The following is a 72,089-nucleotide window of genomic DNA, read 5'->3' on the forward strand; positions in this document are numbered from 1 at the left end:
ACAAATAGTTGATAAGTGGATTTGGCTATCACTCAGGAGATGAGGGCACAATTGAATTTTGTGGACACTGGTGATTGGTTGGGTGTTATGTCTTCAGCCTGTGTGGTGATTGACCAGCTCAGTAGGGTAAACCTTGCCCGGGGAGAGTGCCATTGGCTCCCGCTACTGTGAATCAAATCCAATGACGTGGGAGTGGGGGGCAGGGCCAAGTCCTGTTGTCTGTGGCAATAGACGCTAGGGTGACCACGTGTCCTGGATTGCCCAGGACAGTCCCGCATTTTGCAGGTCAGTCCCGGGCACATTCATTCCAGGACAATACAGTGTTCCGGAATGAAACTGACACAGCTACCTCCCAGGCCAATCTGATGCCCCCAAAAAAGGCCGCCACATAACCGCTTTACTCACTGACAGTACTTGTCCTGGCCCGGAATGCCTAGAGGAGCACAGTCCCGCCTCCTGATTGTGATTGGAGAAATCATAAATCCCGCCTCTTGTGTCCAATCACTGTGATGTGATTCGTTATAACACAAGCTGATTTTTGGGAAAGGAGGGTGTCACTGAATGGTAGTTGGGAAATGTGGTCACCCTAATGGACGCAGCAGCAGGACTCGGGAGCCGCCCCCCAGGGAAAGCGATTCTCCGTGGGGGCACTCGAGAAGAGGAGGAGCCAGGATCGCCACGGGGGGACTCCAGAAAAGGAGGATCAGGGCCACTCTGTGCAAAACCCTTGCACAGAGGAGGTACAGTAAGTATGATATGTTTGTTATTTTAAACAAACCCCTTATGCAGTGTGGCACACATTTAAATGTGTTGTGTTTCATGGGTGGTACTCCTCACCAAGGGGTTTTATTCCTGCTGTGGCCGTGAAAAAAAGCATTGCGACCGTGGCATGTGTACACCCCCAGGCCACTTTCTCAGCAGCAACAAGGGGGGTGTTTGTGGGGTGGTAAAATCATGATTCAACTGTGGGGTTTTACCGCCTCCTAATGGCAAGTGAAAAATGAAAATGAGTGACAGCAATCTGGAAGATGTACACGATGATGCAATGGTCAAATAACATTATTACTTGGAAATTCTGAAAAATGTACAGGAATCTTTATAGAGGAAAACACCTGGCCTGACAAGTGCATTCTCCACCTGGACACAATTAGCTAGATTCAGGTAGGGCGGCGCATCTTTCAGGCGGCGTAGCGTATCATATTTACGCTACGCCGCCGTAAGTCAGAGAGGCAAGTGCTGTATTCACAAAGCACTTGCCTCCTAAGTTACGGCGGTGTAGCGTAAATGGAGACGGCGTAAGCGAGCCTAATTCAAATGAGGATGAGGGGGGCGTGTTTTATGTAAATGATTGGTGACCCGACGTGATTGACGTTTTTTACAAACCACGCATGCGCCATCCGTGTACATATCCCAGTGTGCATTGCTCCAAAGTACGCCGCAAGGACGTATTGGTTCCGACGTGAACATAAATTACGTCCAGCCCCATTCACGGACGACTTACGCAAACGACGTAACATTTTCAAATTTCGACGCGGGAACGACGCCCATACTTAACATTGGCTAGGCCAGCTATTTGTTGGAATAACTTTACGCCGGAAAACGCCTTACGTAAACGGCGCATCTTTACTGCGACGGGCGCACGTACGTTCGTGAATCGGCGTATCTAGTCATTTGCATATTCTACGCCGAACTCAACGGAAGCGCCACCTAGCGGCCAGCGTAAATATGCACCCTAAGATACGACGGCGTAGGAGACTTACGCCGCTCGTATCTTAGCCTAATTTAAGCGTATTTGGTTTCCAGAATACCACTAAATTTACGAAGGCGTAGATTCAGAGTTACAGCGGCGTATCTACTGATACGCCGGCGTAACTGTTTCTGAATCTGGCCAAATGTGTTAAGTGGTTGCGATTTCCTGATCCAGAAACCAATTCCGAAATTGACCCCTTGACTTAGCACCCTGTGACTTTTGGCTGTTTCCAAAATGTAAAAGTTCCCTTCCCTAAAACGACACAGATTTAAGGACATTCAGCGCGCCACAACAAAGGTTCTGCCAAGCGTTCCGGAAAATTAATTGCAGGAATGTTTCCAGCAGTGTTACAGTCCTCTAGAAAAGTGCGTTGCTTCACAAGGGGACCATTTTGAAGGTCACAGCAAGCGCTAGTGTATAGGTAAGCAAACATTTTTTTTACAGTTCATTTCAGACTGTAAAAAAAACTTGTACAGCTTTTTTTTGTAACCAGTTCAGGACCGCCCACCGCATATATACTGTGGCAGGGCGGCCCAGCTGTGCAAAGTCACGTATAGGTACGTGACTTTGTGCACGTGGTTTTGGGCATGAGCGTGCACCGCTAGAGTGCCGCTTCCGCTGCGATTGGACACCGTGGGAGCCCATCAGTGAGTCCGGCGGCCACAAAAAGGCCGCTGCGACCTGCCGATCGTTTTACAGGAGAGACGGATCTGCTGTCTGCCTGTGTAAACAAGACAAACGGCAGATCTGTCAGGAAGGTAAAGAGAGATCTTGTGATTCAGCTAAGCTGAATCATGGATCAGTCTTTTCCTTCAGTGTAACACTACCCCACACAGTAAGGCCCCTTTCACACTGAGGCGTATTTCAGGCGTTTTAGCACTAAAAATAGCGCATAAATAACGCCTGAAATAATCCTGCCCCAGCATTCTCAATGTGAAAGCCTGAGGTCTTTCATACTGAGGCGATGCGCTGGCGGGAGTAAAAAAAAATCTCCTGCAAGCAGCATCTTTGGAGCGGTATAGGAGCGGGGTGTTTACCGCTCCTATTCCACTCCTTCCCATTGAAATCAATCAGAGGCGCATTGCGGGCGGTATCAACCCTTTTTTGCCCGGGGTTAAAACCGTACCGCTAGCGGCCGAATATTGTGGTAAATACGACGGTATAGCAACGCTAAAAATCGTGCCGCTATACCGCCACCGCACCTCCCCTGCCCAGTGTGAAAGGGGCCTTAGTAAGCACCTCCCTGGGGAACATTTAACCCTTTAATCGGCCCTGGACTTAACCCCTTCCCTGTCAGTGTCATTTATACAGTGATCAGTGCATTTTTATAGCACTGGCCACTGTATTGGTGTCACTTGGCCCCAAAAAGTGCCACTCAGTGTTGTTTTTTCGGCGCAGTGTTGCAGTCCCGCTAAAGATTGCAGATCGCCGCCATTACCAGTAAAAACAATAAAAATAAAAAATAAAGTCCCTAAACCTTTCCCCTAATTTGTAGACGCTATGGGGCAGATCCACAAAAGAATTACGCCGGCGTATCTATTGATACACCGGCGTAATTTTAAATTTCCCGCGTCGTATCGTTGTTTTGTATCCACAAAACAAGATACGACAGCATCTCGGGTCGATCCGACAGGCGTACGTCTTAGTACGCTGTCGGATCTAAGCTGCAATTTTTCGGCGGCCGCTAGGTGGCGTTTCTGTCGAAATCCGTGTTGAGTATGCAAATTAGCTAGTTACGGCGATCCACGAACGTACGTCCGCCCGGCGCATTTTTTTACGTCGTTTGCGTTCGGCTTTTTCCGGCGTATAGTTAAAGCTGCTGTTATGAGGCGTACTCAATGTTAAGTATGGCCGTCCTTCCCACGTAGAAATCTGAAATTTTTACGTTGTTTGCGTAAGTCGTTCGTGAATAGGGATTTGCATAGAATGACGTCACCGTCGGAAGCATTGGCGTGTTCCGGTTTAATTTCGAGCAAGCGCACTGGGATACCCCCACAGACGGCGCATGCGCAGTTAAAAAAAAAGTTGTTTACATAAAACACGCCCCATCACAGCCATTTGAATTCCACGCCATTACGCCGCCAAAGATACACTACGCCGCCGTAACTTACGGCGCGGATTCTTTGTGGATTAAAAAAAAAAAAGATACGTTGCGGCGGCGTAGTGTATCTTAGATACGCTGCGTCCGGCGCAAAGGTACGTCGATCTGCCCCTATAACTTTTGTGCAAACCAATCAATGTACGCTTATTGGGATTTTTTTTACAAAAAAAATATGTCGCAGAAAAAAAATTGGGCTAAATTTATGAAGAAATTCGATTTTTTTTTTATTGGGAATGTTTTATAGCAGAAAGTAAAAAATATTGTTTTGTTTTTTTAAATTTGTTGGGTATTTTTTGTTGATAGCACAAAAAATAAAAAAGGGCAGAGGCGATTAAATTCCACCAAAAGAAAACTCTATTTGTGGGGAAAATGGACATCAATTTTATTTGAGTACAGCGTCGCACGACTGCGCAATTGTCAGTTAAAACAACGCAGCGCCCGTAGTGCAAAAATGGCCTGGTCAGGAAGTGGGTAAAACCTTCTGGAGCTGAAGTGGTTAATTTTTTTTTTTTTACTGTTTTGGGACATTGTTTTCTCTGGATAAAAAAGAAAAATCATCAGGAAATTTCTATTAATATTAACCACCAAATTAAAGCTCAATTTCCCCTGAACAAAACAGGGTACAGTATAATTTACCCGGATATAATAAATTGTTACAAAGATATTCCAAGTTTTAAACCCACGTCAGCTGAGAAAGTAAAAGTGAAAGGAAAAATGGAAGACACGCCCTGTTTCAATTCTCAGCCAGTAAAATCCTCTGAGAGAAGTTGCAAGACGTGAATGTGGACTTTGTTCGGGGCACATGATGAGTTAACTGCAGTTCCTGTACTCCGGAGTATTCTTCTTTTTTTTGTGGTTTGTTTATGTAAATGAATAATGTTCATGGACTGCACAGGACTGTTTGCTGATCTCCTGTTGTCGTCGTCGCTGCCATGAAGTCTTCAAGCTACAGACAAACTGCGACAGAGAATCAATATGAGTTTATTATTATTAGTAACCGTCTATCTGGTAAGTGTTCTCAGCTTCCTGTAAGCACGTCCTCTTGGAATTCCCCTATTGGAAACGAACATATTTGCGTATGTTGGACGAGGAGGCTATTTATATGAAGCCCTGAGCGTTTTTTCAATGCATTGCATTGTGTGAGGCGGTATTTCAGCTTTTATCTTTGTGGCAGGCCTATATTGTGCAATGCACATGACTGGGTGTGTACAGGCGCTTCAGGAGACAGAGTCAGTACAGGAATCATAGCTTGCAGGAGACAAGCTGTGAACGAGGCCTATGTGTGGTTGTGACAGTCAGGTGACACACATTTTAAAACTTTTGTTTACTGTGCCGAGTAATGAGTAATGGAAAATAAAACTATTTGCTGAGATAAAGGGACCCTAAACAATATCCTTATATATATATATATATAATTATTATTAAAGGGCCCCGGATGGCAACCCCCCTTTTTTAAATTTTTTTTTATAAATGTTTATTTTTTTTGTTTTGTTTCTTGTATATATATATATATTAGTGCTGTGCGTTAAACGTCAATATTTTTATCACGCGATTAACGCTCGGGGTGGACGTGCAGAGTGTGCAGCGGCGCGGCTTACCTTCTCGCTGGATTCACAGGCAAGTTACTCACCTTGTCCCTGGATCCAGCGATGCCACCCCGCTGTGTGATCGAGCGGGTCCTCCTCGCTCGATTCACAGTGTCTGTGTCAGGGCTGTGGAGTCGGAGTCGAGGAGTCGGAGTCGGGGGAAATTTTGGGTACCTGGAGTCGGAGTCGGCAAACAATGCACCCACTCCAACTAAATTTAGATTGGAATAAAAAAAAAAAAAAAGCAAGTTTAAATGTCCCAATTCACAAAAAGTTATAATTAATGACTTCTCTACTGTAAGAATAAAGACCAATGCATGCAGTGCCTCACGTAACCGCAAAACGAACACGTTAAGTGACCGTGAAGAAGCATGCTTTTCATGTGCTTCACTATATGGCACGCAACGCACAATTAGGAGCGGCAATACTTATACTTTCCATAGTGTTGTGTTCTGCTTTTACAGGGAACGCATGTTAGAGAACCAGTAAGTGTCCAAATAAAAAAATTCCAACAGGAGTTTTATAAAGCACTAAAAGTTGAAAAGTATGATCGCTCATCAAAACTTACTGTTGAAGAAGCCATCCTTGTTTATCCAGAGATCGTTAGTGATGTGGCCAGAATAGTTACTGCAATGCCACCCACCCAAGTCAGTGTCGCAAGATTATTTTCAGCCCTAAAAATAATAAAGTCTGACTTAAGAGCCTCTATGGAAGAGGATCTGGCAGAGGCAATTCTCTTCCTTAGAACTCTACATTGAATTGATTTGCATTTGCTAAGCCTAGAACTACATTTCAAGATTAATATAAACCATTTCTAGGTTTTGCAGATTTTGTTTTTGGTTCATTATAGATAAGCTTTGATTTTGTTCTAAAACAATCAAATAATGTGGTTTGTATTTTTGAACTGGTAAAGATCCTGTTCCTGATGTTTATGCCTGCTGCTACTATCCAGTCACTTGATTGTTTTCATTGTGTTTGTCTTTTGCTTAACCACTTCAATACCGGGCTTTAAAACCCACCTCCTTCCCGGGCCTATTCTGGCACTTCTTTCCTACATGTACAAATCCTCATTATTTTGCTAGAAAATTACTCAGAACCCCCAAACATTATATATGTTTTTTTAGCAGACACCCTAGGGAATAAAATGGCGGTCATTGCAACTTTTTATCTTGCACCGTATTTGCGCAATAATTTTTCAAACGGCTTTTTTTTGTAAAAAAAATGGTTTCATAAATTAAAAAATAACAAAACAGTAACGTTAGCCCAATTTTTTGGTAAAATATGAAAGATGATGTTACGCCGAGTAACTCGATACCTAACATGTCACGCTTTAAAATTGCGTACACTCATGGAATGGCGCCAAACTTCGTTACTTAAAAATCTCCATAGGCGACACTTAATTTTTTTTACAGGTTGCCAGTTTAGAGTTACAGAGGAGGTCTAGTGCTAGAATTGTTGCACACGCTCTAACGCACGCGGCGACACCTCACATGTGTGGTTTGAACGACGTTTACATACGTGGGCGGGACTTGCGTGTGCGTACGCTTCTGAGCGCGAGCTACCGGGGACAGGGGCATTTTAATTTTTTTATTATTATTTTTTCTTTTTTATTTTACTTATTTCTTTATTTTTTACACTTTTTTTTACATTTTTTTTTTTTTTTCAATCGCTTTTATTCCTATTACAAGGAATGTAAACATCCCTTGTAATAGGAATGTGTGTGACAGGTCCTCTTTAAGGAGAGATGCGGGGTCAATAAGACCCCACATCTCTCCTGCAGGCTGGAAAGAATGAGATCGTGAAAAAAAATTCACAGATCTCATTCAAACTAGCCGCAATTGCGGTTTGTTTACTTACGGGGACCCGGGCGTGACGTCATCACATCGCGCCCGGGCCTCCGACGGTCATAGAGATGACTGGTGACCAGATGGTCACCAGTCTTCTCTATGGCAAACATCCGGCGGACGGCGATCATCTCTCCGGGCCCCCGGTGGGACGGGAGAGCCCGGAGAAGCACCGGATGGCGGCGGGAGGGGGGGATGTCCCCTCCCGCCGCCTGTAAGAACGATCTAGCGGCGGGATCGCCGCCGCTAAAAAATGATATCTCAATGATGCCTCCGGGTGCAGGCATCATTGAGATATCCCCCCCGCAAAGCCCAGGACGTCATATGACGTCCACCCAGGATAACAGGTCCCTGTTTTGGACGTCATATGACGGCGTGCGGGTGTCAAGTGGTTAAACTGTGCAATACAGTAGACTGTTGGCTTCCCAGCCAGTAGTCCTGTGGTAGGTTGCGTTTCTTTCACTCAAGGAATGTATAAAATACATTCGCATATTAATACAGAGGAGTCGGAGTCGGGGAGTCGGAGTCGGAAGTACATAAAACTGAGGAGTCGGAACATTTATCTACCGACTCCACAGCCCTGGTCTGTGTGCCGCCGATCTCCGTTCCCTGCGACGTTACGACGCACGGGAGCGGAGAATGGCGCCAAATTCAAAAAAGTAAACAAACACAATACACACAGTATACTGTAATCTTATAGATTACAGTACTGTATGTAAAAAAATACACACCCCCCTTGTCCCTAGTGGTCTGCCCAGTGCCCTGCATGTACTTTTATATAATAAAAACTATTCTTTCTGCCTGAAAACTGTAGATTGTCCAAAAGTGTCCCTTTATGTCAAAAATGGTTTTAGATCAGCTAGAAAACAGCGATCAAAATTTATGACGAATTAATCGTGAGTTAACTATGACATTAATGCGATTAATCGCGATTAAAAATTTTAATCGTTTGACAGCACTAATATATATATATATATATATATATATATATAATATTTTTTTTATTATTAAAGGGCCCAGAGGTCCCCAGGGCCCTGGATGGCAACCCCCTTTTTATTTTATTTTTATAAATGTTTATTTTTTTATTTTTGTTTATTTATTTATTTATATATATATATATATATATATATATATAATTTGTTTTCTATTAAAGGGCCCATAGGTCCCCAGGTCCCTGGATGGCAACCCCCTTTTTATTTTATTTTTATTAAAGGGCCCAAAGGTTCAGGATGGCAACCCCCCTTTTTTTGTAATTTCTTCTAATAAAAAAAAATAAAAATTTGTGTGTGTGTGTGTATATGTGTGTGTGTGTGTGTATATGTGTATATATATATATATATATATATATATATATATATATATATATATATATATATATATATATATTATTAAAGGGCCCAGAGGGCCCCGGATGGCTACCCCCCTTTTTTTATATATATTTTTCTTTATTCTTTATTTCTTCTTTTTTTTGTAAAGGCCCCCCCCCCCCGCTTCTCAATTCGCGGCATCCCCCCACCCCCGCTTCTCAATTTCAGGCGGCAGCCTGCTCCAGGAGGGCCCATGCCTGAAGCTGTGTAAGGGGCCCCATAATTCCTGATGGCGGCCCTGGCTGGAGTTAACGAATACCGAATGGAGCTAAGGATCTATGTCTCTGTTGCTTCCCAAAATGAATCAATGAATTCCACGTGTTAACTCAAGCAACCAGACTAGAGATCCAGCCAATAAATAAAAGGGACATCATAATCAAACGAACATGATTTAGAATTTATCAATCCAATTTATCTATTGTTCTACCTGTAATATTTTATAAGATATCGGCACCTATCCCAAAATATTCTGAATACAACTTTATTCCATTGCAACTGCTTACTCCTGCTGAGGAACCGTTGTCTTGGTTTCCAAACAGGGAAAATTCATCTGATCGACGCCATTACTAGTAAAAAAATAACTATTTTTTTTTTTACCAAAAATATGTAGAAGAATACATATCAGCCTAAACTGAGGGAAAACATGTTTTTATATATTTTTTGGGGATATTTATTATAGCAAAACGTAAAACATATTGCTTTTTTTTTTCAAAATTGTCGCTCTATTTTTGTTTATAGCGCAAAAAATAAAAACCGCAGAGGTGATACCACCAAAGAAAGCTCTATTTGTGGGGGGAAAAAAGAACGCCAATTTTGCACGACCGCGCAATTGTCAGTTAAAGCGACGCAGTGCCGAATTGTAAAAAGGGGCAAGGTCCTTTAGCTCCAAAATGGTCTGGGGCTGAAATGGTTAAAGGTCTTGAAATATTAGTTGGAGAAACCATCCTACCCCGGTGATTTACAATTCGGTAGTATGTTTATAACTACTGTAGTTCTATTTCTTGGTTCGTGAACAGAGCATTTAATTCTTCAAGCTGATGTCCGGAGAGAGATGGAAGTTTTAGACCCTGTAGGAATTTTTGTTTTTTCTCTGTGGTTGGTTGAGGCGTACAGGGCTGTGGAGTCGGTAGATAAATGATCCGACTCCTCAGTTTTATGTACTTCCGACTCCCCGACTCCTCTGTATTAATATGCGAATGTATTTTATACATTCCTTGAGGGAAAGAAACGCAACCTACCACAGGACTACTGGCTGGGAAGCCAACAGTCTACTGTATTTCACAGTTTAAGCAAAAGACAAACACAATGAAAACAATCAAGTGGCTGGATAGTAGCAGCAGGCATAAACATCAGGAACAGGATCTTTACCAGTTCAAAAATACAAACCACATTATTTGGTTGTTTTAGAACAAAAACAAAGCTTATCTATAATGAACCAAAAACAAAATCTGTTAAACCTAGAAATGGTTTATATTAATCTTGAAATGTAGTTCTAGGCTTAGCAAATGCAAATCAATTCAATGTAGAGTTCTAAGGAAGAGAATTGCCTCTGCCAGATCCTCTTTCATAGAGGCTCTTAAGTCAGACTTTATTATTTTTAGGGCTGAAAATAATCTTTCGACACTGACTTGGGTGGGTGGCATTGCAGTAACTATTCTGGCCACATCACTAACGATCTCTGGATAAACAAGGATGGCTTCTTCAACAGTAATGCCGCATACACACCATCACTTTATGTGATGAAAAAAAATGACATTTTCTGTGAAGTAAAAAATGACGTTTTTGAAAACTTCAATTTTCAAAGACGAAGTTGCCTACACACCATCGTTTTCTCACAATGATCTTGCAAAGTGAGGTTACGTTCCACCACGTTTTACCATTGAAGCTTGCTTCATAAGTAGCTTCTGGGCATGCGTGGATGAAAAAACGTCTTAGAAAACAACGTTTTTTGCTACACACGGTCAATTTCTGTGAAGTAAAAAGTGCACTTTTGAAAAACGACACATAAAATTGAAGCATGCTTCAATTTTTTTTGGTCGTTTTTTACAAGACATAAAACGCCTTTTTCCCACACACAGTCAATTAAAGTGACGTTTTTAAAAACGTCATTTTTTTTCATCACATAAAGTGATGGTGTGTACGCGGCATAAGTTTTGATGAGCGATCATACTTTTCAACTTCTTTTAGTGCTTTATAAAACTCCTGTTGGAATTTTTTTATTTGGACACTTACTGGTTCTCTAACATGCGTTCCCTGTAAAAGCAGAACACAACACTATGGAAAGTATAAGTATTGCAGCTCCTAATTGTGCGTTGCGTGCCATATAGTGAAGCACATGAAAAGCATGCTTCTTCACGGTCACTTAACGTGTTCGTTTTGCGGTTACGTGAGGCACTGCATGCATTGGTCTTTATTCTTACAGTAGAGAAGTCATTAATTATAACTTTTTGTGAATTGGGACATTTAAACTTGCTTTTTTTTTTTTTTATTCCAATCTAAATTTAGTAGGAGTCAGAGTCGGTGCATTGTTTGCCGACTCCGAGTCCGACTCCAGGTACCCAAAATTTCCCCTGACTCCGACTCCTCGACTCCGACTCCACAGCCCTGGAGGCGTGGTGGGATTTTTTGTGTAAGTTATATAGTGCGCCATAATATTCGGCAAATTTGATTTGCTATGTCTTGTGGGTTAGTGATTTTGTGGTGTGGTGTAGGGTGTTTTAGGTATGCTATTCTGGATTTCGTACATGCTTCCTTCAATCTATTTGCCAAGTATTTGCCTGCTCTGTTAGCGTTTGCGTAGTAGTTTAGCTGTAGGCATCCAAGATATTTGTCGTATTGTTGGAAGAGTGTGTTCGTTAATGTCGCTATGTGTTTTTTGTTTTGGGTTTCCGTGTTGTGATAGCAAAGCATTAAGTTTGGCTATTACTGTCCCTGAAGAAAAGCATCCCCACACCATGATGCTGTCACCACCATGTTTCACAGTGGGGATGATGTGCTCAGGGTAATGTGCAGTGTTAGTTTTTCACCACACTGTGGGGGAGATTCAGATAGAGATACGACGGTGTATCTCCTGATACACCGTCGTATCTCTGAGATCCGACGGTCGGATCTATTCGGCTGATTCATAGAATCAGGTTCCGCATAGATCTCCCTAAGATCTGACAGGTGTAAGTGACTTACACCGTCGGATCTTAGGCTGCAATTCCCCGCTGGCCGCTAGGTGGCGCTTCGTTTTTTTACGCGACGAATATGCAAATGCCGATTTCCGCCGATTTTTTTTTTTTTTTTTTTTACGTCGCTTGCGTTCTGCTTTTTCCGGCGTATAGTTACCCCTGCTATGTGAGGCGTATCCTATGTTAAGTATGGCCGTCGTTCCCGCGCCAATTTTGAATTTTGACGTCGTTTGCGTAAGTCGATTCAGAAAAGCGCTGGACGCAAGTTACGCTCACGCCGAAACCAATGACGTCCTAGCGACGTCATTGGGAGCAATGCACGCCGGGAAAATTCGCGGGTGGCGCATGCGCAGTTAAATCAGCGCGGGGACGCGCCTGATTTAAATGCTACACTCCCCCCTAGCCGCGGAATTTGAATTCTGCCGGGGGATTTACGATACGCCGCCGCAAGTTTTGAGGTAAGTGCTTTCCGAATACAGCACTAGACTCTCAAACTTGCGCCGGCGGATCGTAAATCAGATAGATTACGCGGATCTAAAGAGTGTTTTGCTTTTAGGCCAAAGAGTAACATTTTTCTCTCATCTGACTAGAGCACCTTCTTCCACATATTTGCTGTGTCCCCCCACATGGCTTCTCGCAATCTGCAAATGGGACTTTTTATGGCTTTCTTTCAACAATGGTTTCTTCTTGCCACTCTTTCACTGCATACTTTTCACAAAAGTATTCATTGTCTCAATAGTTGCTGGATGCCAAGCAGTCCCTGACTATTTTAATGAAGTTCTTTTTTAAGGTTGGCGCAGACAAAGCGTTAGCTGTTTGTATATTTTCTTTGTATGCAAAACCATATGTAGCAGAAGTTATTTTTGTGAAGACTGTGCTGATTGTACTGAGGTTTATATGTGTCTGAGATTGTTGCTTGTAGCAAAGAAATCAAAGCATATTTTGTAGGTACAGGAAAGCCTGGGTTTTGTTTAACCACGCTCCGTAAGCTCCTCCCACTGTTAAAAGTTTGTCCACACCAACCTTTTGGCAAGGTGCATGTAGCATGCCACAAGATGACACCACCCACAAGTGTCCATCTTTCTCAAGTTCTAAAGTTGGGAGGAATGTTGATGCCAAGTTGTTCCCACTAGATCAGCATATTAATAGGTATTGTGGGCAAATCCCCAGTAATACCCTCCAGCATATGTGATGAAGGGGTCCTGCGCGGCTCTTAACCACTTGCTTACTGGGCACATATACCCCCCTCCTGCCCAGGTGAAATTTCAGCTTCCGGCACTGCGTCGCTTTAACTGACAATTGCGCGGTCGTGCGACGTGGCTCCCAAACAAAATTGACGTCCTTTTTTTCCCCACAAATAGAGCTTTCTTTTGGTGGTATTTGATCGCCTGTGCGGTTTTTATTTTTTGCGCTATAAACAAAAAAGAGCGACAATTTTGAAAAAAATACAATATTTTTTACTTGTTGCTATAATAAATATCCCAATTTAAAAAAAAAAACACTTTTTTTTCTCAGTTTAGGCCGATACGTATTCTTCTACATATTTTTGGTTAAAAAAAATGCAATAAGCGACTGGTTTGCGCAAAAGTTATAGCGCCTACAAAATAGGGGACAGAATTATTATTAATATTTTTTTTTTTTCTAGAAATGGCGGCGATCTTCGATTTTTATTGGGACTGCGACGTTATGGCGGACACATCGGACACTTTTGACACATTTTTGGCGCCATTCACATTTATACTGCGATCAGTGCTATAAATATGCACTAATTACTGTATAAATGTGACTGGCATTGAAGGGGTTAACACTAGGGGGTGAGGAAGGGGTTAAATGTGTATACTGCTTAGTGTTCTAACTGTGGGGGGAGGGGGTGACTGGGGGGGGGGTGACCGATCTGTGTCCCTATGTACAAGGGACACAGATCGGTCTCCTCTCCAGAGACAGGACGCTGTCTCTGTGTGAGCCGGCAATGAGAGATGATCTCATATGTTTACATATGAGATCATCTCTCATTGGCCGCACAGATCGCATCGCAAACGGCCACTCTGATTGGCCGTTCGCGGCGATCTGTAATTGGCTGTGTCCAAGGGACACGGCCAGCACAGAAGTTCCCCTGCTGCACGCTCTGGAGCGCGCGCAGGGAACGCCCAAAGGGGCGGATGTCTATTGACGTCCTGTTGGATTTTGGGATCTGCGCTGTAGCCGTCATTTGACTATAGCGCAGGTCCCAGGAGGTTAAACGTCGCTTTTTTATTTTTTGATACTAGGTGATTAAAGTGTTGGAGATCCTGGTGTGCTGGTGACACTTCCTTCTCGATTGCAGTCAGTTCCAGCCGTTGATCATTTTAGCACCCAAGATACAGCCATTTCTGCAGGAACGTGTGCGTTGGGAGTATTGCATTGGCGCTACCAGTTTAGGACTAGAGAGGTGCATTTAAAATGCCAGCAGATCTTCATTCCATGAGAGGTCCCACACATGTCCATGTGCACCTCTCCCAAAGTCCCATTTACTGGTCAACTGGATCTCGTTTATTCTGACTAGGAATTATTAGTTCCAATATATTTTCAATTATTGTGCATGATTTACAACCAATTCTTATGGATCAATAAGAATTTACTGGTAACATTTTTTTTTTCTCTCCATTATGATATATCAAAGCTCATCTAGATCAGGTTTATATACAGTATATGTTATCACACCAATGACATAACACATATGCCATTGCCAAACACACCCCCATACATTTACAGACAGCCATTCTAATTTGTGCCAATCATGGCAGTTGCCCAACACTGTTTATGCTAAAGCAGCAAACGGTATGCATGTTACAGCATGTACATTCCACTAGTTGTACCAGTTCAAGTACAACATGCTCTGCAAGATCTGTCATGGCCAGATTCATACATTTGTTTGTTTTCTCTACATAGAATATCAACCCTGTTTAATAGGGGCATAGGCAGGCCCGGATTTCCCATGAGGCCAGGCCTTGGGGCGGCAGGACTCCAAGGGGCGGCAAGTGGCATGGAGTCCCCCGACGCCCGGAACATACAGTTAAGGGCGGTAAGTTATGGGGGAATCCGCTCGCTCGTTAACAAGTGATTGCGGCGTAGTCGCCAAAATCACTTGTAAAATATGTGCTCCTGTCCGTCCTCCCCTCTCCCCCCCCACCCCACATACCTCTCTCTGCTGGCTCTGTCTTCGGGACTCCGTCCTTCCCCCGGCCACCAAGTCTTTCTCCTGTTCCTGCTGCCGATGTACACAGTGAGAGGGGAGAGCTGTGCTCTTCCCATCTCAGCTGTGACAGGAGTTCTAGCACAGTGCTAGGACTCCTGTTTTGGAGGTGACAGGGTCAATAAAGGGAACATGTCACCTCCAATTGCAATCACACAGGAAATAGTTTTATCCTGTGTGATAGCAAAAAAGTTAAGTGAAAAAAAAATGATAAAAAATAAATAAATAATAAGAAATAATAATTAAATTAATAAAATAAAAAAGTAAAGAATAAGAAAAATAATAAGAAAATGATACAAAAATTAAAAAAAAGTAAGCGACAAGCTACAAATAAATAAAAATAAAAAAAGTGATAAAGTAAAAAAACAAACAAAACATATTTGAACTAACCGTGCCGCACATTCTCCGTTGATTTGAGGGGGGGGGGTTCGGTTGGCGGGGAGGGGGTGCATTGTGGAACCTGGCCTTGGGGTGGCAGGGAGAGCAAATCCGGCCTTGGTGTGTGGTTAGAATTTTACTGCTGTATGTGTCCCTACTGGGGATAATGGAACGCTGTCAGCCTCTCAATTTGTCCTGTTGACTATTGTCCCTTAACCGAAAGGGAAAAAGACAATAATGCTGAGTTTTCACCATAGCACTAATAGAGGGGAAATTTTCCGTTGGGACCCTTGCCCTATTTCCCTTACTTTTGAAAGATTTTCTATCCCTTCCTGTCATGTTTACAGGCCAGGAAGTGCCGGGAAATCGCCTCAATGGAAAACAAAACTAGCAGGGTGTTAACTATTTCTTATGCCGCGTACACACGATCATTTTTCGGCATGAAAAAAAAAATAAGTTTTTCAGCATGTAGAAAAAAACTAAGTTTTTCCAACTTTCTTTATTAAAACGACGTTGCCCACACACCATCGTTTTAAAAAAATGCTCTAGCAAAGCGCGGTGACGTACAACACGTACGACGGCACTATAAAAGGAAAATTCCATGCAAATGACGCCACCCTTGGGGCTGCTTTAGCTGATTTCATGTTAGTAAAAGACGATTTGCGCTTTTCTGTCTGTTACAGCGTGATGAATGTGCTTACTCCATTATGAACGGTAGTTTTGCCAGAATGAGCGCTCCCGCCGTTAAAGCCCACACACGATCATTTTTTACAACCCGAAAAACGACATAGTTTAAAACGTCGTGAAAAAATAGAGCATGTTCAAATTTTTTATTGGCCGTTTTTCAGGACCCGAAAAATGATGTGAAGCCCACACACGATCATTTTAAATTACATTTTTTTAAAACAACGTTTTTTTCATGCCGAAAAATGATCGTGTGTACGCGGCATTACTCTAGCCATAATGTTATGACTTCAGATACACTTCTAGGGGCACATTTTTCACGTTAATGAACAGATAATGTAATCAAAATTTTTATTTTGTTTTGTAAAACTGATGTAAAGCCCCATTTAGTTTTAGGTTGAGAAGCGAAAGGGTAGAACCACTATCAGATTTTGTTTGCTGTTGTCTGTTTTTACTGCGCATCTAAAGAGTTTCACACAGTAAAATAAAAAAAAAGTGTATTGTACATGAATCTATGCAAACATAGAATGTGTAGAGCATAAAACGAATAAATATCACCCAAATGAATGAATAATAAATGCAAGAACAGTGACAATAAGATCAATATTAAATACAGAAAAACATTAAATGATGTAAATAAAGTCTCTAGTGTACAACTGTTTTAATGTAGCTAAGAACACTTACATTTAAAAGAGTAAAACAGCGCTTATAAAATTGAAAAAACGGCAGCAGTGGAGGTTCCCGACGCATTTCGCAACAAAGTGCATCGTCCTCCACTGATACCGTTTTTTCCATTTGATAAGCGCTGTTTAACTCTTTTTTTAAATGTAAGTGTTCTTATCTACATTAAAACCGTTGTACATTCAGTATTCCGCTATGTGCCCTTCTTTTCCTTTTTACATTCCATCACATCGGTTTCATTCCCTGGCCCAATTTGGGTATCTCCTGGAAGCACCCATCTGCTTGAATCATTCCCTTGGTCTCCTTTTGGATTAGTGTGTGAGTCGCTTCCGTGGGAATTGCAGCTGAGGATCCATTTTCTACAATGGTTCATATTCTGCTCAGTTGACCCTCTGGACTTATGTTCATTAGGGTTCACTGCTTCTGGTAAGCTTCCTCTTCAATGGTCGGTGGTGGATTTCTTTATTGCACTTCATCTCAGAGCATTGGGATTATTATCATTTTGTTTCACATTGAACTTTTTTGATTATCATTCTCATCACTAGAAACTTTATTTACATAATTTAATGTTTTTTAGTATTTAATATTGATCCTATTGTCACTGTTGTCATCACTTTTATTGTTGCATGTATTATTAATTCATTTGGGTGATATTTATTTGTTTTATGCGCTACACATTCTATGTGTGTTCTGTTTTTGCACCTTTGTCAGCTGCTTACTACAGATAGCGTGAATTTTTTTTGTATTTTGTTACATCAATCTATGCAAATGTATAATAAAATCATATGGTTGAAACAGGAAACTTGCAATATAGCATAAGAAGAAAATTTACTTCCACAAGTCTTTGAACATTTTTTTTAGTCCTTTGCTGCATTCATTAATACTGGTGTAACCTGCCCCCCTTGGAACTTTCCAAGCTGTAAATCACAGTGCAGATCTATTTTGTATCTGATCAACCGAGTCGATTTAAAGCGGATCACCCCCCCCCTTTTTGTTTTTTAACCCCTGATGACCTTGCTGCAGGTTTTCCACAGTTTAGATCAGGGATCCTCAAACTACGGCCCTCCAGCTGTTGCAGAACTACACATCCCATGAGGCATTGGAACACACTGACATTCACAGACATGACTAGGCATGATGGGAATTGTAGTTCCTGAACAACTGGAGGGCCATAGTTTGAAGACCCCTGGTTTAGATCCTCGCCCACCCAGGGGATCCAGCATTGTCCTGCTGAGATCCTCTTCTCTGCAACTGCCGCTCTGGTCTCGCTCTGCCATGTTTGTATGTGACGTTATCGGGAGGCTGCGGCCTCTTTCAGATGGAGCCAGTGGACCTCCTGCTGAAATGCTGCTAGGCCCACCCCTTTCTATTTTGTTAATGACAGATTAGACCTCCAGGGATATGTGACATGTATATCACAGTGAGCAAAGTACACGTTATTTGCCTAGGCTAATGATGTGTAAGAGAGGCAGAACCCATTTTCAGTAAAAAAGAGGGTAAACATGTGACATTGATGTAGCAGAGGAGGGGTGGATAGGAGGACTTGAGGGCGAAGATCCGTTTTAAGTACAGTCAAAATTCTTAAGTTCTGATGAAGGGGAGTGTGTTTTGCCCCCAAAATGTGCTTGCTTTTGTCAGGGAAATAGCCGAAGAATGGGCAATCCTGCCAGTACCCGTCATGGTTGCGCCAGATGAATCCCCATGCGCATGCATACAGGTGCGCGGCGTTGGGTGCACACAGACGCGCATGCATGCCATGACAGATGTTGGCGCCCCCCTGGCCTATTTAAATCTGCCACTGACACATGCAGGTTGCTGGATTATCGTCAGCTTCCTGTGTCTCCTGTGCCTTGTGTATCCTGGTCCTTGGACTTCCCGCTACAGAGCCGGCTTGCTGTTCCCGTTTATCATGAACCTCTGGCTTGACCCCCAGCTTACATCCTGACCTGTGCTCCTGTCTGTCTCATCGTGTTTGACCCCGGCTTGGCTGACTACTCTATCTCCGGCCCACTGTGTATGACCTGGTTTGTTCCTGTATCCATCTCGGACTGATTTACTGTGTATGACCCCTGACCTGGCTACTGACTTTTTCCTGGTTCATCCTGCTGTTCCATACCTGAGACCTCTCCTTGCCCCCAGGTGAAGGGGGGGATTGACTGCTCGGCGGGGGGGTTAGGCTCACTTGCTGTTTGCTGCCTGGCTCACCAGTGCCCATCCATGCTGACCACTAAACTGACCTACCAGACCTGTACACTGACCCCTTCTGACACCTGCGCTGACCCCCTCTGACACCTGCACTGACCCCCCCCCCCCCAACACCTGCACTGCCCCCCCCCGACGCCTGCACTGCCCCCCCCCGACACCTGCACTGACCCCCCCCCCCCCCCTGACACCTCCACTGACCCCTCTGACAGTTGACCTCTTGACACTCCTGCAGCTCAGCCATACCTGTGTAGTGTAGCCCATCTGAATCATGACCACTCAGACACCATTTACACAGAGAGCTGGGGGTTCTCAGTGCGCAGAGCATCCACGGTGTCATTCCTGCCTCCTGGACCTGTCGCTGCCTATGATGGACGTCACACGTCCTGCGATCCAGCTGTCAAAATCACAGGCATTGGACCAGCTGGACAGTCTGATTCTTTCTCTTTGTATATGGCCGCTCGGGCTCAGGGCTAACAATGCAATTATGAATGCCCGAGACCCGGGGCTTTTTGGGGGACCACTCAGGGGTATAGCCCTCCTCAGCCCCCCCCCCCCCTGCCGACGCCACTGGGCATGGTGTTGTTTTTCAGGGATTAGGCTTGGCCCCTTAGTTCCAGTGAAGGGAACTCTTAAGGCGTCATGATACCAAGACATTTTGAACAATTTCATGCTCCCAACTTTGTGGGAATAGTTTAGGGATGGCCCCTTCCTGTTGCAACATGACTGCGTACCAGTGCACAAAGCAAAGTTCATATAGTTTCAATAATGCTATGAAATTTATCATACTATTCCTATACATGAGAACTACACACATACTGTATGTGATATACATTTCGGGGGTTATTTACGAAAGGCAAATCCACTTTGCGCTACAAGTGCACTTGGAAGTGCAGTCGCTGTAAATCTGAGGGGTAGATCTGAAATGAGGCGAAGTTCTGTTGACTTTATCATCCAATCATGTGCAAGCTAAAATGCTGTGTTTTATTTTTCTTGCATGTCCCCCTCAGATCTACAGTGACTGCACTTGTAGTGCAAAGTGGATTTTCCTTTAGTAAATCACCCCCTATGTCTTGCACACTTGGTGAGAACACGGAAGGGCCCAAAGACAATGGAGTATATTTTGGCTTTCAATGTCTAAAAAAATTACTTGTCAGTTTGTTGGCACTGTACTGCATAATTAGTCTGCTGATTAAAATTATATAACATTAGTGCAACTTTTATGTAACCTAGCAGAATGGTAAAGCTCAAAGTTTTATCCCGCTTTTGTCGCAGTTTCTGCACAGATGTCAATGTAAATCGTGGGCTGAAATCACAAAAGGTAGTACAGAAACTACTTTTTGAAATCGGTGCAGGGCAGCAGATGCGGTGTCGCACAGATTATTACGGTGCCATTGCCGGCAAATGCCACTGGAGCTGGTTCATGCTGGTGCGGTTTGACATGAACTCTGTGCGTTATTTAATCCTGACCTCTGTGCGTTACTTAATCCTGACCCCTGAGCTCTGTGCATTATTTAAACCTGACCCATGAACTCTGTGCGTTATTTAATCCTGACCCCTGCAATTTAGCTACACCCACAATTTTCTGCAGCATGTGTGGCGTATTGCAACAATTCCCCTTTCGCCTTTTTTTTTTTTTGTTCACTTTAACAAATGGGGGTCTGGTTCTGTTGGTGTATCTGCAAATGAGGGTGAGGATTTGTTGGCATGGTCAGTAGGATGTTCTTGGATTTCATTTCAAAATCTGGTAACCTTACTTTAGCTGGAAAGATGGTGGCAGGTGGGAGATCACTCCCATTTACCTTCACCACCTTGTGACAGGACATTTTGTAGTCCTGGTAAGTACTGCTTTCGTACATCTGCTGGGTTTTGAATTACTGGTGGTAACCCCTAATGGGGGGACTAATTCCCTTCTTCGCTTTTCCTTTTCCCTTTTCACAGGATCCTTTTTGCCTGAGTGGCCCCCGCAGGAGCAGTGGATATTATAAAAATACTGGACATCTTGTAACCCATTTTCTGCTGGTTCCGGGAAAGTGGATGTAATTTACGAAACATGTTCACTGCATTTTGTGAAGCGAGATTTTGTTATAATAACCATATTATCTGTCTGTAGTGCTCTCTTGTATAGTCTGAAACAATGTTTTCTGGCTTATGAAGATACATTGTGCACGCCTATGTCATTACCAAGCTTTGTTTTAATGAATTGTATATATTTTTTTATATTGTTGGTACTAATTTTATCCAGAGTGCTATAATAATAATAATAAAAAAAAATTTCTTTTAATACACTGCATCTCCTAAAACTATCACATACCTCATCTATGGGTTCCAAAACCAACGAAGTTAACTTTAAACTTTTAGCTAGATCAGTGGTCTCCAAAATGTGGCCCGGGGGCTTGATGTGGCCCTTTGCGTGCCTTTATCTGGCCCTTGGTGTACTGTTCCACCAATGATGGAGCACCATTCCCCCTACTGACACCATCATTGGGGCACTATTCTTATCATTGATCTCAACAATGGGGCACTATTCCTCCTATTAGAACCAGTGATGGGGCACTGATGCCAGGGCATTTTTTACTCCCACTGGCCACAGTCTTGCCCCCTCTAAAGCCTGAAGGCATTTTTTTTTTTTGCTTAGAAAGTTTGGAGACCCCTGAGCTAGATGGTACAACAGCCTTTGGGTACTTTTACCCACATATACTGGTGTCCCATCATGTAGGAATATTGGACAGATAGATTACATATTATTAGCAGCATCAACATGCCTCAAGACCCTTGGCAGTGTCTCTTTCACAACATCAAATGTTTAATGTGCAGACCAAGGGCAGCTTGTCCATTAAGGACACACGGGCGCCACCTCCACTATCCCTCTATCCATGAATCCGGCCCCTTTCAGGACGCTGGGCGCATGAATTACAGTGGCGGGGGGGTGTTTTTATTGAAGCACCAATTAGAGGCAGAGGCCAGAGGCTGGCTTCAAAATAAGGTGGACTCTAGGCGCCGAGCACTGTGCTCGGAGCCCACCCAGGTGTCTTAGAATAGTGAATAAATATTCACTATTTTCATACTGAATCGCTTCTCTGCCAATCAGGAAGCGCAGGTCTGAGACATGTTTCTCGATTGGCTGAAAGGAGATGCGTTCTGTTTGGCCACCGAGGAGGAGGGAGGAGACGGAGGCTGCCAAGCAGGGGAAGGAGAAGTTTCTTGTGATGCCTGCAGAGGAGAGGCGGGGAAGCCGCCCGTGATTGCCCGCCATGGATGAGGTAAGTGCACCAAAAAATTGCCCCCAGCAATGGTGCATACATTGGAGAACTATCCGACCTCTATCGATCACAAAACGGCTAGAATAGTTTGCTTGATATCACCTGGATGTATGAATGAATTGACACTGCAAATTATATCATACCTACGCACAGGCTGGCTCAAATTCAAACTCTTTTCCACATACGCAGCATACACATCTTCAAGTAAAAATTGCTCGAAAATACCTATGGACCAAGGCTCCGCTATTTCTCCTTATTTGACCTTCGAGTTATGGTTACTTAAAGTGGTTCTAAATCCTATTTTTTTTTTTTTACCTTAATGCATTCCTTGCATTAAGGTAAAAAATGTTTAGGCACCAGTATCTCCCCCTTACTCCCAGATCCCCCCCCCCCATTCTTACCTGAGTCATCATTCAAACCAGCACTGTGCACATCTGCAGCTCTTCACACCCCACACTTCATAGTCTCGATGGCTTTTCTGCTGTCAATCAAAACCAGTGTCAAGGGATTTGGGGGCAGGGCTGAGTTCCGCTGTCTGTGTCTATAGATGCAGACAGTGAGGCTCAGAGGCAAGCCCAAACAAGTGCCCCTATAGAAAGCGTCTTTCTATAGGGGCACTCATCAGAGGGGAGGAGCCAGGAGCATCAGCAGGGAACACAAGGAGGTGGTTCAGGGCTGGTCTGTGCAATTCCTTTGCATTGAGCAGGTAAATATAACCCTGTTGTGATTTAAATGGCTTACACACATATTGAGTATGAGGTGTTGTATATGCTACTTTCCTCCTTACCCTCCCATATGTGCCACATCATGTTTCATATATAATTTACTATCTTTATTATTTACATGATTTCTTTTAATTTTCCTAACAGGTAATCTCTACTTCACTAGCTACAGACTGCCCTCCTGGAGAATATAAGAATAATGATTTATGCTGTCCGATGTGTCACATAGGTAAGTGAGAAATTCCATGTTCCCAACTGCTTTATTCTTAAAATGTATAGTTGTCCTGACAATCACAAGTTCTTCATTTTTACTCAACATGAACACTTAAGGTTTACACCCCTTCATGACCAGGCCATTCTTTACTATTCAGCAATGTGCAATTGCACATTTAACATAAAAATTGCATCCTTATGCAACACTACCCAAATTAAAATTATATCATTTTTTTTTCCACACAAATAGAGCTTACTTTTTGTGTCATTTGGTCACCACAGGCTTTTCATTTTTTGCTATATAAATAAAAAAAGACAGAGAATTTAGAAAAAAACACAATATTTTCTACTTTCTATTATAAAACATATCCAAAAAAATCTAATTTCTTCATAAATTTAGGCCAGATCTTAGGCCAAAATGTATTCTGCTACATGTCTTTGGTAAAAAAAATCCCAATAAGTGTATATTAGGCTGCTTTCACACTGAGGTGTGCAGCCGCGGTGGCGTAATAGCCGCGCTATTTTTACCGCGATATTCGGGCGCTAGCGGTGAGGTTTTAACCCCCGCTAGCGGCCGAAAAAGGGTTAATACCGCCCACCCATTGATTTCAATGGGAAGGCGCGGTATAGGAGCGGTGAACACACCGCTCCTATACCGCGGTAAAGATGCGGCTAGCAGGACTTTTGGTGCGCTCCTGCTAGCGCACCGCTTCAATGTGAAAGCCTTCGGGCTTTCACATTGAACACTACAGAGCATGATTTTTCATGCGGTATAGCATCGCTATTTTTAGCACTGTACCGCATGAAAAACGCCCCAGTGTGCAAGGGGCCTTAATTGGTTTGCGTTTAAACTTACAGCATTTACAAACTATGGTGTGTGTGTGTGTGTGTGTGTGTGTGTGTGTGTGTGTGTGTGTGTATGTATGTATGTATGTATATATATATATATATATATATATATATATATATATATATATATATACTGTATATTTCATATATTCGATTTATTTAAAAAAATTAAATAGTTTTTTTTAATAGTTTTACTATTTTTTTTTTTTTACATGCTCTCATTAGAGAAGTTCAGTGTCAACATGTCAATCACAGCATCATTCTGCAGGACACAGCTGTTATGAATGAAATTCATTGATAGCAGCTTTGTTGACACTCTGATCATGTGATCACATAGCAATCACTGATCGGCGTATGGTCTGATCACTGACAGGCTGACTCCCAACCCCTTCAACCTCTGTAGCAATGCTAGCAGCACTCGTACATCTATTTCTCAAAGACTGCCTCTAGATATGATGCTGAGAATGTGCACTCAACTTCTTTGGTCGACCATGGCGGGGTCTGTTCTGAGTGGAACCTGTCGTGTTAAACCGCCGTATGGTCTTGACCACCATGCTTCAGCTCAGTTTCAGGGTCTTGGCAATCTTCTTATAGCCTAGGCCATCTTTATGTAGAGCAACAATTCTTTTTTTGAGAGAGTGGGAGCGATAACACCAAATGTAACACACCTGCTCCCCATTCACACCTGAGACCTTATAACACTAACATGACAACAGGGAGGGAAAACGGCTAATTAAGCCCAATTTGGACATTTTCACTTAGGGGTGTACACACTTCAAGTGGTTACTTGGTGTGATCAAATGCTTTTAAAGGCAGAGGATGGATCTGGGGTCGTATAGACCCCAGATCTCTGCATAAAGAATATCTGTCACATGCCTATTTTTGTTACATGGGATGTTTACTTTCCTTGTGACAGCAAAAAAAAAGTGATAAAACAAAAAATTTTAAGAGACAGTGTAAATGGAAAGTGCTCATGCTCACCAGCAAAGGTGACCACAGGCAAACAGCGATCGTCCCACACATGTAAGGTATCGCAGTGAATGCCAGATCATGGGCAGTAATTTTAGCACCAGACCTTCTGTGTGAATCTAAAGTGGTAACCTGTAAAGGCTTTCAAAGCGACGCCTATGGATAGTTAAATATATATATTTTGTCATTGTTGTGTGGGCGTGCACGATTTTAAACCGTGTTTCGTTTGGTATCCATTTAATGGGCATAATATCATCTTTTATATTTTACCAAAAAATTGGTTATGTATTGTGTTGTTTTGCATTAAAATTTAAAAAAGTATATTTTTTCCCCAAAAACTGTGAATGAAAAACGACTGTGCAAATACTGTGTGACATAAAAAAAATTGCAAAACCCACCAATTTATTCTCTAGGGCCTTTGCTTAAAAAAATATATAATATTTTGCGGTTCTAATATTTTCTAGCAAAAAATATTGATTGTTAGTGTTACATGTATACAAAAAGTGCCAGAGAAGGCCTGGTCTTAAAGGGGTTGTAAAGGTAACCCCTAACCCCTAAGGTTCCTTTACCTTAGTGCAGTCCTCCTTCACGTACCTCATCCTTCCATTTTGCTTTTAAATGTCCTTATTTCTTCTGAGAAATCCTCACTTCCTGTTCTTCTGTCTGTAACTCCACACAGTAATGCGAGGCTTTCTCCCTGGTGTTGAGAAAGCCTCTTGAGGGAGGAGGGGGCGAGCAGGAGTGTCAGGACGCCCACTAACACACAGCTCCTTTCTCTATCTGCAAAGTAGAGAGTGTCCTGACTCTCCTGCTCGCCCCCTCCCCCCTCAAGAGGCTTTCTGCACACCAGGGAGAAAGCCTCGCATTACTGTGTGGAGTTACAGACAGAAGAACAGGAAGTGAGGATTTATCAGAAGAAATAAGGACATTTAAAAGCAAAATCAAAGGATGAGGTAAGTGAAGGAGGACTGCACTAAGGTAAAGGAAGCTATTTAGGGGGGGAAAAAATACCTTTAAAGTAGTTTATTAACATGTGCCTTATGGTAAATCCCGCTCTGCCTATTCCCCTTATTTCTTGTCTAAAATAATAGAAAGTAAGGTGAAGGTACAGTAGCTCACAGACGGCATGCATTTTTTTTATATTTTTTTATATATATATATATATATATATATATATATATATATATATATATATATATTATAATTTATATTAATCCTTCCCACTCTACTCAAAAATCGAAAAAAAAAATTGAATTGGAGTTGGGCTTTAAACAGTACAAAAAAATCAGCACTGAGCTGCGTCCCCATGTTTGAATACAGTCATAGAAAATCAGGTCTTAAATCAATGTATAATGACCAAGGGGTTAAACACTGACAACTTTCAATTCAGTGTTATTTCCAATGACAAATGTTAAAAAACCTGATACTGGCCAGATATGCAGTCTGTAACCATTTTCCTGTCTTTCCTCCTAGGTACAGTTGTGAAATCTCATTGCACTTCAACATCTAGCAGTAATGTGTGCATACCTTGTGTCAAAGGAACATACATGGATCATCCAAACGGAGTCAATAAATGTCTTAAATGTACAGACTGTGACACTGGCAAGTGATCCTTTTTTTTTTTTCTAAACCTTTGTGTCTCTTTGGTGTATTTCTTCTGTATGTTTGCTTTTTAAAATGGTGACAAAATCTGACTTACAACCAGCTTATAACTAAGTGGCAAATGATTGTATAACAGTTTTGCATTTATTTTATTTAATATGGACTACTGAATACTTTTTAACCACTTTGGCACCAGGCCATTTTTTGCTATTCAGCAATGCACTACTTTAACTGGTAATTGTGCGGTCATGTACACAAACAAACAATTTGACACTAACTGACACTGGGTGGGAACTGACTAATTGACACTGACACCACCAGTGACACTAATACAGTGATCAATGCTAATACTATAAACTGTCACTGTACTAATGACACAGACTAGGACGGGGTTTACATCTTGGGCGATGAAAGGGTTAAATGTGTGACTAACTATGTATGATGTGTGCAATATGTGTTGCTTTTTGCTAAAGATCTTTTATTTCTTATAAGAAACATAAGAGATATAAGAAACAGAGAGATCATTCCCTCTGTACAGAGCCCTGTGTTGATTGTCAGCACAGGGCTCTGGGCATAGGTGTGTGCGTAGCCTATTGAATTAGGGTGTGCCCCCCAAGCTCAAACACACGTGCCTTTCTCTGCAGCCTCACCTGCACTGGACAGTGAATAATTGGGAAGTTCTCTGTGCTGAACGGCTAGCTGTTCATTCACAAACTGAAGCATAGTAAACACTTATTTACATAGTAAATAAAACACTTTACTATGCTTCAGCTATGAATGAACACAGTGTGAGTGTGTTCACTATATTCATTTTAATAAGAACTGGGTCTGTTATATTGACTAGCCCCTTCCCCTGCTCTCCTTCCTGAAACATCCCCAGCAGCTGAGAGGAGAGGGGGCAAGCCAGCACCACTGTGGGGAAGGGGGGGCACAACACAAGGGTAAGCCTGGGCAGTAGGGTAAATGGGCAATGCACACGGCCGGACTTTCCGAGGGGGAAAAAAGCCCATCTGACTTTTTTTTTCTCGGAAAGTCTTGCTGTGTGTACAAGGCATTACAATTTATGTTGTGTAAGTGTGTTTTTAAGGAGGTGGTCATCTTGAAAACATTTTAAAACCCTTTGGTGAGAGTAAACCCCTAAAGGAGTGTGTTTTGCATGGTATGGACTCTGGTGGATGGTATACGCCTATCAATGATCAAGTAAAATCCATCACCTATCAACATACTATTGATTTCTCATATGCCTTTACATGTGAATGCTGGTCATATTTCATTTATTTGATTGGAGCGCTGCTTTGAGTATTGGAAAATTGTCTATATGGACTAAGAACTTTTTTTACTTACGTGTACAGTGGAACCTTGGTTTAAGAGTAACTTGGTTTGAGAGCATTTTGATTTGCGAGCGACTTTTTTTTTTAAATCCTGACTCGGTTTGCGAGTGTTGACTCGCAAGACGAGCAGAATTCAAGCTAAATAGGCCTGCGGTACCTCATTTGGCCTGAGGTATGGGGCGCAGGAACTGAGAAAAGCTGAACATTGGCCTGCAATACCTAATTTGGCCTGAGGTACAGGGGCGCAGGAAACAAGCCAAAGTGTCCTCGAGCCTTTTTGTCCGTTTTTAGGTGCTCTCTGGCGCCCCCCCACCTCTGTCCGCATTTTGGTATTGCATCCCATTGAAGTCAATTATTTTAGTTTCCATTGACTTCAATGAGAAAACTCACTTTGATATGCGAGTACTTTGAATTACGAGCATACTCCTGGAACAGATTATGCTCGTAATCCGAGGTTCAACTGTATATTTATGTTTTATTTAAGCGTATGCTTTTATGTACATATATATGTGTGTGTGTGTGTGTGTGTGTGTATCTCATATATGTTTTGGGAACTTAATTTTTCCTGAGCGGTGCAATTAGGCCTTTTTAAAAACTGAAATTACTAAAAAAATTAGGAGCCAGTTTAAAAGCTTTATATAAGAAAACCTCTTTTCCTATGTGGTGCTGGTATGTGAAGACATGATGTGCTGTCACACTTTAAATGACAATTACGTGGGTATTTGAAGATAGAACTTTCTTTTGGTGGTATTTAATCACCACTGGGGTTTTTATATTTTGCTAAGCAAAAATTTGAAAATGAGTAATATTTCTGTACACTTACTACTTTACATTGTAGCCTACACTTGCTGCTAGCACCTATCATAGGTAAGAGGATGTACCCTGTTCAAGAAATCGTCCAGCTGGCATGTCGCCTTAATACCACAGTGGGCGAATGAAATGCATTCACTGTTCCAAGGCTAAAACCAGCTGCATAGACCACTGTGTGACCACACAGATCTACATGTGTATAGATCTATGACCCTAACCCTGCAAGGTAAGTGGCTGTACTGCTGGAACCCAAAGTTTACCAAGAAATAAGACTACAATCACAAATGGCAATCTCAGAGGATGTCCGTCTGAGCAGTGTCCCGTCATCAGTATGAACTAACTAATAGTCCGTGATCTAAAGGACTGGATGGATGAGTAGAAAGTAAATTGCATGCTGGGTAAGCTGCAGTAAGAGTGCATATTCATGTAGCTCTGACGAATAGTATTGTCAGGTCCCAGTAGTCAAATACTGTAGTGAAGCATGCAGTGGATACTTGTATACTGCCAGAGAGTGTCCACATGAACAGGAGCCATATACAAATTACAGGGAAGTGTAATCAAGTAAGATCATAAGCAGTGTGCATTTGCCTTAATCGTGTACCTAGAAACTCTGACTCCCATAAGTGTCATTGGTCCATTCTGTGCTGCTGGGCTGGTCCCGTGGTGTATAGGAACGTCCCTAAATGCACAGCCAATACGACCTGTAATTAGGACACAGAGGGGTCTTCTGGTACCCATAGTCCCTGGTTTATGGGTCAGTTTTCCACAGGCATAGATAGCATATGAAACATGGCCGCTGCTAATGAAGGCTTGCTGTGTGTTCCTGATCACTGTGGCGGCTCCAAGCTCTCTTCAGTGCAGCTTGAACGGATTAGTCTGTATAATCCTGTATACTTAGGAGACCATGCAGTGCTTTAGAAAGTGGGGAGTCCGTTCCCACTTTGACATGCTTTATTCCGCCCACTATGGCTACACAGTGAGGGCAGAACAGCAGTGATTCAGGGCGGGCAGTGAGAGATGATGTCATCTCTCTTCTCTTGCCCGCCTGGCTCTTCCGTGCTGCCGTTGGCTCTCCCGTGCTGCCCGCCGCATGGCTACAGAGAGGCCATGGCCCGGTAGTGGGCCGTGGTTGGGGACCCCTGGGACTCTGATCTATAGGCCTCAGATTCAGGGCTATAGCCCCAAAAGCCACCCCCTTGCAACGCCTCTGGCTGTCACTGAAATCGGCCCACTGGGAAATTTCTGCTGATCTAGTACATACCTGCCCTCCCTGATAAGAGTTTGGATATCCACATGCTCTAAATCTGCATCTGAACTCCCTACTCTCAGCATTGAAGTCTTTCATGTTTGAACAATTTTGCCTAATTCTTAACAATTGTCCTGTGGGGATTCCCTGATTTGCGGCCAAGGGTGGTGGCTGGTGGCATGGGGAGGGTATTACCGACCGTGGGTTTCCTAAAGGCTCTAGTTTCCAGTTTTGGACCCTCCTTTCGGATCAATAAATCAAAAAATTCTATTTGGTAGGAGTCTACCTTGAATGTGAGGTAAATATTTCTATTGTTCTGATTGAGATCCAAAACTAATCTGCCAAATTATTACAATGACCCCTTCCACACCAACAGCACATCATTAATATAACAAACCCACAGGGCAACATGTTTCTCAAAGGCTGGATGAGTATAAACCTCCTCCTTCTCCCACCATTCTAAATGTAGACAAGCATAAGAGGGGACACATGCAGCTCCCATGGCGATAATACTTTCTGTTAAAGATAAAAAAAAGTTGTTATTCAACATCATATACAAAAATTCCACCAATAACTCATTATGGGGACCTGCTAGAGGATGGCAAGTATCAAGCCATTATGAAATCTCATGTATTCCCACCTCATGTGGGATGGAGGGATGGGGGATAGGGACTCAACGTCCACCACTGCCAGAACACAATCAGGTATAGTGAGATTCATCAATCTGTCTGTTGAATCTAGAACAAAAGAAGGTAGTTGTCTCATTAAATGTTTTAATCATTTGTCTATATATTTGCCTACTCTTTCTAATGGGCCTCCAATTCCTGAGACGATAGGTTGTCCTGGTGGATTTCTCACACTTTTATGCACCCTAGGGGTAACATAGAATGTAGGTATTTTGTAGTCATCCACCACTTTTTTTGTAAGTAGTCCAACTTCATAAGTCTTAATAATACGATAGTTGATCTCTCTAACCAAATCAGGGAACGGATTTCTAGGTAATTTCATATAACAAGATGGATCGTTCAATTGCCTATATACTTCTTCTAGTCCCTTTTTATTTCACATGTCTACATTTTATCCTTTATCACTAGATTTATTGATATTTTCAGGTAGCTCTTTAAAGCAGAGCTTCAGGCTCCTTTATAAAAAAATTTAAAGTCAGCAGCTACAAATACGGTAGCTGCTGACTTTTAACATTAGGACACTTACTGTACCTGTCCAGGGATCCCGCGGTGTCTTTACCCCAGCCAATTTCTCAATCGACTCTCGGGTGCTGCCACCGCCATTTCTTATAAGGGAAACCGGCAATGAAGTCTTGTGGCTTCAGACGGTTTCCCTACCACATATGCACGAAGCACACTGCATTTTGTGAATGGTCCGGCGGCGGGGGGAAGGAGGAGGGAGGCATCTTCTGGGTGACCAGGAAGTGGGAGCAGGCACCTGTCAAAACCAGGTACCCGTTCCCCCTGAAAGGTGCCAAATGTGGCAACAGAGGGGGGAGGAAGCAAACAAGCGGAGCTTTCCCTTTTGGGTGAAGCTCCACTTTAAGTTCTTATAGAGCTATACTTTCACCTTGAGTAAACCCTATGTACGTTTTTTTTCCCATTCAATAGAACGTAAGTCATATGTGATAGCTTCCAGAAACATCTGGAGACACCTATTGGTTCCAAAGCTTGGTAAAAATGTTGATTTATTTGTTGACCCAGATGGTGGTGGGGGTCCACGAAATCTGTATTGTATTCCATATACTCAATTCGTTCACTTTAACCTAGGTCTGCAAGTTCCTGGGTTGACTGTGTCATCTCAGGTTTATTTGTTTCTTTCACAAAATACATAAGTTTGAAATTAATACGTCGTAGAAACAGACAAATGTCTTTATGTATAGCAAATTACCTCTATTATATGGGGAAAATCCATGACCTTTACCTAACAGAGATATAGGTCCTGTTCTAGTACATGTTAAGTCTCTTTTTTTCTTATTTCGTGTGGTTACCCTGCTCTACCAGGAAGTAGAGTTCCCCCATCCGTGATTGCCTCTGTTTCTGTATTTGGGTTCTCCTTCTTTTTTCGTTTTCTCTTTTTCCTATAAAGCCCCCTGGGGTCCTCTCTGTCTGACCCATCCATCTGGGGATGTCACTAAAAAAAAGTTTCTGATTTATTGGCATCTAGAATTTGATCCCTTTTTTCTCTTCTTTGTTTCCTAAATCTACTACAGGACCTACTTAGTCCTCTCCTTTGATGTAAATTAAGGATTTGCCCACTCTCAAAATCCATTACGTCTTTGAAATTTCTTCTGTTTACCAATCTTGTGTTCTTTCTGAAACTTCCTTTTTAAGCCTTTCGTTAAATTGCTCAAGTTCCTGGTATCCATCTAGTGTTTTAACACTTTCCTGCAATTATTCCTCCAATTCCTGCAGCTGTATCTTTTGCTCCTCAATGATTAACCCCATTAAGTGTAATCCATGTTTGATTGACAACTCTGTCCAAATTTTGAGGAATCGATCATTATGGAGATGCACTGCTGGTATAACATGTTCACGTAACCCTTGTGGTATTAGTTTTGCTTCCACATATGCTTCCAATGAGATAATGTTCCATTTTCTTTTAAGATGTTTCATAATTAAAATTCAATGTTTTCTAAACAATTTTTTGCATTTCCCTTGACGTTTAGAAACATGGGCCAGATTCACAGCTGAGATACGACGGAGTATCTCAGATACTCCGTCGTATCTCTCAGAGTATCTATGCGACTGATTCATAGAATCAGTTACGCATAGATAGCCCTAAGATCTGACAGGTGTAATTGTTTTACACTGTCGGATCTTAGGATGCAGTACCGCGGCCGCCGCTGGGGGGAGTTTGCGTTGTAAACCAGCGTCGGGTATGCAAATTAGGAGTTACGGCGATCCACTACGTTTTTCCGCGTTCGCTACGTCGCTGCTAGTCTAGTTTCACGTCGCAAATTTAGTCGTCGTTTTGGGTGCCCTAACTTTACACAGCACACGTATGTGCTGTATAAAGTATGGCCGTCGTTCCCGCGTCGAAATTTAAAAATCAACGTTGTTTGCGTAAGACGTCCGGGAATACGGAAGTACGCTACGCGCGTTGCCGTTCGAAAAAATGACGTCACTTCGCGCAAAGCACGGCGGGAATTTCGAAACGGAGCATGCTCAGTAGGTCCGGCGCGGGAGCGCTCCTAATTTAAATGGCACACGCCCATTTGAATTACGCGGGCTTACGCCGGAGGCCGCCAGCGTAGGTTTTCATTGCAAGTGCTTTGTGAATCAGGCACTTGCGATGAAAACTTGCGGCGGTGTAACGTATCTACGATACGTTACGCCGCCGCACTTCTACGTGAATCTGGCCCTATGTACCTCTCTACAAAATACTGCTCTCGTTTCTTGTTCAACCCCATTATTAATAGGGGAAGCCATATTTAATAACTTTTATCTGGTGTGAACAAAAGTTAGAAACCAATAACATCCACAATCGCATACAACAAGGGTGAAGATAGTAAACATTACACCCCCCCACCAGATGGGAGGAACGCAAAAGTGGGGTATACGTATGGGGAGTAAAAGTGGTCCCTACATGTAAAACGAGGGGCCTAGGGGGAGCATTGGTGGTATGGAATGATGAAGATGGCATAAGAAAAGGGAAAATATGGGGGGGGGGGGGGGGCAGGGGAGAGTGAAATGGAGCTTGTGTCCTGTTCGCCAGGTTACTTCCCACATTCTTAGCATTGCTATTCTTGTTCCTGTGCCAGCTAAACTGCAGAACACTGCCATCTTGTGGCCATTTAACACCCTGAAATCAGTAACAACGCTGTGAGTTACACAACATATAGGAGCTCATAATTGTCCCTGAATGCAGACTGTTGCATCCTGGGATAATCATCTGCCCCTATGCTCTGGAAATTTCTAGTTGTGACATTACATGCAAACAGCAACTCCTGTCAGACTGTCATGGCTTTGCAAAGACTTACCAGCAGCTGCTGCCCAGAACCACCAGTGATTTCAGTTGGAAGGATCTGCAGATTCTTGCTACAAGAATCCACAGCTGGACCAAACTAACCCATCTGAATGAGGCTTAAGGCTGGGTTCACACTACTACACTACTTTCATCCTACTTTGCTCTGCTACATTGGTCCTACATTTATCCTACATTGGTCCTACATCCATCCTACTTTCATGAACAGGATACTACTTTGGTCCGACTTCAATGATATTCAATGGGCCTGAAGTAGGATCAATGTAGGACCAAAAGTAGTACAGGGAGCATTTTCAAAGTCGGACCGACTTGTGTAGGACGCTACAAGACGCTCTCATAGGGAAACATTGAACACAGAGCAAAGTAGGATGAAAGTAGTGTAGTAGTGTGAACCCAGCCTCAAGGTCCATTCAATTCAATGCGTGGTAATGCTGAGTAAGGCCCCGTACACACGATAGAATCCATCCGCAGATAAATCCCAGCAAATGGGTTTCTGCGGATAGATCCTATGGTGTGTACACGCCAGCGGATCTGTTTCCGCGGAGAAATCTCCTCTGGGATGGATTCCAGCAGATCGAATATTTGTTGTGCTGCACAACATATCCATCTGCTGGAATCCATTCCAACGGATGGATCCGCTCGTCTGTACAGACTTACCGGATCCATTCGTCCAAAGGGATTCCCCGCACGCGTCGTAATGATTTGACGCATGCGTGGAATTCCTTATATGACAGCGTCGCGCCCGTCGCCGCGTCATAATCGCGGCGACGGCGCGACACGTCATCGGCAGAGGATTTCCGCGCGGATTTCAATGGGATGGTGTGTACACTCCATCCCATCGAAATCAGCGGATATCTTTGAGAGGATTTATCCGTGGAAACGGTCCGCTGGACCGTATCTGCGGATAAATCCTCTCGTGTGTATGGGGCCTAAGAGTATTGGTGCACTATGGTGCTATTAAATTTAAATGGCACCCCAATGCACCACAGCGCTTCATAACACGATATGCCCTGCACTGCAAAACATGTAAACTGTACTATTTTTTTTGTGTATTGCAGCTCATTTGTTGTGAAAGGACTTCCTAACACTGTACATCACAATGTGCCTCAATGCACAAAAATGCTTGCAATACAGTACTGAAAATGGGGGGGAACTAATGCGCAAATCAACCTAACCAAGGTGAAAATAAACTAAAAATAAAATAGATACCATAAATAACAACTAATAAGCAGCAGCCACTACTAAAAATGCTCACGCACTCAAGATAAATGAATAACAGGTTGGGTGTAGTAGCGCTTGCCCAATAAAAAATATTAAATAAAGTGACAATCCAAAATAAATAAATGTAAAACCGTCAATCCACCACCGACTGTGGGTCTAAAAGTGTTCCACTCAAATTAATGTCCAAAGAATGACCACCCAACATTTAGAAATCAAATGTGGTAAGTCATGATGAGTGGTAAATAATAATGGATATAGAAACAACAATTATGCCAATCTCAGCACAATGTAAATCATTAAGAACAGTGATCACAATAAAGATAGTGACATCCAAAAAGTGCTTCAATCAAAAAAATGCATGGTGCAACATGATGCAATAAAAAAATATTAACCACAAAATAGTCAACAAAATAGTAGCATGCATAGGTGAGCATGAACAAAAATAATAATAAATAAATAATGTGCCAATCAAAAAGAAAATCAGATGGTGATCAATACTGACAGTGCAGTGTTAAAAAAAGTGTCCAATGCACAATCCGTGCAAAAAATATTAATGTTCTTAAAAAATGTCTTTCAATCAATAAAATTGAATGAATAAATGTGTGAAAATCTATAAATCAATTATAAAGTGCAAGTAGTGCTCCAATGAATCCATTAAAGAAAACTTGGGTGGTTGATGCTGAACATGCAATCGTGCTTGTATAGAATCCTTCAGGCTCCCCACAGTGTCTGGAGAATAGTGTGTTCCAGCCCCTTACCTTAGGAGGGCTTTACATAAAGCCTCTATGTATATAATCCCAAATACGGCGGCTTGCTGCTCCACTCCCATATACCATGGCTCATGGGTTAAAGATGACTCTCAAATGACAAAAGGGAAGCCTCCATAGCATAAAATCTTACGATTTATTAAGTAAAACAAGGTAAAATACACTCACAAACAGATGAAAAGTAAACAGCGTGTCTGTCGTTGTGTCTCCGCTCTGCGGCCGCGAGCGGATGACGTCACCAGCAGCTCTCCACGTCCTCACGCGTATCGTGACGAGCTGCTGGTGACGTCATCCGCTCGCGGCCGCAGAGCGGAGACACAACGACAGACACGCTGTTTACTTTTCATCTGTTTGTGAGTGTATTTTACCTTGTTTTACTTAATAAATCGTAAGATTTTATGCTATGGAGGCTTCCCTTTTGTCATTTGAGAGTCATCTTTAACCCATGAGCCATGGTATATGGGAGTGGAGCAGCAAGCCGCCGTATTTGGGATTATATACATAGAGGCTTTATGTAAAGCCCTCCTAAGGTAAGGGGCTGGAACACACTATTCTCCAGACACTGTGGGGAGCCTGAAGGATTCTATACAAGCACGATTGCATGTTCAGCATCAACCACCCAAGTTTTCTTTAATGGATTCATTGGAGCACTACTTGCACTTTATATTTGATTTATAGATTTTCACACATTTATTCATTCAATTTTATTGATTGAAAGACATTTTTTAAGAACATTAATATTTTTTGCACGGATTGTGCATTGGACACTTTTTTTAACACTGCACTGTCAGTATTGATCACCATCTGATTTTCTTTTTGATTGGCACATTATTTATTTATTATTATTTTTGTTCATGCTCACCTATGCATGCTACTATTTTGTTGACTATTTTGTGGTTAATATTTTTTTATTGCATCATGTTGCACCATGCATTTTTTTGATTGAAGCACTTTTTGGATGTCACTATCTTTATTGTGATCACTGTTCTTAATGATTTACATTGTGCTGAGATTGGCATAATTGTTGTTTCTATATCCATTATTATTTACCACTCATCATGACTTACCACATTTGATTTCTAAATGTTGGGTGGTCATTCTTTGGACATTAATTTGAGTGGAACACTTTTAGACCCACAGTCGGTGGTGGATTGACGGTTTTACATTTATTTATTTTGGATTGTCACTTTATTTAATATTTTTTATTGGGCAAGCGCTACTACACCCAACCTGTTATTCAATACAGTACTGACATGTGAGAGATCCAGACTTGAAAGGCCAGTTCTCTTTGGCTTCACACTTCAGACTTTACCAATTCATATCTAAATGCAATATCATTTATGGCCAGTATTCCAAATTTGCCATTCAAGCAAAGGGCACACATTTGCCAGCGTAGTAACATTTCTCAATGTGGTTCAGTGATGATTTATTAAATGCAGTTTTGAGTAATTACATTTAACATAGATTTTTTTTTTTCTCTCCAGGAGGTGGGCTGTTGGAAATAAAGGAATGTACATATACTTCAAATGCAGTTTGTGATTGCAAACCTGGATATTACTGTTCCGGGCAAAAAGATTCATGTGACTTATGCCAACCACACCGTATCTGTAACGTTGGGCAGTACATCAAAGTACAGGGTAAGAATAAAATGTTTGTCAGTATTCATTTAAACATGTGTTGCAGTTTCATGTGAAAATAAATAAATAAATTGTGCTGCAGCATAAGGCCCCTTTTACGTGGGTGCCTCTGTTTGGTGGACTCCTCTTGCTCCATTGATCTTGATCTGATTTGATCAGATCTGATCTGATAATTACATTTTGATCCTAAGTCCAGTATTGGATACATTTTCCTTTCAGGTGGCTCTCCATTAACCACTTGCCGACCTCCTCATGTAGATATACGTCAGCAGAATGGCACGGACAGGCACATGTACGCATACTTGCACGTCCTCTGCTTGACGTGGGTCGGGGGTCCGATCGGGACATGCAGCTACATGCAGCGGTTGGTAAGCCTCGGGGAGCGATCCGGGACGATGGCGCGGCTATTCGTTTATAGCCGCCCCGTCGCGATCGCTCCCAGGAGCTGAAGAACGGGGAGAGCCGTATGTAAACACGGCTTCCCCGTGCTTCACTATGGCGGCGCATCGATCGAGTGATCCCTTATATAAGGGAGACTCGATCGATCACGTCAGTCCTACAGCCACACCCCCCTATAGTTGTAAACACACACTAAGTGAACACTAAATGTTACAGCGCCCCCTGTGTTTAACTCCCAAACTGCAACTGTCATTTTCATAATAAAGAATGCAATTTAAATGCATTTTTTGCTGTGAAAATGACAATGGTCCCAAAAATGTGTCAAAATTGTCCGAAGTGTCCGCCATAATGTCGCAGTCACGAAAAAAATCGCTGATCGCCGCCATTAGTAGTAAAAAAAATAAAAATGCAATAAAACTATCCCCTATTTTGTAAACGCTATAAATTTTGCGCAAACCAACCGATAAACGATTATTGCGATTTTTTTTTTTACCAAAAATAGGTAGAAGAATACGTATCGGTCTAAACTGAGGGGAAAAAAAATGTTATATATGTTTTTGGGGGATATTTATTATAGCAAAAAATAAAAAATATTGCATTTATTTCAAAATTGTCGCTCTATTTTTGTTTATAGCGCAAAAAATAAAAACCGCAGAGGTGATCAAATACCACCAAAAGAAAGCTCTATTTGTGGGGAAAAAAGGACGCCAATTTTGTTTGGGAGCCACGTCGCACGACCGCGCAATTGTCTGTTAAAGCGACGCAGTCCCGAACTGTAAAAACCCCTTGGGTCTTTAGGCAGCATATTGGTCCGGGGCTTAAGTGGTTAAATGACAGTCATGATGCATGTATTGAGTAAAGTGGCAGACACAATATGTAAAATCCATAAGTTGTTTTTATCAAGTTATATTCAATTGATGCCAACTTGTTTTGGAGGTAACACAGGTCCCCCTTCATTGGAGCTTGGTAGATGCTGGAGAAAAGAGCGTACACTGGACTGAAATAAAAAGGATCTGCTCCAAAAGGTGGTTTAGGCTTCTAGTTACTACATCATTTCTCTTCTTCTTCTGTTTAAAACTGAAGGGAAAAAATGAAAAAGAAACCAAAGTTTGTTGAAAGTGAAACAGAAGTATTCGGGAAACATCTAGGGACTTCCCATGTGGTTAATCAGCTGTTTCTTTTTCATTGAAATGAGTGTTAGAATGCTTCCAGGAAAATCAGGAAAGGAGGACTTTAACCACTTGCTTACTGGGCACATAAACCCCCTTCGTTCCCAGGCGAAATTTCAGCTTCCGGCACTGCGTCTCTTTAACTGACATTTGCGCGGTTGTGCGACGTGGCTCCCAAACAAAATTGACATCCTTTTTTCCCCACAAATAGAGCTTTCTTTTGGTGGTATTTGATCACCTCTGCGTTTTTTTATTTTTTGCGCTATAAACAAAAAAAGAGCGACAATTTAAAAAATATATATATTTTTTTTACTTGTTGCTATAATAAATATCCCAATTATTTTTTTTCTCAGTTAAGGCCGATACGTATTTTTCGACGTATTTTTGTAAAAAAAATAAAAATAAATCGCAATAAGCGGCTGGTTTGCGCAAAAGTTATAGCGCCTACAAAATGGGGAACAGAATTATGATTTTTTTTATTATTATTTTTTTTACTAGTAATGGCGGCGATCTGCGATTTTTATTGGGACTGCGATATTGTGGCGGACGTATCGGACACTTTCGACACAAATTTGGGACCATTCACATTTATATTGCGATCACTGCTATAAAAATGCACTAATTACTCTATAAATGTGACTGGCAGGGAAGGGGTTATTACTAGGGGGTGAGGAAGGGGTTAAATGTGTAGCCTGGGTGTGTTCTAACTGTGTGGGGGGAGGGGGGTGACTGGGGGAGGTGACCGATGCTGTGTCTCTATGTACAAGGGACACAGATCGGTCTCCTCTCCTCTGACAGCACGTGGAGCTCTGTGTTTACACGCATCGGCTCCCCAGCGATGCGGCGGCACAGTGTTTACCCGCTGCGCGCCCCCCAGAGGCGCGCGCGGGTTATGCTTTTAAAAAGACGTCCAAAGACGTCCAGTTGGCACCTGAGAGCCGCGCTGTTGACGTCTTTTGTCAATAGCGCGGGTCTCAAGTGGTTAAGAACAAATATGATGGCATTTTTTGTGCCCTGAAATACTTCTGCCATGCAGGGGCGGACTGACCATTGAGTCACTTGGGCACTGCCCGAGGGCCCCGTGTCACTAGGGGGCCCCATCAGGGTTGCCAGGCTCAGTAAAACCAGGGACAATATGTAAAAATCGATGTTTTTTTTACATCTGTCCCTGATATGTCTGAAACCAACATGCTTCTGATGTGAAAATCCAGAGATTTTTAGCTGCCCCGCCTCTGCACTGCCTCCTGGCGTGTTGGCCATCTGTAAGCCCAGGGGCCCCATAGTCTTCTACTGCCCGGGGGCCCCATGAGTTGTCTGTCCGCCCCTGCTGCCATGACTGCTCTCCTATCTGACAGGTTTATTGAAAACCAATATGGCCACAAAGCAGGATGGGAGGGCAAAATAAGTTCAAATTGAAGTCCTTATACACAATGTGCAGTGAGAAACCTTAATGTTAAAGCAGAAAAATAGATATACAAAAAAAACGTGAATTCCTAGTATTCAGACCTTGCTTATAAAAAGAAGTATTGCGCTGTCATCAGAAAAGTGCTTTTAACCTCATATGGATAAAACTAACAACACATTATAAAATGCATATAGTGCCTAAAGAAAATGGTAAATTCATCCAATTAAAGCGGAGGTCCACCCTAAAAAATATTTTTTTTTTATACTTACCAGAAATGGCTGCTGCTAGGCAGATCGTCCTAATCTGCCACTTCCTATTCCGCGGTAGTCTTCAGTCTTCTCCTCCTTGTGATGTATTCTGGGGCATTTGGGTGTGCTGTCTTCTGGGACCTGTGTGTGTCCCAGAAGACAGCCCACTATTCACAAAGCGTCGCGTGACTCGCGCATGCGCAGTAGGAAACGGGCAGTGAAGCCGCAAGGCTCCACTGCCTGTTTTGAATGGAGGCGGCGGGACCCGATCCGATCAACGGATCGGCCTTGGGCGACCAACATCGCGGGCACCCTGGACAGGTAAGTGTGCTTATTAAAAGTCAGCAGCTACAGTGTCTGTAGTTACTGACTTTAAAAACATTTTTTTACAGCTGGACCTCCGCTTTAATATCATTGTAGTTAGAATTCATAAAGTCAGTAATATCATGCAGGAAAAAATAAAGTGCAAAGTCCAGAGAAATTTTAATATTATAAAGTCCCAAATAAAATCAATTGTTGAAAATGGTGTTCAACACGTGCACCTCCTATTTTTCTAGTGCTGCAGGTGATCACCCAATCAATGCTATACCCCAAGATGAGTAAATAAGTCTCTTACCAGATAATAAGACCTTGTTAGGGCCTGGCCTCGCTTTAGTGTGCACATCCCTCACTGTAATGCTGCGTACACACCATCACTTTATGTGATGAAAAAAAAACAACGTTTTTGAAAACGTCAATTTAAATGACCATGTGTGGGGGAAAATTTCGTTTTATGTCTTGTGAAAAACGACAAAAAAAAATTGAAGCATGCTTCAACTTTTTGTGTCGTTTTTCAAAACGTCTTTTTTTGTTTCACAAAAAATCACTGTGTGTAGCAAAAAACTACGTTTAAAACAACGTTTTTAAACCCGCGCATGCCCAGAAGCTAGTTATGAAGCAAGCTTCAATGGAAAAGAGTGGTGAACGTAACTTCGCTTTGCTAGAGCATTGTGAAAAAACGATGGTGTGTAGGCAACATCGTTTTTGAAATTTGAAGTTTCAAAAACTTCGTTTTTTACTTCACAGAAAATGTGTTTTTTTTTTTTTTTTAAACATAAAGTGATGGTGCGTACGCGACATGAGATGTGCACATATATCTCCCTTCAAGAAGGCCCATAAGGTATTTAATCACTTGGAAATGGTCTCCGGAACACTCCACCAAATATTACTCACACAGGATGATATGGAGCATAGTAATTTAAAGAGAGAGAAAGCATGCTCATTGCATGTCTTCTGATAAAAATTATTTATTAAAAAGACATCTACTCATACTCACAAGTCTGATGGAAAAACAGGTATTTAATACAGATTATCGTCCAGCGCAATGACGGGCGTGCTGATGTCACCTCTATTTCCTCCACCCGAAGTACGTTTCGTCGTATGAGATGTCGTCACTAGGCCAATGGGGATAGCAGTGCTCTCAGATGGCAAGAATAAATAGCTTCCTGTAACACAGACACTAAAGGGCGCTGCCACTTCACTGGTTATTCATCCTCGGTACACAATGGCCGCCATTTTACCGAAGTCCAATGAGGATCTCCAGCTCATGCATTACATTTAAACATTCTCCAACAATAAATGCAAGCCATTTTGTTTAAAAAGGAGGGAGTTTTTTCACCCTTTAATGGTATATTGGTACACAGGGGACCTGCAATTTAGAGGAAAAAGGTGAACTTCTCCTTTAAGACGTATGGAGAAGTATGACCAAATAGCTTTGGCTATACTTCTCCTACTTAGGAGTTTCACCATCTCTATTTGTCCTGTTTCCCATTATTAGGGATGAGCCGCACCCCCCCCCCCCCCCCCCCCCCGTTCGGTTCGCACTAGAACCTTCGAACGAACCGAACGTTCGCTCAAACTTTTAGAACCCCATTAAAGTCTATGGGACTCGTACGTTCGAATTCAAAAGTGCTCATTTTAAAGGCTCATATGCAAGTTATTGTCGTAAAAGGGGTTTGAGAACCCGGGTCTTGCCCCAGGGAACATGTATCAATGGAAAAAAAAGTTTAAAAAAAAGAGGAAAAATTCCTTTAAATATCGTACCTGCTGGGTGTTACTATAAGAAAAAAGTAATTTAAAACTGCTTGCGGCTTTAAAGGGTCACTAAAGGAATTTTTTTTTTTAGCTAAATAGCTTCCTTTACCTTACTGCAGTCCTGGTTTCATGTCCTCATTGTTCGTTTTTGCTTTGATGTTGCTGTAATTCCTCTCTGTTCTGGACACATCCTGGTTGCCTGTTTCCTGATAACCACAGTACTGGGAGATTTCTCACGGTGGTCACTAATCAAGGAGCTGTGTGTAAAACGAAACTGGATTGGTGCTGAGGAGTTTTAGACAAAGTATCACTGCTCTCTATTGGCTGACTGCCCTCTAGTGGCTCTCTGTACATCAGAGAACCAGGAAACAACAGCAAAAACGAAACTACACTGCAGGCACATTATATGATTGTTTTTTTATCTATTTTTAATCATTTTTAAAAGGAATCAGTTAACTATTATGTCTCTATGCCCTGTAAACAGTCATTTCAGCTAAAAAAACTTTTTCCTTTAGTGACCCTTTAATGTAATGTCTGCAATATGAATGAAAATCATTGAGAAAAATAGCATGGGTTTCCCCGCCCACCTCCCCCCAGGTCATTACCAGGCTATTTGGCCCTATATAATTTTAACAGCAGTATACAGGCGGTGCAAACAAGACAGGGACTGTAGGTTTGTTGTTAAGTATAATCTGTTTGTAATTTTGAACTGGTACTTTTTTAAAGTGTAGCTCCAGCCAAAAAATCTATTTTTTAAGCTTTTTGGAAAACATTTGTTTTGCTGTCTGTGCGCATCTGTTCAGAAGATTGCACCTCGCTTTCTGTCCCAATGACAAATGATTTTTTGAAAATGTTGATTTCTTGGTGCCCCTCGGGCCTCCTGACTGTGTTTTAAAGGTTCAACTTCACATCTATGCGATGCATCAGAGTATGTGCCTTGCTGCAGAACAGCCTATTAATTTGAGACTGAACTGCCTACCTCAATAGCACCAAAATGCATGGGCCTTTTTTTTATTTTATTTTTTAATGCCGCTGCATCAAAATGCATGGTGCTTTTGTTAGCATGTGTGTATATATATATATATATATATATATATATATATATACACATGCTAACAAAAGCACCATGCATTTTGATGCAGCGGCATTACATTTTTTTTAAAAAAAAGGCCCATGCACTTTGGTGCTATTGAGGGGTGGCAGGCAGTTCATTCTCAAATTAATAGGCTGCTCTGCAGCAAGGCACATACTCTGTGCATGTAAATAAAATAAAAAAAAATCACAAAAATGCATGTAAACAAAAGCATGCATTTTTTTGAGAATCGTGAGAGAATAGTGATCTTCATTCTAAGCAAAAGAATTGTGATTCAAATTTTTCCCAGAATCGTGCAGCTCTACTGCCTTTAGGAATTAATATGAGAAACACCAGCAAATCTATTGACGTAGCTTTAGGTGCACACTGTACAGAGGACACAGACAGTGCACCACGTGAAAATACTGCAGCTAGCACAATCGCCTGCCTGTCAGTAAATTAGGAAGAGCGGATCTAGCTAAACTCAATACAGTGTATAAATATATATACAACACCTGGGATGCATATATATCCTCTACACACTGTAACTCTGAGGCCCCGTACACACCATAGAATCCATCAGCTGAAAAATCTCAGCGGATCGGTTTGAGCGGATAGATTCTATGGTGTGTACATTCCTGCGGATATTTATCCGCAGGAATTTCACGATTCCAGCAGATAAAAATTTGTAGACATGTCTACAAATCTATCCGCTTGAATCGATCCCAACGGATTGATCCGCTGGTCTGTACAGACTCACCGGATCAATCCGTCCGAAGGGATCCCCCGCATGCGTCGTAATGATTCGACGCATACGTGGAATTCCTTATATGACAGCGTCGCGCTCGTCGCCGCGTCATCATCACGGCGACGGCGCGACACGTCATCGCGAGGGGATTTCGGCGCGGATTTCGATCCTATGGTGAGTACACTCCATCGGATCCAAATCCGCTGAAATCCTCGAGAGGATTTATCCGCGGAAACGGTCCGCTGGACCGTATCCACGGATAAATCCTCTCGTGTGTACTAGGCCTAACTGACTAGCCTGCCTGCCTGCTCTATCTAACTCCAAAAAATGACATTCTCTCTCTCTCTCTGTCTCTCTCTGTACACAAGGCCGACTTCCAGGCAGCATTATATAGTGTGGGGCGTGTACTAAACCCCCTGAGCCATAATTGGCCAAAGCCACCCTGGCTTTGGCCAATTATGGCTCTCCGTTTTTTGTGCGCTGTGATTGGGCAAGCATGTGGGTCATAGTGCATGCTTGGCCAATCATCAGCCAGCAATGCACTGCGATGCCGCAGTGAATTATGGGCCGTGACACGCCACTCGAATTTGGCGGCCCAAAACGTTTGGAATTCGACAAACGATCGAACATACGATGTTCGAATCGAACATGAGTTCAACTCGAATACGAAGCTCATCCCTAGTCCCCATAAAAGTAATAGGGGGAAATCTTCACTAGTTCTAGTGATTTGGGGTCCCCAATGAATTCCCTTAATTTGCAGGGATTTTCTCTCACTTCCTATTTAAGCTATGAGGCAGGAAGTGAAGGCAAATCAAACCAGTGGGACACAGATGGCAAAAATAAAGCTGACAGGGGTTATAACCCTCCCTTACTCTGTCCAAAATGAAAAACATATTGGGTAAAGTTCTACTTTAAGATTTTACAACTGATTTTTCTCATGGAACATATGGATATGCAGTCAGTCAGATTCTAGATTTTTTTTTTTACATACAGCAGTGTACACACTGCTTATAAAGAAACTGTCAGTCTCTGTGCAAGGTCAGAAATATATAAAGAATAAACTGCGCTGTGTATAATACAAATATAAGCCGCCACACAATAGCGCAAAATAAGGTAAATTGGATCAATGTAGCTCTAATATCTGTGTAAAAATATAGAAAGAACCCACATCTAAAGATAACAAACCAAATCTACATATATTAATACATGACTAAATCTTAAAGTGTCACCACGTGACCTTACTAAACATATTAGAGTGCCAACATATAGTAAAGGCTTGCAAATAATAATGAATTGAGAGTGCATAAAGTGACTGGAATCCAAACGAATAGAAATAAGGATGACTTCAACACAGGAAAGTGCATGAAGTGACTAGAGTCCAAATACATGTGGATAAAGATGGCTTCACCATAAGGAGATCTTGAAGATGGAACAACAGCTTGACAGAAGTGCCACCACCAATGGTAGAAAAGGGGGCTTACCAAATATAAATGACTAGGGAAGGTATATACCGCCCAAGTCACCAAAGGCTTGTATCGATCACCCTGATCTAAACAGCTGGTCCTGGATCCAAACGACTAATCGACTTGATGATCCCAAATCACAGTGTTAATGATCACTTCATAGAGGCTCGGTAACCACATGCCATGCAAGAAATATTGAAAAGAACTCGCATAGCGTGATACCGTATGAACAGTGTTGTTTATTAAAAGTAGGATAAGGCTCACATGTTAAACGCTCATCCTAGGCTTGTCAGATGTTATGGTACCAAAGGCAATGTTGTGGATGGGTCTACCCGACGCGTTTCGACTAGAAATGTCATCATCTGGGGGACCAGTCTGTGCAAGGTCAGGCAATTGACAGGACATCACTGTCAGACTTCAGATGATCTCTGATCGACTTAGCTATGGAATCTCCCATATTTCTATACTGGCAGGGAATGTGATTTTAACTTTTCAGACAAGTGAATTGGTTTATCTACCTAAAAAAAAATGTTTTTTTGATGTGTTGCTCTGTTTAAATTACTACAACAAGGTTTCCAGAAACAGGAGCTACAATTGCCTGTAGCAAGCAATCAAACACATTTTTTATTTCAAAGATGAAATTTTGATTTTGCATTCTTCGCTCAGGGAATTTTAATTCCATCTTGTCTTTGCATTTTACAAACACATGCATGTTTAATGTTTGTTATTGTGCATTTCTAATGTATGTTGATGCATGTAGCCATACATTTAAGCATGAAGATACTTGAATAAGCACGTCAAAGAAAAACACGCTTTTTTTAAATTGCAAAGGTGGGAGGGGTGAACCAAAACTGGTCAAAATGATAAAGTACAAGTGTAATGTGTTATTTTTATATCTAAAAGTAAAACAATTATTTATCTATAGAGACTGTTACTATAGCTTACACTCTATTTTAAAATTTTTGTTTTAAATAGGAACCTCAAAAACAGATAATGTATGTGAAGATTGTCCACCTGGTTACTTCAGTACTGAAAATATGTCAAAGACCTGCACTGCGTGGACAGCGTATGTTTATATTTCCTTAAAGGGTTTGTGAACTCATTTGTAAAAGTCTATGCCAGCCCCTCTATAAGACCTCGTACACAACATAAGAAAAGCCAGAGGACAACGGTCTGAAGGACCGTTTTCATCGGTCCAAACTGATTGTGTGTGGGCCCCATAGGTTATTTAACCTTGGGTTAAAAAAATAGGAACTTGCTTTAAAATTTAACTGATGGATTGCTAAGGATAGGACAAAACCGATCGTTAGTAGGCACGACCATCGGTTAAAAAACCCACGCATGCTCAGAATCAAGTCGACGCATGCTTGGAAGCATTGAACTTCGTTTTTTTCAGCACGTCGTTGTGTTTTACGTCACCGCGTTCTGACACAATCGTTTTTTTAACTGATGGTGTGTAGGCCCATCAGACCATCAGTCAGCTTCATCGGTTAACCTAAGACAACGGTCCTTCAGACCGTTGTCCTCTGGCTAACCTGTCATGTGTACGAGGCCTTAGAGTCTGGCATAGCACACTGTGTTAAGCATTTTTTTAAATGAGTGTTGTAAATACTGTTTTTGAGCTGTCTTCAGGCCGGTCACATGACTCACGGACACTTTTCAGCTCCGACGAATGGCTTTTGCGGGAGGGGCCGTGACATCAGCCAGAGAGATCACGTGATGGCTCCTCTCCTCCACAGAACCCCCATCTCATAGCTGTAAAGCAGCCACGAGTCATGTGACCGGCCTGAAGACATCTAAAAAACAGTATTTACAACACTCGTTTTAAAAAAATGCTTAACACAGTGTACTATGCCAGCCTTTAATAGAGGGGTTGGCAGTGACAATTATATGTTTATTTTTTTTAATAATAGCGACAGGGGGTGGGGTTGAGCGGAGACACACAGAGTGCGCTGACAAGGTGGAAGGAGGGGGGTAAGGGGGGAGAGAGGAGAGAAAATATTGTCTAAACACAAGAGACATTTGTATTCTTACTTATCTTACTGAAATCTTGAAGTCCTTCATGTATTTCCTTCATATCTTTGCAGGGTTACTAGTATGGGGCCCAGTATGGGAGGGCTGCCAGTACCTCCCTTTCAGCAGCCCTGGTTGGGACTGCTGGGTGATACAGAGGCGTAATTAGAAACTTCAGGGCCCCGGTGCAAGAAATCATGAAGGCCGAAAAAGCATGACTTTGATACTTTTTTTTTTCACTGTACAACAAAGTAAAACATTTCTGTGGAGGGTGGCAGAGTTGGTGTTGAGGGGGGTGGCATCAGTGGCAGTGGTGGTGCCATCCTCTCCCACCTCTGCCTCTTACTGATCCCATCCCTCCTCCCCCATCACCTGGTGGAGGTTGTGATCGATTGCACTGGCAATTTGTCACTTTCTTGAATCAATCAATTCCGCTTCAGAATTCCATCATTGTGCCTCCAGGGATGCCTTTGCCTCATGGGGACTCCTCGCAGTTGCAGAGGGGAGAGCTCCTCCCCCTTCACTCGATTGGTGTCAGCTGACTTTCTTTTTCAGCGTCAGCCCCGCCTTCCTACATTCTCATTCTCTCTGGATAGGCGGGGCGGTCCAGAGTCTCAGCTCGGCCTTCGAAACCCCTCAGCGGGCGAACCCCCCATACCGGTGGTGGCAAGGGGTCCTCATACTGGAAGATGGGCGGGCGGGGGCCCCTCACACTGGCAGATCAGTAAGCCGGCCCCCCTAAAGTGACGGAACTCCAGGGCCCAGTCACAAGTGCAACTGCTGAGACCCTGAAAATGTTGCCACTGATGTGATATATATGTAGGTTAAAATAACTGTGTAAAATATAGAATATTCTTTTATACTGAGGTTCAAATATAGCTTTCTGCTACAGTAGTCATTTACAGCTATTTACCCTATTAGAAATATATTTCTATAAACTCATATGTAAATAATGTGCATGTCTCCTGTAGGTGCACTGAGCAGGGTCGCCAGAAGTCTAGTCAAGGAACTTCCACTTCGGATTCAGTTTGTGTAGATGGGAGGTCTCATTATATGGTCATCATACCAATTGCATCAATCTTATTAATTTTTTGGTTTATTTGTCTACAAAACCGTATAAAAGGTATGTTGGCAATTGCAAATGATTAATTACATATGTACTCTGGGGTTGTCCACGTTTGCCTATAGCAGTGTTTCTCAGCCGTTTTTCAGTCAAGCCACCCATTAATTATGCACAAAACTGAGGCACGCCATTCTAAAATGTAAAAAACTAAACTACCATATATACTCGAGTATAAGCCGACCCGAATATAAGCCGAGGCACCTAATTTTACCACAAAAAAATGGGAAAACGTATCGACTCGAGTATAAGCCTAGGGTGAGAAATGCAGCAGTTACTGTAAGTGGAAAAGAGGGTCAACAATGCCCATTTGCACGCCTCACTGTGCCCAATCTCACTGTGCCCATTTGCACACCTCACTGTGCCCAACCTCACTGTGCCCATTACAACCTCACTGTGCCCATTGCAACATACCTGAAATTCTTGACAGGCTGCGCTGCAGGCGTCCATTTTTTAAAACTCGCGGCTTCCCCCTGGTCCCGTTCCGTGATAGGCGTTTGACACTATGTTCAGTGTTCCGCCTATCACGGACGTTCTTTCATCCTCGGACTCAGTTTCCCAGCAGACACTGTGTTCAGTGTTCCACCTATCACAGACGTTCTTTCATCAAAAGAAGGCCTGTGATAGGCGGAACACTGAATACAGTGTCTGCTGGGAAACTGAGTCCGAGGATGAAAGAACGCCCGTGATAGGCGGAACATTGAACACAGTGTCAAACACCTATCATGGAACGGGGCGGGACCAGGAGGAAGCCGCAAGTTTTTAAACTTGCGGATTTGCAAGGGATTTTGTCACTTGCTGTGTCCCAGAATAAAAGCAGGCAGCAGAGAGATGTTGTAATCTCTCTGCTGCCTGCAGCTGCAGTGCACAGTGAGGGCAGAACTGTCGTGACATCTCTGCTCCCCTGCCGCTTACTCGCTGATTGACATCCCCCCCCTTTCAGTGTCCTGGCCGCCCGCTCCTGTCACACCAGGCTCCTCGCTGACTGCTCGCCACCCCCCCTCCCGCTTTCAGTGTCCTCTCCGCCCCTGCTCCTGTCACACCAGGCTCCTCACAGGCAGCGGCGCCGCTCACTCGCTGACTGCTCGCCACCCCCCCTCCCGCTTTCAGTGTCCTCTCCGCCCCTGCTCCTGTCACACCAGGCTCCTCACAGACAGCGGCGCCGCTCACTCGCTGACTGCTCGCCACCCCCCCCCTTTCAGTGTCCTGCCCGCCCGCTCCTGTCACACCAGGCTCCTTACAGGCAGCGACGCCGCTCACTCGCTGACTGCTCGCCACCCCCCCCGCTTTCAGTGTCCTCTCCGCCCGCTCCTGTCACCACTAACAGCAGCGGCGCCGGGCTCCTCACAGGCAGCGGTGCCGCTCACTCGCTGACTGCTCCCCCCCCCCCCCACGAGTGTCCTCTCAGGCAGCCCGGCGGCGCGCTCCTCAAAGGCAGCGGAGCGGGCTGGTGGGTGGCAGTATGCCACCCCCCTAAAAGTGCCGCCTGGTACCCATGGTACCACCTGGTCCCATCATGGGGCCGGCCCTGCGTGGGGGCACGCAGCACGGCGATCGGTGATGAGGGGTGTCAGTCTGACACCCTGCATCTCCGATCTTGGTAAAGAGCCTCTGGCGGAGGCTCTTTACCACGTGATCAGCCGTGTCCAATCACGGCTGATCACGATGTAAACAGGAAGAGCCGTTTATCGGCTCTTCCTCACTCGCGTCTGACAGACGCGAGTAGAGGAGAAACGATCTGCTGCTCTCCTGACAGGGGGGGGTTCGCCCTGATTGTTTATCCGCGCAGCCCCCCCTCGGATGCCCACATTGGACCACCAGGGAAGCCGCCAGGACCACCAGGGAAAGGGGCAACATGTGGATGGCCAGGTACATCCCCCATGGCCATCTACATGTAAACAAATAAGCACAATAGATACCAATCAGGGCCCACAAATGGGCACTGACTGGCAAAAATTTGTAAATAAATAAACAAGTAATGCCCAGCAATGCCATCATCAGTGCCACCCCTCAGTGTCCATCAGTGCCCATCCATGCCCAGTGCCCACCTATCAGTGCCCATCAGTGCCACCCACAAGTACCCATCAGTGCCGCCTATGAGTACCCATCAGTGCCGCCTATGAGTGCCCATCAGTGCCGCCTAGGCAGGTGTAAACACAAGTCAGTTTAAATCTGCTGCTCTATAGAGGTGAATGGAGAGTCCATTTGGGTCTGCATGAAAAATGGACAGGTGGACCCGATTCGAACCGATCGTGTGAAAGGGGTCTATGGCTGCTTTCACACTGATGCACTCCGGTTTACCTGCACCTCAACTGACCTCAAGCTTTACTTCTTCCTCAGAATTCCTGCAGGTATCGCTGGCTGCTGCTGTCCCCCATTTGGGTATGGCTGGTGGCTGCTGCTGTCCCTAGGGCACGTATGGCTGGAGGCTGCTGCTGGCTGTCCCCCAGGGCAGGGACTGATGGTGGGTACTACTGGCAGGTAAAGCTGGCTGGTACTGCTGGGGGGGGGAGGTACTACTGGCAGGTACTGTTGGCTGGTACTGCTGGTGGGTATTGCTGGCAGGTACTACTGGCTGATACCTCTGGCGGGTACTGCTGGCTGGTACTAATGGCTGGTACTGCTGGGGGGTACTTCTGGCTGGTCCTGCTGGTGAGTACTGCTAGGGGGTTATGCTGGTGGGTACTGCTGGCTGGTACTGCTGGGGGGGGGGGGTTCTGCTGGTGGGTACTGCTGGCTGGTACTGCTGGTGGGTACTGTTGGCTGGTACTGCTGGTGGGCTTTGCTGGCTGGTACTGCTAGGGGGGTACTGTTGCTGTGTACTGCTGGGGGGGGGGGGGGGGTACGGCTGGTGGGTACTGCTGGCAGGTACTGCTAGGGGGTACTACTGGCTTGTACTGCTGGTGTCCCTGGTGGCTGCTGTCCCAGATCGTGGATTCCCAACCCCTCCATCCCCGATCATCAGTGTGACAGGATCCGTTGCTGGAGGAAGTATGCGACTGCAGTAGAGTACATTTGGTATCACTCTGCCTGTGACATCGGCTCTGCTTCCTTCAGTGCCTGCTCCATTCTTCACATTGATGCACGGGGATGACGGGTCAGGAACACGTGATCTGTGCTTGCCGACCCGCCATCCCAGAGCAAGACGTGGCGGGCTACATCAGAAGGCGCCGCGGGCCACATGTGGTTTGGCACTCCTGGCCTAAATGAATGCACACAGAAATATTGTGAAACTGTGAAAATAGTCTAGGGTGCTTTTATTTACAAATCTTCCTCTGGTGAAATGTTACAATTTATTTTCATTCCTAAACTCAGGGCAGAACATTTACACACTGATATATTGTATAATTTTAACTTACTGGTCAATACAGAGTTTCTCTCATTCTTAGAGATTATACATATAGGTTTCTCCCTGGTGGATGATCCGGCGACCATCTTTTATAAACTAAACCCTATGTCGAGTAAACGTTACAGGGAATCTTTGCTTCTGCAGCTACTAAGGCCTGCATCTGTAGGGGTAGAGAAAGGTAGCTCAATCACCTCCAACTGTAGGACGGTGGTTTGCCAGAGTAAATGATATCCAGAAAATTGAGGATCTTATGGCAGCCCTTAGGGAAAAGATCTCTGAAGTAATCCAGAAATGATTTTATTGGAATGACTTTAAGTACTCCAGATACAATAAATGAAGAAGATTATTTAATGTGGCTGAAAGTTGTCAGGTGTGTAACCAGCTCTACATACAAATAATTGTGACCTGCTTATTTTTTTCTTTCATTTAGAAAGGGCACCGGAGCGGAATAATGTACATGAACAGCAAGACGAACCGAGTAAACAACCAGAACAAGAGAAAGGGTTTTGAAGTATTGGGGGACTGGATGCATAGCTCCCAACTGTCCCTGATTTCGAGGGACTGTCCCTGGTTTGGAACAATGTCCCTCTGTCCCTCATTCCTCCTCATTTGTCCCTCATTTTGGTCTTGGCTATACAGTAAAACCTTGGTTTGCGAGCATAATTAGTTCCAGAAACATGCTTGTAATCCAAAGCACTTGTTGTAAATGTTGTACCTTCATTAAATGTAACCATATTGCTACACTTGGAGGCTCCTCTCCTTTTTTATACTCAGTTGTGACATGACACTACTCTTATATCAAGACATTGCTTGTATATCAAGGCAAAATTTATTAAAACATGTTGCTTGTCTTGCAAAACGCTCTCAAACCAAGTTACTCTCAAACCAAGGTTTTAATGTATAGTTGTATATAAAGTGAACTATTTATCAAAAAGTTTTTTACAGTGCTAAACCTTTCATCCAATTTCTAAATTGCTGCATTTATAAATACTAAAAGCCAATATAAAGGAATATTGGTGGTAAAAAGCAATTGTGGGTTTAATAAATCTTTTTTCTTTTTTTTTACAATTCTCCTTTAAGGGGTGTGTGTCCCAAGCCTGTATACTTTTGCTAATAGGTCACCCTCAATCCTATTTCAGAAAGTTGGGAGGTATGCATTGTATGAGCATGTGTGTAAATATGTACAATATATAAAGATCTGTAAACATGCTGTATGTGTATGTATATATGTATGTGTGTGTTTGTGTGTGTGTATATATATTAGGTTACTGTGTCCTTTCTCAAATCTGATTTTTACAGCTTTAACCACTTAAGGACCCCTTCATGCCGATATACGTCGGCAGAAGGGCACGGCTGAGCACAAACACGTACCTGTACGTCGCCTTTAAGATAGGGTGACCAGACATCCCCGGTTTCTGGGCACAGTCCCCGGATTGGGGACACTGTCCCTGGACCAAGTCTGTCCCCAGTTTTGTCCCCGGATTGGATTTGAACAGGGCCTGGGGCAATTTCAAAGACAGTCAGTGTAGAATAAAAAAATAATTCTGAATTACACACCCCTGCTCTGCCACTCCTACTAGCTTAGGGGGGGTATTTATTTCCATTATCTGTGCCCCTTTCTGATGATCACGTGCTGGTCGAAGCAAAGGGAATATTTCTTCAGTTTCGGGTGCATACCCATTCAGTTACGCCCACATGTTCTTCTGCCTTGGCTCAGGTCCCGGCCAGCCGCCTGCCTGCTTATTTCCTTGCCTTCCCTGGCGGAGTGATCTTCCTCCGCTCCCCACCCAGTAGAAGCCAGGGGCACCCAAGAGTTAGACTTGACAGGCTATGAGGCGGGCGGCGGCGACAATGGGCAGAGATTCACTGATTGCCGCCATTACTAGTAAAAAAAAAAAAATATGTCCCCAGATTTCATTTTAAAAATCTGGTCGCCTTAATTTAAGAGCCCAGCCGCAGGTCGCGAGTGCACCGCCGCCGGGGAGCTCGAGACCTGTTTCTGTTCTCCGTGACCGCGGGACCCACGGACCCAATTGCCGCCAAGTGTCGCGGGATCAAGTCACAGAGCTGAAGAACAGGGAGAGCTGAGTGTAAACAAACCTTTCCCGTTCTTCCTAGTGTGGCTGTCACTGATCATCTGTTCCCTGTGTTAGGGAACGTCAATCAGTCACGTCACACGCACAGCCACCCCCCCCCCCCCCCCCCACAGTAAGAACACTCCCTTAGGGCACATTTAACCCCTACAGCGCCCCTCCTGGTTAACCCTGTCCCTGCCAGTGTCATTTTCACAGCAAGTGCATTTTTATAGCACTTTTCGCTGTGAAAATGACAATGGTCCCAAAAATGTGTCAAAGTGTCCGATGTGTCCGTCATAATGTCGCAGTCGCGAAAAAAATCACTGATCGCCGCCATTACTAGTAAAAAAATAATTATTAATAAAAATTTCATAAAACGATCCCCTATTTTGTAAATGCTATAACATTTACGCAAACCAATCAAAAAACTGCTTTTCGCGATTTTTTTTTTTTTTTTTACCAAAAATATGTAGAAGAATACGTATCGGCCTAAACTGAGGGAAAAAAATGTTTTATATCTTTTTTTGTGGATATTTATTATAGCAAAAAGTAAAAAATATTGCATTTTTTTCAAAATTGTCGCTCTATTTTTATTTATAGCACAAAAAATAAAAACCGCAGAGGTGATCAAATACCACCAAAAGAAAGCTCTATTTGTGGGGAAAAAAGGACGCCAATTTTGTTTGGGAGCCACGTCGCACGACCGCGCAATTGTCAGTTAAAGCGACGCAGATCCGAATCGCAAAAAGGGGCTAGGTCCTTTACCTGCATAGTAGTCCGGGTCTTAAGTTGGTAAAGATTGTAAGCTCTCCCACCTTATAAATCTGAATGTGCAGTCTTGGTACAATCTTCATTACATTGATCAACATCTGTGCCTTCCTTTTTCTCCTGGCAGATCTTGAGTTCAAACCCTGCTAACAATGTATGTACCTACAGCATATGATAGATTAGCACAAACAGTCTGTTGTAGAAAATTTTCAAGAAAGTAGTTCACATACAAGGCAGAGCATTTTTTTTTTTTTTTTTTTACCGCATTCCCTGCTTGTCAAAATAATTTTAGTTACAATCAGGAAATGAAACCAATAATATTATTGGACTAAAAGCAAAGCAGACATCAAATATTGTACTGAATCTTCACACGAATGGTCATTTTTAATAATGTCCTTATACGTTGGTAGTCAGTGTTGAAATGCCCCTTTACATTGGCCCAGATTCAGGTAGATCCGCGCAATATTTGCGTGGGCAAAGGGCAACGATTTTTGCTCTGCGCCCACGCAAATATTTCGATTTGCCCGCGATTCACGGAGCAGTAGCTCCGTAAATTGCGCGGGCGCTATGCTAATTAGCCCGGTGTAAGGGCGCCTAATGTAAATGATCGTGAAATTTAAATTTCACGAGCGGGAAGGGCGGCTATACTTTAGCATTGGCTGCCCCTGCTATTAGCAGGAGCAACCTTGCGCTAAAGTCGCCGTACGGAAACTCCGTACCTTGCGTGCGCAGGGCCCGCGCAACTTTTGTGAATCGGTGGTAGTATGCAATTTGCATACTATACGCCGATCACAATGGCCGCGCCCCCTAGCGGCCAACGCAAGAATGCAGCCTGAGATATGAAGGCATAAGGAGGCTTATGTCTGTCATATCCTAGGCTGCAGTCCGCGTAGCGATGTTCCTGAATCAGGGGCATTCGCTACGCGGGAGCCGCGCAACAGCTTCTTGAATCTGGGCCACTGATGGTAAATGGGGACACACATTTATCTGGTCAGTGGGTGAGTACTCACAGGCAAGAGCTACTCCCTTACATTGCTAATCAGTGGAAACGTTTGGTTTACATTAGTGGACAGTGTAGAATAGACCTCTTACATTAGTGGATAATGTAGAATAGACACCTTACATTGGTGGTCAGTGTGGGTGGGAGATCAGTTGTCACTGTGGAAGTAACCCCAAATAATTTGTGCAAAATCTTGTATGATTTTCCACTTTATGTCCATCTGCCTTATTGCCTAAAGCCTCGTACACACGATCGGACTTCAAACAACCTTTTCCGTGGATTTTTGTCCGAAGGGAGTTGGCCGGGCACACCCATAGCATACACACACTCTGACTTTTCTGCAAACTTTCCCAACATCACGTGATTTTTCTTCTCTTTTCTGCTCTTTACCGCCACCCTTTGGTCAACTTCTGCTATTGTTGGTTGATTGTAACATTGGTTCTGGGCATGCGTATTTGTACTTTGTACAAAAGTCCGATGGCTTGCTGTACACACAGTCGGACTAGGCACCATCGGACTTTTATTGCCGAAAAGTTTGTCCGATGAAAACCGAAAAAGTTTGTCCGATGGAGCGTACACACCGTCAGATTTTGTGGAAAACTTGCTAATTTTGAAGTTTGTTGGCAAAAAGTCCGACCGTGTGTATGGGCCTTAAAGCGGAGGTTCACCCTAAAACAAGTATATACCATTCAATCCAGCATACTGCCGACATGTACAGTATGCTGTTTTTTTTTTTTTTTTTTCGGTTTACATACCGTAGTATAGGTATTTCCCCCCCCCCCCCCCCCGGCTTCCGGGTAGTGAATCCCACGGGAGTGCGCGTTCCTATTCAGAGACTAAGTGATTGACGTCTGACAAAAGCTTCCCCCCCGGTGCAAATGGCGCGTCACCAGTTTCCGAAAAAAGACGAACGTCAGTGCGCAGGCACCGTATAGCGCTGTATAGAGCCGACTTGTAGTTGGCTTCTTTTGGAAACTGGTGACGGGCATTATGCTCCGATGGGAACCTTTTGTCATACGTCAATGACTTAGTCTCTGAATAGGAACGCCCACTCCCGCGGGATTCACTACCTGGAAGCCAGGGGGGGAAATACCTATACTACGGTATGTAAACCGAAAAAAAAAAAAAAACGGCATACTGTACATGTCGGCAGTATGCTGGATTGAAGGGTATATACTTGTTTTTAGGGTGAACCTCCACTTTAAGAAACTAAATAGCTCTCCTGCATTTGTACAGGTAATTACATCGCCTCCTAACCGCTTGCTTTAACACTCAAAATGCTGCTCCGCCCCACAACTGTGTACTTTCACTTGACATGCCGTTTAATTTTTGCCACATAGGCACAGCCTGAGCGGATGCATGCCCTTGCTTGTGGGTGGTAGGGAGGTGGTAAAACTGTGGTACAAACACTGTCCCCTTGGCTGTCTGTTTGAATAAGCCCCAGCAGTTAGTTCTTTGTACTTGTAGTGTGTTTAAAGGAATAAAACATGATGAAATATGCATGAATTGAAGATATGTAATAAATATGTAATTTTATATTTTGCATTGACATATACTTTAACCCCACGTTATCTCCAAATAAACCTCAACACATACTTATTTTCTTTCCATTTCCACCTACCAACATTTTTTTTTACATTTCTGTCTTCTGTTGTGTTGTCACAATTAAAATACTAAAAATCGTAAGAAGTGAAATCATTTAATTAGCAAAACATTTTTTATTGTACTTATAACTTTTACCTATTTTAGAATAAATTATTACTTTTTATTTACTGTGTTAACACTTTATATTTAAAAACAATCGCTGATGTGTAAAAATGTAATTCCTGTCATTTGTCAAATAAGTATGTAATCAATAAAATATGACCGATCTCATGAGCTAAACCATGAGATGAAAAAAACATAGTGTTAATGGAAAGCTGTCGCTATTTAAAAAAGTAAACAGAAGTCCTCACTACAAAAAAAAAAACAGCACCCCTCCCACTATCCACATAGTTGAACTCGAGAAATAACCTTCAGCGTGTAGGTGGGATGCAACATGGTGCAGAGGCAATCATACACAGTCAGTTGCAAAATAAAACTTGTATTGAAGTAATGCATCAACAGTGCATAACAAACCCTGTGGGACAGCTACCCAGCTGGACACACTCAATTTTTAATAATGTGGCTGAAGCGGCAATGACGTCACTCCCGCGCATGCGCACAGGACCGGCACGATCCCTGCGCATGCACAAGTTTACGGCATTATCATTGATAATGCCAGGACGCTCAGCGCGCCTGCGCGCCGTAGACATCGGTGCAGTGTTTTCAGCAAATATCTCCTTAACAGTGTAGGTTAAGGAGATATTTCTTGCACCTACAGGTAAGACTTAATCTAAGCTTACCTGTAGGTGCAAGTTGTGTGGTTGGGTTTACAACCACTTTAACTAATCATTTTTAAAATCTCCTTGCAGGGGGTGTGTTCTATGCCTACAGACTTTTGCTAGTAGGTGTCTCTCGTTCCAATCTCAACAATTTGGGAGGTATGTATATAACTAGGAAGAGTATTGATACTATTCCACTGCACTTTTCAAATAGGCAATATAAGACAATCAATCGAGCAACCTGATGACGTCACACAATGAAACGTATGTCGAGGCATAATCTCCGGTCAAGTCACTGGCACTAGCACTCACTAAACTAGATCAAGCCCTGAACTGGTTCATCTTTATATTTTTTTTACAACAGACCTTTTTATGTTCGGACTTTTTCTCACTGTGATCACATGATCAGGATCCAGTTTTGCAGGTTCCCAACCATTAGTATGAGACTCGTAGCTGCCACTGACGGCTTAGTCTTGGTGCTGGGAGCACACTTCCAGCACAAACACAGGAACACATATATGCGGTGCCCAGATACTGCATATAGTTTCATAATTGGTAAGGTTGAATAAAGACGTTAGTGCAACCTGTGTATGTGTGTCAATGTCAATAATCATTTTGCATACCCCTGTATGTTGTGTTCACTAAGATGCACATCCAAGAGTCTCTTAAAGATATCAATACATCCTTATCGCCCTGACAGTGAAAACCCCCCTCCCCTTCCTAGGGAACATTTAACCCCTTGATCGCCCCTGGTGTTAACCCCTTCCCTGCCAGTGTCATTTATACAGTAATCAGTGAATTTTTATAGCACTGATCGCTGTATAGATTTCACTGGTCCCAAAAAAGTGTCAAAAGTGGCTGATGTGTCTGCCGCAATGTCGCAGTCCTGCTAAAAATCACAGATCACCACCATTACTAGTAAAAAAAATTATAATAAAAATGCCATAAATCTCTCCCCTATTCTGTTGATGCAATACATGTTGGCCTAAACTGAGGAAGAAATAATTTGTTTTACTTTTTTTTTTTTTTAGATATTTATTATAGCAAAAATTGAAATATATATATATATATATATTTTCCCCAAATTGTTGGTATTTTCTTGTTTATAGCAGAGGTGATCAATTACCACCAAAAGAAAGCTCTATTGGTGGGGAAAAAAAGGACATCAATTTAGTTTGGATACAACATCGCATGACCGCACAACTGTCTGGTAAAGTGACGCAGTGCCGTTAAGGCATCCCCCAAGCATGTTAATGGGTTGGTGAATTTATAAGGTTTCACTTTAGGCCTTTTTAAAAGAGCAATGCCCAGCTCCCCATACCATTTTCAAGATGACTTCCATGGGCTTAGCATTAAAATGAGTAATTAGTGGATTCTTGGCTTTGTTTGCTGAACGTCCCATAAATCAAACCGAAGCAGGCTCACTATTGTTTGAATTTCGGATAGTGTGTACACAACTTTCAACATCCAACTCAGACTTTGCAAACAAAAATTTCCAAAGGGACAAACTCCAAAGTTTTTCTCAGACGTGAACAGAACAAATGATTTTCACTTAATGTGTACTGTTTACGTACAAGGAAAATCATATGTGAAAGACTGATCAGAAACAATAAACAACAAAAAAAAAGCCTTTTTTATATGAGAATTTTCAGACATTTATTTCCTTCCTCGTTTCCTACTTGCTGTGAAACATTGAGGAAAACCAGACGATTGTTTTCTCATAGTGTGTACCCAAGTCAACTCGAGAAAGTAGTGTTTATGTCTAAACTGTCTCTTTATTAAAGTTCACAGCATTTTTATAGAAATAACACTCTTGTGTTACACTGTGTAAATCCTGTTTTTAGGGTCTATGTAGCTCTAACGGTCCTTGAGATGCAAAAATGCAGTATGATTGTGCGTTTGTCCCCCTCTTTAAGTTAATATAGGTAGCTCTAGGCCATACAAAATATATGACATTGGCATTCCTTGCTTCCCCACAGACATGAATCAATCTTTCTCCAGTACATGGTGCTGGACATGTAGAAAGTATACAATCTATGGCACTGATATTAAAAAACATGACCACAGGGAAAGCAATGTAACTTATGCATTACTGCCATGGAGCAAAAAGTGGCAAATCATCACTTTAACAAAATAAAATAATTGGCTGGTCTCATAAACAGAACTCCTTCTGCTCCACACAAGCAAAAAGAGACTTGCTGGGGCGACATGGACGCCCCCACCCATATTGGGACAGACCATTACCCCAAGCACCAAAGTCAAAAGTCTCTGTGTCATTTTTGACTCCGACATGACAATGGATGCACAAATTGGGTCCGTAGTCAGCGGATCCCACCATCTTCTACGGCAGCTATGAAGACTTGTTCCCTTCATCCCGGAAAAAGACACCGCAGTAGTGGTAGGTACAATAAGCAACTCCAGGCTCGATTATGCCAACTCTCTTTACCTCGGTCTCCCAAAATACCAGATCGCTCGTCTACAAGTCGTCCAGAACACGGCGGCATGACTGGTAACAGGGAAAAAACCCTGGGAATCAATTACCCTGTCCCTGAGGTCCCTCCATTGGCTGGCCGTAAAGGACCGAGTGACATTCAAGGCCCTCTGCCTGACGCACAAATGTGTACAAGATACCGCCCCTCAATATCTATCAGAGAAAATAAAACACCACAACCCCAATCGCGTTCTCCACTAACCAAAATCTACTACAAATCCCCAAGGCCCGCTACAAGACCAAAGGAAAACGAAGATTTGCAGTCCAAGGATCACAACTGTGGAACGCATTACCAACCGATATCCGAACGGAAGAGAATCACCTGGCCTTTAGGAAAAAACTCAAGACCCATCTTTTTCTGAAGGCTAAATAGAAGGAAATGGAAACCAAGCGCCTTGAGGCGATTTAGTTCGCATTTGTAGCGCTATATAAGTTATTCACTCACTCACTCATAAAGACAACTACAAGAGAATTGATGTTTTTTTTTTTTTATGGTATAACCTGTCTGGAACCAGTTAACCAAACATGGGCCCAATGTAGAAAGAAAAAAGCAAAGAAACAGGGGTTGCAAAAGAGACAATGGAAGGAGAGCAAAAGAGAAGGCAAAGTAGGATGGGAAGAAAGAAAAAAAACATTACACTGGTGGTCAGTGAAAGGTCTACTTACACTGGGGATCCATAAGGAAGTGCCTCCTTATATTGGTGGTTAGTGAAGGGCCACCTTACATTGGTGGTAAATATAGAAGTGGCCCCTTACATTGGTGGTTAATGGAGACGTGTTTCATTACTTGGTCAGTGAAGTGCTCTGTGAGGAGGAAGAGAATCTGCTGTCCGTTTTTAGAACTTAAAGACTAGTGCAACTTCCAGAGCAGAGGGAAGGCTTCTCGTCTTTGACTAGGCTCTGTGTCATGTGGATCATCCCATTGCGCAAGGGAAGTTTGAACAGACTTCTCTGAGAGCCATGCTGGTTTTGAGGCCTAAAAGACATGGAGCTCATGTTAGTACACAATTGTGCAACAGTTCCATGAGAACCACAGGCAGCTGGACCTGCAGTTCTTTAGCGATTGCTGTATAATGGTTTTATGAAGTCATCTCTACCTTGGGCCCAGTGGAAGTTGTGGCCCCTGAGCAGCCAACTAAGTCACCAACAAAGTCACTATATCACCATATAACACTACCCCTACCCTTCTGTCCACCATACTGCCTTAAATGTAGAATTTCTAAAAGACCCTGCCTCTATGCAGCCTAGGCAATTGGTCACATGAACTCTTCTGAAAGCAAGGATCAGACCCTACCAATAATTGCCTTTTACCCAACTGGCTTTATAATATCTTTAGGGACAAAGTAAATAGGTAGTGCAATTATAGAGTTGGTGAAGGTATTGTGAGGCCTCGTACACACGATAGGTTAACCAGAGGACAACGGCCTGATGGACCGTTTTCATCGGTCAAAACCGATCGTGTGTGGGCCCCATAGGTTATTTAACCATAGTTTAAAAAAAAGCCAACTTGCTTTAAAATTAACCGATGGATTCCTAACCGATAGGTCAAAACCGATCGTTAGTAGGCACGACCATCGGTTAAAAATCCATGCATGCTCAGAATCAAGTCGACGCATGCTTGGAAGCATTGAAATTCATTTTTTTCAGCACGTCGTTGTGTTTTACGTCACTGCGTTCTGACACGATCGGTTATTTAACCAATGGTTTGTAGGCGTGACAAACCATCAGTCAGCTTCATCGGTTAACCTAAGACAACGGTCCTTCAGACCATTGTCCTCTGGTTAACCTATCGTGTGTACAGGCCTTTAGAGAGGAAGGAATAATAAAACAAAAGCAAAGCAAATTTATCATCAACTTTATTACCAGGGATACATTTGGGGGGTGGCACTGCGAACAAGGTTTTAAATAATGGATATAAATAAAATGAAATGCACATTCATCATGATTTTTTTATGGGAGCCGTAGAAATGCAAAGCATTTTTTTGAACAATATAACATTATGCACAACAAGCCTATTTTGTGCCTTCCTTATCAGTAACACTACCGTTTATTTTTAAGAAATTGCTTGATAAGAGAATTTTTCCTCAAAACAAGTATTTATTTGTTTATAGAGGAAACTGAGGGAACACGGGCCACTGAGGGAGACACGTGACTTCCAGGCAATACAAGTCAACAACAAACAAAATATGAAAATGTATGCATATCAGCTTAATAATATTATGTAACTAGTTGGATTAAAGTGACCCTGCCAGGGGGCCCCACAAAATAAGAAAATAACTATCTGCCAATCAGGCTGTATGTTAAAACTTCACTCTGTAGTACAGCTCCCGGGATCAATCCTATTCCACACTAGAATAGCATGTCCCCTGCTGGTCTCTGCCGTTCCCCCTGTCCCTCCCCACATCCTTTTGTGTTCTGCACTGATTAGGGTCTCAGCAGGTTGAATCACAGTAGCCAATGGAAGGTTGGGGGGGGGATTATCTGTTCTTCAAACCTAAAAGTTTTGAATAGGATCAGTTCCAGGAGCTCTGCTCCAGAGTAAAGTTTTAGAAAATGTGATGGGTGGATAGGTATGTATAAAAATGTTTCACTTACAGGATAGTGCCTTTGTTATTTTGTAGGGTCACTTTAATAAACCAAACTACAAGACACTTGAAGTGTACCTAAATCCAGGTGTGTGGAATAGAACTTCTGTCAGGTATATATTGTTGCTTGTGTGCCCACTAGGCAACTTCATCCATAGAGCTGGTAGGGTGCCAATCATAGAGGAAAAAAAGGAGAGAAGACGTGTCCTTTTAGTGCCACTTTTGTGAACTTTGAAATGAAAGTACAACTGAATGCAAACTTTTTTGTTGTTGTTTTGGACAAAGTGCAGATGGATAAGAAGCCCTGACAGTTTTTTATTGCTGTCTGTGCCCCTCTCTATTTGTCCTGTTTACCATTATCATTGTCCCCAGAAAAGTAATAGAGGGGAAATCTCCCAATAGGGACACTAGTTCTGGTGACCGGGGGTCCCCAAGGGACTCCCTTTTAATTTTCAGGATTTCCTCTCACTTCCTGTTTGGTTATGGGACAGGAAATAAAGGGAAATCTCTCGAATGAGAAACAGATGATGAAAAATTAAACTGACAGGGGTTTTACCTATAGTTCTACTTTAATTTCTCCAATGCCTATGACTACAAAGGAGAAGAAACTTTTTTTTTTTTTATTGTTTTTTTAGTTTGGGAAGTGTAATAACACCTCCACCCAGTGGAAGATTAGGGGTACTTCAGGACTCACACATTGGCAATGTCCGGAGATACCCCAGATGTTTATCTTTCCAGGACCTATTGGGACAGATTCACGATGGACTTACGCCGTCGTAAGTCCGAATCTGAGCCGTCGTATCAATATGCGCCTGACTCTTAGAATCAGTTACGCATAGATTTGGCCAAGATAGGAGCGGCGTAAGTCTCCTACGCCGTCGTATCTTGGGTGCAATATTTACGCTGGCCGCAAGGGGCGCTTCCGTAGATTTACGCGTCGAATATGTAAATTAGGTAGATACGCCGATTCACAAACGTACTTGCGGCCGCTACGCCGTTTACGTAAGGCTTACATCCGGCGTAAAGTTACCCCTGCTATATGAGGCGTAGGTAATGCAAAGTATGGACGTCGGCAAGCGTATCTTTTTACGTTGTTTACGTAAGTCGTACGTGAATGGGGCTGTGCATAGGTTACGTTTACGTCACAGGCATTGGGCCTGGCGTATCTTAGGGTGTAAATTCGATGTGATACTGAGCATGCGTGCGCATGCCCCGTACGATCGGTGCGTCATTTACAAGGGGTCACGATTGATTTACATACAACGTGCCCACCTCTTCCACATTTGAATTACGCAGGCTTACGCCAGCCAATTTACGCTACGCCGCCGCAACTTACGGAGCAAGTGCTTTGTAAATACTGCACTTGCCCGTCCAAATTGCGGAGGCGTAGCGTAAATAGGATACGCTACGCCCGCAGAAAGTTACGCGCTCGTACGTGAATCTGGCCCCCTGCCTATACAGAACACTGGTGGACATTGCTAGTGTTTCATAGCACCTGGGACAGTTAAAAAAGAAATACTAATTACAAACCCCATATTAAATATCAATTATATATAATATACTAAACATCTATGAAACAACATAAATAAAAAGAATATATAATGTGAGAGGTAGAAATCGCTCAGAGTTCAACAAATTCAGCAAAAAATGTTGTGCATCCAAACTTGCATCAAACTGCCTTTTACGTCAATGAGTAAAAAAGATGATTGTCTATTAGGCAAGTCTTATTGTCAATAAATGGTATGGAGAACCTATGCCAAAGCAACACGGGTAAAGTCCTTTTTCATACATACTTATGTGTATTGACTGAACTTAAATTGTGAAGAAATTTATAATGTAATCGTTTCTCATTATTGTCAGTACTGTTTACCTTTATAGATGTAATTTGCAAAGCATCTAAATAGGATGTGTTGCCATTCCTCTTGAAAAAAAAATCATCAAGCTCATGTATATACCCCAGGAATGCTGCTTGTTGTTTTAAATGTATCCTAAAAGCAGTGAGTGAGGGGGATGCCCTGGTTTTCATTCAGGCTGTACAGAAAGGTAATGTCCCCCCTCAATAGCGGGGAATGTATTTTTCCAGACATGTTTAACAATAAAAACCCTTGAAATGAAAAAGAAGGTGCGGATTCATTAAGGACATTGAATAACATAAATGATCTGAATGGAAAAATGGCAAACACCTGGTGACAAAATGATGAATATTTTCTTTACAGATATACTGCTTAAGGCCCGTACACACGGTCGGACTTTCGGCCAACAAACTTCAAAATCTACAAGTTTTCAAATTTGTCCGACCGTGTGTACGCTCCATCGGACCAACTTTTTCGGGTTTTATCGGACAAAAAGTTTGGTCAGCAAACGGACAAACTTTACGACAACAAAAGTCCGATGGTGCCTAGTCTGACCGTGTGTACAGCAAGACATCAGACTTTTGTACAAAGTGCAAATACGCATGCTCAGAACCAATGTTAAAATCAACCAACAATAGCAGAAGTTAACCAAAGGGTGGCGTTAAGAGCAGAAAAACCACGTGATGTTGGGAAAGTTTTAGAAACGTTTTCAGAAAAGTCCGAGCGTGTGTATGCTATGGGTGTGACCGGACAAATCACTTCGGACAAAAATCCAAGGGAAAGTTTGTCGGATGGCCGACCGTGTGTACGAGGCTTTAGACTATTTACTAAAGGAGTTGACAATCTGCAATTATAAAATTGTGTGAATATTCACTTCAATTATTCAGTCACGTGAAATACATCTGCACAAGTAAACGGGGATTGGCTTTTTCTTGGCTTTTCTTGGATGATTGCATAGCTGAAGTCACATTTACACATTTGTTTTTTATTATTATAAACTCCTTTAGTAAAGCAGCCTCGCCATTACGATACTAGTAGTTGTTATACCACAATATGATCACAAGAGGGCAGCAAGTTGTTGGCTATATAAATTCTTAGTCGATTCCTGCAGCAAATACACTTCACAAATGTCAACATATTGAATATAAAAGTATAAACTCCCTCAACCATGTCTCTATGGACCTTGCTTTGTGTCCTGGTGCGCAGTCATGTTGGAACAGGAACAGGGCCGTCCCCAAACTATTCCCAAAAATGTTGGGAGCATGAAATTGTCCAAAATGTCTTGGTATGCTGACGCCTTAAAAGTTCCCTTCACTGGAACTAAGGGGTCAAGCCCAACCCCTGAAAAACAACCCCACACCATAATCCCCCCTCCACCAAATGATTTGGATCAGTGCTCAAAGCAAGGTCCATAAAGACATGGATGAGCTTGACTGGCCTGACCAAAAGCCGATAGAATCACCTTTGGGATGAATTAGTGAGTGGAGACTGCAAGCCAGGCCTTCTCGTCCAACATCAGTGCCTTACCTCACAAATGCACTTCTGGAAGAATGGTCAACCATTCCCATAGACACTCCTAAACCTTGTGGACAGCCCTCTCAGAAGAGTTGAAGCTGTTATAGCTGCAAAGGGGGGGCCAACTCAATATTGAACCCTACGGGAAGACTGGGATACCATTAAAGTTCAACTGTGTGTAAAGACAGGCGTCCCAATACTTCTGTTAATATAGTGTACATTGCCTAAATTGTGACTCTGGTCATATAAGCTACATTTTAAAAAGACAGGGGCTAGTTTTCAAAATCGTAGACAACTTAGGAAAGTGGAAACAGATCAGTAAGACAAAAGTAAAATGAAATCTGCAACAAGAAAACTTTGGTGTCTGATCTTTGTCTCTGAAAATTCAATACTTGGAGTCATTAACCCAGAAAACATACAGATAAGAGCGTCTAACTTTTAGATCTGCATACTTGTCCTGGGTCATTAACTAAAATGTAATGAAACAAAGCAGCCAGACAACTGATATTTTCAGAAGGTGGGTATCAATGGCAGACCCCCAAATTCCTTTCATTATTAGTATGCTTTAAAGTCAACCTGTGGCCAGGCTATGGGCATTTAATTATTTACATATTCTGATGCTGCGTACACACGATCGGAATTTCCGACAAGAAAACCGTGGATATTTTTCCAAATTAATTTTGTCTCAAACTTGTGTTGCATACACACGGTCACACAAATGTTGCCGGAAATTCCGAATGTCAAGAACGCGCTGACGTACAACACTACAACGAGCCGAGAAAAATGAAGTTCAATGATTCCGAGCATGCGTAGGATTTTTCCACTGATGTTGGACAAGAAGGCCTGTTCGGCAGTCACTGCTCTAAATCTTTCCAATAGTGTTCTATCGGGTTGAGGTCAAGCCAATCAAGTTTCACCACCCAAAACTCGCTCATCCATGTCTTTATAGACCTTGCTTTGTGCACTGGTCTAAATCATTAGGTGGAGGGGGTATCACGGTGTGGGGATGTTTTTCAGGGGTTGGGCTTGGCCTCTTAGTTCCAATGAAGGTAAATCTTAAGGTGTCAGCATACCAAGACATTTTGGACAATTTCATGCTCCCAACTTTGTGGGAAGAGTTTGGGGATGGTCCCTGTGTGTCCCATCATGTCTCTGCCTGTGGGAGTCATGCTTGTAACTGTCAGCCTTGCAATTTCTCATGGGACTTGTAGTTTTGCAACAGCTGGAGGACCATCAGTTTGAGACCCCTGCTGTATACTATTAGCTGGATTCACGTAGACCTGCCTAACGTTAGGCAGGCGTAGCGTATCTCATATACGCTACGCCGCCGTAAGTTAGAGAGGCAAGTACTGTATTCACAAAGCACTTGCATTCTAAATTACGGCGGCGTAGCGTAAATGTGCCGGCGTAAGCGCGCCTAATTCAAATTGTGAAGAGGTTGGCGTTTTTATGCTAATGAATCGTGAAACGACATGATTGATGTTTTGAACGAACAGCGCATGCGCTGTCCGTGGACGTATCCCAGTGTGCATGCGTCGGATAGAATGCCTAAGATACATCGAACACTGCCTACGACGTGAACGTAACTTACGCACAGCCCTATTCGCGTACGACTTACGCCTGTTCCGACGTCCATACCTTGCATGGGCTGCGCCACCTAGAGACCAGCTTTATCTTTACGCCGGCGTATGTCTTACGTAAACGGCATAACTAATTGCGACGGGCGTACGTAGGTTCGTGAATCGGCGTATCTTGCTCATTTACATATTCAACGCGGAAATCAACGGAAGCGCCACCTAGCGGCTAGCGTAAATATGCACCCCAAGATACGACGGCGTAGGAGACTTACGCCGCTCGTATCTTAGCTAGATTTAAGTGTATCTCAATTTGAGAATACACTTAAATATATGACAGCGCAGATTCGGAGTTACGACTGCGTATCTACTGATATGCGGGCGTAACTCTACGTGAATCTGGCTATATAAATCTGAACTCCAACATTACCAAGAAATGCCAATACACAAGAGGCATGTGTATTCTTACTTGAATCTTGGTGTGTTTTGTGTATTTCTTCCAGATCTGTGCAGTAATCCAGTGTGTAGGAGCTTGCTGTAATGAAGACTGGCCACTGCTACTCTCTCTCCTTGTGCAAGGTGACTGGTCTGTCTCCGCCCCCTCCTGTAGTTTTCTGCAGCCAGTCTGTAATGGGTGGAGCCTGCTGGGCCCCTCCCACAGCTCTGCCCTCAGCACTGGCAATGTACAGCACAGTGATGATTTGCAAAGACATTCGGTGCACACAAAGTGGATTTATACCCCCTGTGGCTATTGTGGAATACATTTTAATGAATGTTTTTGTGCCCAGAGTTCAGCTTTAATTCATGATAGGTTTCTTTAAAAGGCATTCACTAGAACCAGAGCAAAGAAGCGGTTGAGCAGATCTGTGTAATGTTGTTGCTTTAGGAAAAGAGCCCTTGAAATTGCAGGGAGGTGTGTTATGCGGTGAGCCATAAAACAGTCCCGCTGAAAAGCAGAGAGCACATCTTCCAGGCACTGAGTACAGGCAGATGTAATGCGGTCAGCGCTCTGAGATTACTGCTGCCGCTTCAGCACACGCACATTGACAGGACAGGCTTCATGGTACGTCAGGGGCCATAACACACAGAGGGTGAATCATTCCGCTGCAGTGCCGCCAATCAAGCACTGCCCCTCAGAAACCCTTATTTCATTATCAGGGTGTTTCCATACCGTAATGAACATGAATTTTATGTTGTTTTAACAACTAATAGTCTTGAGGGGACATTAAAATAACATTTTCCATTGTTTTGATTGAGCGCTCCCACCAGATAGACAAAATTTAATGACATTGGCTTCCTTTAAAATATTTTGCTTTTAACAAGTCGTGGAGACATAAACCTTTCACTGACCCGATTGATGACTTCATCACAATTCTGTCTACGCAAAAAAAGTTTAAGAGGTGATCTGAGAAAAGTTAATTCATGATTGACTTATAAACCTTCTACGGGTCACGTGAAAACAGTCATGATTATCTGGTGTCAGATAATCTACTGAGAACATTCGTACTTTCCTATATTTCTCATAAGTACTAAAAATGATGAATTTGCAGTTATGTACAATTTAGATAATAATGAAATGTGTTTTAAAGTGCGGCTGGTGTAAATGTCTAAAGTACTTACAATCAGCCTTGTGTAATTGCCTGTACAATAGAACTCAAACTAGGATTGGGAAGGGCAGAATTATTAGCCAATCAGGTGTACTGCATTCACACATGCTCTCAAGGAACATACTGGTAGCAGAGTAATAAAAAGTGTAAAGCCTCGTACACACGTACACCTCGTATTTCCGATGGAAAAAGTCAGACGGACTTTATCCATCGGAAATTCCAACCGTGTGTATGCCCCATCGGAGAAATTCCTTCGGAAATTCCGATGAATTCCATCGGAGATTACATAGAGAACATGTTCTCTTTTCCTCCGATGGAATTCCTTCAGAATTCCAATGTGAGTTTGGTCGGGCTAAAGCCCGATCGTGTTTACAGGGCGTTAAGTAATGGGAAGGAGGAGAAGCCAGCTTGGGAGAGGGAGCGGTTGGGGCCGATGATGAAGGCTTTGTAGGTTGGGTGACTTGACACATGGTGAACACCCTACGGAGCAGCTGGGTCCCTATATTAGGGCCCACTGCAGAATGAAACCCTCCTAGGGACTGGGCCTGGAACTACGGAATGAAGACTCTCAAAGTATGTTCGTGGCGCCCTTCTTTGCTTTCAGGCTGAACATGACAAAATGTAAAGTGTTTGGTGAAGAGCTGGTGGCAGAAAATCCTTCCATATGCACTGGGGCCCTGGTGAAGGACATTATCATTCCATATGTGGGGCCCTGGTGAAGGACATTATTCTATATGTGGGGCCCTGGTAAAGGACGTTATCATTCTATATGTGGGGCCCTGGTGAAGGATGTTATCCTTCCATATGTGGGGCCCTGGTGAAGGATGTTATCCTTCCATATGTGGGGCCCTGGTGAAGGATGTTATCTTTCCATATGTGGGGCCCTGGTGAAGGATGTTATCTTTCCATATGTGGGGCCCTGGTGAAGGACATTATCTTTCCATATGTGGGTCCCTGGTGAAGGATGTTATCCTTCCATATGTGGGGCCCTGGTCAAGTAGTTTGGCTTGTGGCCATGAGGGGGCGCTGAATCCACATAAGTAATAGTGCAATAAACTCAGCATGCAGTTCCTCCATGCTAACATAATTACACAATTTTTCTGGTAAAATATAAAATATGTTGCATCAAGTAAATAGATACAAATATGTCAAGATTTAAAACTGTGCACACCAGTGAAGGGATAGAAGCGCTTTTATTTATACATTTTTTTATTACATTTTTTTTTTACACTTTTGTTTTATTTAACTTTATTGCTATCATAAGAGGTGTATGCTTAACCTCCCTGGTGGGAGGTTCCGAGTGTGGCTCGGGGTGAATTTTCACTACAAAAAGTGGTAACCCTGTGCCACACTCAGGATTGCATTGCAGGATCCAGGCAAAGTTACTTTTCTTGTCCCCCGGATCCTGCGATGTCTCCCCGCTCTGTGTGCGGGCTGTGTCCTCCGCTCGATCTATCACTGTGCCTGACTCCGTTCCCTACTAGCGTCACGACGTACAGGGACAGAGCCTGGCACCAAATTCAAAAAGTAAAAAAGGACATAATACATACAGTACACTGTAACCTTACATTACTGTAT

At 42.9% G+C, this 72,089-nt stretch overlaps 1 protein-coding gene across 4 annotated transcripts; it reads left to right on the forward strand.

Moving 5' to 3' along the window:
* Positions 1-4,589: 4,589 nt before the first annotated feature.
* Positions 4,590-59,475, forward strand: TNFRSF14 (TNF receptor superfamily member 14). 4 transcript variants are annotated; one of them, XM_040325926.1, is made up of 9 exons: positions 4,591-4,859; positions 23,131-23,212; positions 26,488-26,616; positions 37,469-37,621; positions 47,174-47,264; positions 49,183-49,334; positions 53,111-53,158; positions 58,977-59,045; positions 59,101-59,475. In XM_040325926.1, exons 1-9 carry the CDS (start codon positions 4,827-4,829, stop codon positions 59,145-59,147), a joined length of 804 nt encoding a protein of 267 aa, XP_040181860.1. In that variant the 5' UTR covers positions 4,591-4,826; the 3' UTR covers positions 59,148-59,475. The 4 variants fall into 4 exon arrangements, with proteins under 4 accessions (XP_040181859.1, XP_040181860.1, XP_040181862.1 ...); XM_040325925.1 differs by having other exon boundaries at positions 4,590-4,859; positions 58,977-59,475; XM_040325928.1 differs by lacking the exon at positions 59,101-59,475 and having other exon boundaries at positions 4,592-4,859; positions 53,111-53,191; positions 58,977-59,043.
* Positions 59,476-72,089: the final 12,614 nt, after the last annotated feature.

This window comes from Rana temporaria, chromosome 10 (assembly GCF_905171775.1).
Source record: "Rana temporaria chromosome 10, aRanTem1.1, whole genome shotgun sequence".
In the NCBI taxonomy this organism is placed as follows: Eukaryota; Metazoa; Chordata; class Amphibia; order Anura; family Ranidae; genus Rana; species Rana temporaria.

Bases quoted from the DNA above. Each gene is read 5' to 3' on its own strand.
- TNFRSF14 (XM_040325925.1), top strand. From the start codon at position 4,827: ATGAGTTTATTATTATTAGTAACCGTCTATCTG. The intron at 26,617-37,468 runs GCAAGTGATCCT...TTTTCTCTCCAG, and splicing joins ATGTACAGACTGTGACACTG to GAGGTGGGCTGTTGGAAATA. The intron at 53,159-58,976 runs GTAAACAACCAG...ATCTCCTTGCAG, and splicing joins TGAACAGCAAGACGAACCGA to GGGGTGTGTTCTATGCCTAC.